Source organism: Hippopotamus amphibius, chromosome 3 (assembly GCF_030028045.1).
Source record: "Hippopotamus amphibius kiboko isolate mHipAmp2 chromosome 3, mHipAmp2.hap2, whole genome shotgun sequence".
NCBI classification, from domain to species: Eukaryota; Metazoa; Chordata; class Mammalia; order Artiodactyla; family Hippopotamidae; genus Hippopotamus; species Hippopotamus amphibius.
In genome coordinates this window covers 116,040,995-116,104,790 of record NC_080188.1, presented here as the reverse complement: position 1 = coordinate 116,104,790, position 63,796 = coordinate 116,040,995, and the positions used below count along the sequence as shown (strand labels likewise).

Genomic DNA, 63,796 nt, shown 5'->3' with positions numbered 1-63,796 from the left:
TCCCTGGTGGTCCAGTGGCTAAGACTCCGTGATTCCAATGCAGGGGACGTGGGTTTGATCCCTGGTCAGGGAACTAAGATTTCACATGCTGTGTGGTACAGCCAAAAAAAAAAAAAAGCTGATGAAGATCAGATTTATCCTCACATTGGTAGCACAGGCTACAAGTATAGAGTCTCAGGAACAGTTGGCTCATTAGCAGACACCGCTCTAGCCCTGGCCTTAGGCTCATCTAGGGAAGCAAAGCCTGAACTTTCCTGGTTGATATTATGGCGGTAAGCCCTGCTGACACCACATGTCTCCCCAACATGGATGCAGCAGTGTGTCCTAGTGGAAGCATCTACCAATTCATCCCTTTATTTATTCAACATGTATTTATTGAGGTCCTACTATGTGCCTGTCACCAGTACTGGGGCCAGAAGATTGGAGGACACTTCCTTTGTCTGTACAATGGGGGTCAAGCCCTGCAGGGGCTCATGGGGAGACAGTGAAACGGCATATGTAATTCACCAGAGTTATTACTCATACTTTTGTTGGTGGTTTCTCACCAAGAGAGAGATACTGTTTATGGTTCCATAAGGAGCCCTTGGAAAATGTTTGACAAACTGTTCACTTAAATCTCCATTAAGCCCAGATCATATTTTCTGTTAAAAAAAAAAAATACCAGTTCTGCCCTCACCTTTCCCTCCTATATTAGTTCTGCAGCTGGTCCTCTTTCACCCCCCTCAAGCCGAGCATAATCCAGTCATCCCAAAGGGACCAGGCACACGTAACCGTGGACACACGGCAGATCTGCACACACATGGGAACTGCAGGGCTTAGGGGTGTGTTTCAGGGTGGGGTGGCAAGGCTGAAGTCAATGCCCCCCTAGCCCTGCCCCAGCCTTTCCCTGGCTCCCTGAAGGGGAAGCCCCTCACTCCTCTGGCCTCCTACCCACACCTCTGTTGTTTTCTCCATCTGGCCCTCCCCATTGGGGGTGATTCTTTATCTGTCTCCATGAACTCGTTTTGGGTTCCTAACCCAGCCTTCTATCCCTTGGGTCCACCACAGCACCTGGCACATAGTAAGTTCTCAATAAATCTGTACTGAATGAAAAGACGAGGAAGGAAGGAGACGTCCGTTTCGCTGATGTTTGTCTTGCCTGAGTAAAGGTCCATAGGATGCATTGCATTGGGGTTTGTTTTCCACCTTATTCTTTCCTGTTCCTTCTCCCATCTGTGACTCCCTCCATCTCCGACCCCTGCCATCCCCCAACTGGGCTTCTGCCTACATACAGTCTCCAGGTGGGAAGAAGTGATGCTTCCACACCAAATGTGCCAACCATGGTGGCTTGAACCAAATGGTTTGTAGCTCTGCCCTTGGAGGACACTCAGAAAGGCTGAAGGCTTTGTGCACCCTGGATCCCCCTTTACATGAGTGGTATCCTCCTCAACAGCCATGGAGGCCAAAGGAAGGAACGTACTAGGCCCTGGAGGGGTGGGGCTGGCTCAGGGATCCACACGGCCTGTCACTTCGGAAGTGTGACTGGAAAGGACACTGCGGATATGGGTCTCAGAGAGCTGGTGACTGGGAAGAGGGGATAAAGGGGAAACATCTCAGTGTGAAGTACATCACCCAGAACCCCCTGGAACAGAAAGCCACTGCTAAAGTTCCTCTGAGATGGGAAGAAGAATCTATTTTTATTACCCCTTACGATCCCTCTGGATGAGGAGGTGGCAGAGTTGGTGGGGCCGTCGCCATCCCTTCCATGGTGTAGCGTACCACCCCACCAGTTCCTTTGGGGCTGCCTCTCCCCAGCTCCAATCCTTTGGTGCTGGAGAAACTGTCAATCACATTGGGCAGGGCCAGAGTGACCAAGTAATGCCAATCATAGTATACTTCATGCCTCCCCCCCCCACCACCACCACCACCTCCCACCAGAACAGTTGGTCCAGGGCTGACGCATGATCTGAGGTGGACCAATCAGAGCCCTCCCCGGTACCTTGATGTTTTCTGAGCTTTATCCTCATGGCGTTAGACGCCTTGGGGATATAAGTGTAGAAGCCTGATGAAAGAAATCTTTCAGGCTAAGAAAATCAAAGATGAGAGAAGGGAAAGAGCAAGGGAAAGAAAGAGTGAGGTAATGGCTTCTGATTTCGTGGGTTCAGTCACAGAGATTTTTGGATCTGCTCTGGTTCCTGTGTCGCAGATCCCCAGTATCCTTCCAATAAGTCTCCCCTTTCCTTGAAGCCAGCTGGAGTTGGGCTCCTCTCACTTGCGGTTCAGACGCGGTTCTAGATCCTGCCCGATTATGAGGCACCTCCCCAACCCAAAGAGAGGCACCCATTTGCATTAGCACCATTGGGAGTGGAATCCTTTATTTTTTTACTGAGAACAGGGCTTTGCAGAGCCCCAAACACAGTCCACCACCATCCCTGGGCAGGAGTGCCCTACGTGTGAGTAAGTGTGTGCTTGGAGTGGGCCTGTTTGATTCCTGAAGCAGCCTCAGCATTTATACTGCAGGAGCCAGGCCAATCCTGTTCTTTCGCCGGTCATAAACTGAGAAATACAGTCTCAGGAAGGCGTCACCGAGGACCCAAGTCTCCAGCCGCTTCAAGTTCTCTGTGCCACCTTGAAAGTTGCTGTAACAGTGGCCCTGAGGACTCTAGGGGAGAAAGTAATACACTCCAGTTAGCCTCAGCTATCTGCCACCTTCCTCAGTATCCCGAGCCAGGGGTTCTCAGTTTTATTTAACTCCTTTGGTAAGAACCAAGTGGTTCTCTTAGCAGCTGCAGAAATGGGGTGCCCTTCCAAGAACAAGAATGGCCAAGAGTGTGGTTGCCCTGAGGGAGAGGTTGGGGGAGGGAAGGATTGGAAGTTTGGGATTAGCAGATGCAAACTATTCTACAGAGGATGGATAAACAGCAAGGTCCTCCTATATAGCACAGGGAAGTATATTCAATATCTTGTGATAAATCAAAATGGAAATGATTAGGGAAAAGAATATACATACATGTATAACTGAGTCACTTTGCTGTAGAGCAGAAATAAACACAACATTGTAAATCAACTATACTTCTATACAACCAAAAAAAAATAAAAGAACAAGAATAGCCCACAGTTTCCTTGTTTCTCTCCTTCTGAGCCATGCTCGCTGTTTTCCCTGCAGAGAATGCCTTTTCTTCTCCCTCTTCCCCACAACCTGCTCTTTAAGACTGTGCTCAGCCCCTCTAGGAAGACTTCCTGCACCCAGGCTCACCCTCCCTGGCCACTCCAGGCTGCATTGTGTGACTTATCCTGGGGCTTCCCTTGTCTGTAGCCCTCATCACCCCTAATCTATCCCCAGCACCCCTTGGCACAACCCCCAGGATTTCCATGTGCATGGAGTCCAGTGCAGATTCACCTCAACCCAAGCAGGCCTCCTCATGCCTCCATGAGGCTGGCGGATTCCAATTACTGAAATTCCCTGTCTTCCTCACAGCCTTCTTTGAGTCCATCAGCTGCATCTGAACTCTGACAGGGAACTGACATGAAACCTCAGCCCTGTGCCGGGGCTGTGCAATCACTGTGCACCCTTTACTCACTTGAGCATCCAATCTCCCCACACAGGGGTCTGGCAGCCAAACTCACAAAGGGAGAACTGGAGCTTAACAAGGGGAAGTTGCACCTGAGAACATGTAATTTATCATCCACCAGGACACTTTTGAAATGGGAAGGGAGACCGTTAATCATTATGGTGGGACAACACCCAGAGAGTGTCCCCAGCCAACCGCACGGGTCACTTGGCTTATTTCAGGGATTCCTAGAGCTGACTTTCTGTGTTCATCCATCCTAGGTCTCTGGTGGAACTGAAGGTCTTTGAGGGCAGAGGCCCTTAGTGTTCCCCTCTCCTGTGCCTCACACCTTGTCAACACAGGGTGGTGTCTGCATTTATTCCAGGATGATGGATGTCCCAGACTGCCCTTTACTCTCAAGTGGTTGGTTTTGTGGGGGGCACTGGCCCAGCCACAGGGGCTCAGCAGCATCTGCAGTGGTGTGGCTTGGCCTGCAGAGGACCCCCTCCTCCCAGCAGCAGCCCAAGGGTTCCTGCAAGGTCGAGATTTGAGAACCAGCCCTCAGGGATGGCCCCTCACCTTTCCAATGTAGGCTTTAGCGGGCACTGGGTAGTCATGGCCATTGATGGTGAAGATGATACTAGGCAGGCGCCTGATGTTCTTACATGAAACTAAGTACTGTTAGAGAAAGAGGAGAGAAGTTGGCCCAGCTGATCCTTGGTGTGTGGAGAGCCCCGGGGTGACCCTGTGGCATGTTCCTTCACCTCTTGACGGTGAGGCCTGGCAGTGATGAGCTTCTGGATGGTGGTGACCAGTGTAGTTGGGCCCATCAGGAACGTGGTCCCGGTATCCACAATGGCCTGGCATCCACGGGAGCAACCAATAACTGTCCCGTTCATGGTGATGCTGAGAGACAGTGGGACAAAGTGGGCACCAGGATCACACTGAAGTCTCCCCCTATGACTGCCCCCCTCCCTGACTGTCTCCAGAACAGCCCTTCAGCTCATGCCTGACTCTGTTTCCCTTTGCTCTGGTCACAGAAACTTCTTTCACTTCCTGTGCCTTCCTGAATGCACCAGGCTCTTTTGTGCCTCAGGGCCTTGGCATGTGCTGGTTGCCCTTCCTAGAAGACCCCCATCCCCTTTGTCTAGACTATTTCTCTTTATCTTCCAGAAAATTTCTTTTTCTCAAGGTAGTCTTTCCCCCAGACTACATCAGGCTCCTGTCTTGGTCAGCCTCTGTAGACTCTTCCTCATTTGTAGCAAGTACCAAAGTGGTAATTCCTTATGTGTGTGACTCGTTTCATGTACATCTGCCTCACTAGATGTGAGGGCAAGTTGTATCCTCAGTGCCCCCCTCAAGTGCCCAGCACACAGTGGATACCCGTAGTAGATGCAGAATGTATCTTTGTTGATTGAATGAATGAATGAATCAGTGAGTGAGTGAGTGAGTGAAGAAATGCATGAGGAATAACCAGAGACCTTGTCTGGTGTCTGACCAATAATGGGGCAACCCACACAGTGAAGATGGAGGCTATCTGGGGCAGAAGATTCTCAGAGTTATGGGGAGGGAGACACAGGCTGCCCTGGGAGAGGCTGGTTCCCACCACTGCCCTTTCACCCAGCTCAGACACTGAGACCCCCAGCCAGGCGATGCCCAAACTAGCCCAAGGGCCTCCAAAGGACACGTAAGCTTCTGTCTGAGGGTGTCACACAGAATCCCATCAGTAATTTCCCCTTGTTCTCAGGCCACTCCTGGATCCCAGCTTCCTGATTCTCTCTGTCACATACCCTGCCCCACTCTGTGCCCAGGATTTGGGAGTGGGTGGCTATGGTAGGGGGAGTGTCTTTTTGTATTAGTTACTTTCATGTCTCAAGAATGCAGCTAACCCCTCTCCACTGCTGGGGATCTTCTTCCTAAGGAGAGCAGTTTTCCCAGTTTCTCCCAGACTTTCTTTTCACACTAGCAGTTTTGTGTACTAAGAACTCTATCATTCCCGGGCAGCCCTGGACAGCCAGTCATCTTACCACAGCCCTGTTCGGGCTGGTGAAATTCTCTCTGATCCTCTTTGCATTGCAAAGAGGGGTCCTCAAAGCCTGCCACCTGCCTTATAGCCCAGTGGGTGCAGCCGTCCCCAGGCTGCACACAGCTCTCAGGACCCTGTTCAGGACCCTCATCAGGGCCACAGTCAGGAGGCCTGGGGTGATTCTGAGCCCATGAGTGGTGTGTGTATCTGTGTGTTTGTGTGTCTGTTTGTGTGTCTGTATGTGTATCTCTGTGTGTGTCTGTGTGTGCATTTGTGTATCTGTGTTCCTGTGCATATTTACATGTGTGTCACTGTGTGTGTTTACATGTGTGACTTTGTGGTTGCATTATATGTGTCTGTGTGTGACTGTGTGTCGTGCATTTGTGTGTGCCTGCAAGTGTCCATGTGCTTGTGTGGGAGCATCACTAGGTGTGGTCCCCAGAGGGAGAGACTTACCTGGTCATGGTTATCTGCCAGAAGTAGGTTCGGGACACTGGTATCCACTTGAGCTTTCCTTTGTGGTAGCTGTGGTCCACCCCGCCAAACATCACCACGCTGCCATTCTCCTTCCGGCTGAGGAGGGAAGGAAAAGGGAGGGCTCCTTGTCAGAGAATAATAACACTCAGTGTCTGAGGTCTGTGTTTATCTACCCATCAGAGACACTACTATGGTCCCCATTTCACAGATGTAGAAATTGAGGCTCAAAGGGATTGAGTACCTGACCAAGATCGGTAACCGACTAATGAGTGGCACAGAAGAGGTTTAAAGCTAGGCAGCCTGGCTGGGCTCTGACCACCCACCCTTCTGAAGAGGGCCTGGTCCCCTCCAGCAACCAGAGTGCTCAGAGATACCCTCAGAGGACACCGTGCTGGAGGGATCTGGCTTCCTCCTTGTGTAGCCTGTCATTTTTTAGAAAAGCCAAGGCCCAAGGGCACGAAGGGCATGAGTTACGGCTAACTCAGGGTTGGCTTCCCCAGACTGTGACCTATGCCATCCATGGGGCCCCTCGCTCAGCAGGGTCCCACGCCTCTGCTCTCCCTGTCTTGAAATTCCTAATACTTTCTGAACAAGAAGTCACACATTTTCATTTTGCACTGGGTCCCGTCAATTGTGTAGCTGGTCCTGGGCTCCCAGTAAAATGTTACTAAGGAAGTAAACACTGCCACCATCCCTCTCCTTTCTTCCATACCAACTCCATCAGCAAATTCTGTTGCTTTTTCCGCCAACCTGTATCCTAACATGTTCCATTGCTCTTCCTCCTCCCTCCACCCCCCTGGACCAAGCTGCTGCCCTTGAGCCCATGAGCATGGTTGGGTTCCAATAAAACTTTATTTACAAAACTCAGTGCCTGGGCCAAATGGGGCCCTGGGGCCATAATTATGCTGGGCCACACTGTCTCTCAGGAAACTTCTGCATCAGGTAGTATATTAATTTGATGCAACTGAGAGCATCTTTGTGCTGATTTAGCGAGAGGATTGTCTGGGTAAGACTCACGTGCTCAAGTAGAAGGCAAAGACAGGCTGAGAAATGATACCATGTCTCATCAGGTTGTCAAAGACGGGGGTGGTCCCTTGGAGGGCGAGGCTAGGGTAGGCCAGGCCCAGGATGCCATCAAAGGGTGCATTATCCAAGCCAATCTGTATATGGATCAGGCCAAATACCTGGATCACATTGACAAGTTTCCCGATCTGTAGGAGAGGAGAGAGTTCCCACATAAAGGTTCGGAAGTGGGGTTGGGACTGGACTGGATTGGAGATGCCATTAGCACCTCAGAATAGACCTGAGGCCTGGCTGTGCCCTGGTTTGACCTCAGATGGTTAGACCAAGCTGGGACAGGAATTCCAGTTCCATTGTGCTGGGCTGCGGATTTTAACCAACACCTGCTCCTCTTGCACACACCATCTGAAGGGAGTCACATTGGCCTCATGTCTTCTGTACAGGAGGGGAAACTGAGACTCAGGACAGGACGAAAAGGTTCCCGCTCGAGGACAAAATGAGTAGAGAGCAGGGTAGTCTTCTCTTTGGCATCACTATGATCAGATGATAGAAATGGACTGAATTCATTGGAATGTATCGTGGATTCTGCATCTGCCCAGGAAGGCAGAAGCCCATTATACAATGTCGCTGCCAGGGTTCTTAAGAAAATTCTGCCTGGGAAACATGTTTTTGGGGACATGTGTGTGTGTGAGAGAGAGAGAGAGAGAGAAAGAGAGAGAAACAGAGAGAGAGAGAGAAAGTACTCAGGCCCTTTGCGGGAAGCAGGCCATAGTTTTTATTAGACTCTCAAAGGCTCCCTAGAGTGAGAACCCATTTAGCAGGCCCTTCCCATATCTGTGGCCCACGCCTTCCCTGTCAAGATGCCTGAGGCTCTCGGTTTCCTTCAGGGCCCAAGATCAGTTTTATCCTCTCCCTAAATACCCCGCAACTGCATGAATCCTGACTGTCCAGCCCAGCTCCTCTGCTTACCAGATGCAAGACCTTGGAAAGGCCCCAGTTCTCTACACCTCAGTCTGTCCTATGTATTATGGAGCTAATCATAGTACTTGCTGTGTGGGGTTGTTGCAGGATTAAACACATTATTACTATGAAAATGTCTGGCACAGTCTGAGAATAGAAAAGTGGGTGCTTTTTTCCGCTTTCTCCCTGCTCCCAGCAAAATGAACTTTGAGCTGCTCATGGGCAAAGGAGCTGCAAATCCACACCCCAAGCCACTCTCTGGGTTCGTCATTCTGGGAGTTTGTGTGTTAGCAGGGTCACTGTCTCTCCAGGAACACACACTGCTGGGTGGATAGCCTGCCACTAGGGGACGTTGGGAAAGACGGGCCCTCCCAGATGGTCCTGCATCTGTTTTGTAAGCAGCAGTAGCTCCCAGAGCCAGCTTTGACTCAGCTTCTGGTTTCCAGTTACCCGAACGATGTCATAGCCAAGATATCCAACTATTTTTCCAAAGCCATAGTTGAGGTCGACCTGCCGGGCCCAGAACCGGAAGGTGGTGGACGAGTGAGGATCAAAGACCCTGTGTGTATCTGCAGATACAAGACATGAGTGTCTGTCAGGTGCCAAGAATGGAGAAGGGGGTGGGAGGTGGAGTATAAGATGGACAGGGGTGGGAGGAGGCCGGTACTCACGGCAGGAAGGACTGTGGCAGTAGATGGAGGGCACCCACAAGTCAGATGAGCCGGTGTCAAAGACGACCCTGAACTCCTGAGGGGGTGTTCCAATGGTGATGTTGCCGACGTAGACCAGCTATGGGCACCAGGGAGGGGTGGTTAGGGCAGGCCTGGCTGTCCTGGCCACCCTCGATTCCCAGAGGGCTGCCCCCTCCAGGTGTCCCATGTCTCCTGAAATCACCTTCCAACCACCACATAAAACAGCCTCTGCTTTGACTGGTAACTTCATTTGTTTTGTGTTTTCTTTGTTTTGTTTTTTTGTCCATGTGCAATCTTGTTTAACTGACCAGGGATCGAACCCATGCTCCTGGCAGTAGAAGTGCAGTCTCAACCACTTGACGTCCAGGGAAGTTCCAATGCCTTCATTTGAGAAGCTCTCCAGTCTCCCCTTCAAGCCCCAGCCTGAGTGTTTCCTTCTCCAGGTGGCCCTCCTAGGTCACCCCAGGCCGCTTCCTCTAAACTCAGACCATGTCCTATCAACACCACACAGTTGGCCCTTTTATTGGACATGTATTTACTCTTTGCCTATCACTCAGGCTGGCCTATGTATTCCTAAAGGAGAGACGAGACCTTTTTTAAACTCAATAAAAATAACCATAGTGTTAGATTTTTATGGTGTCACAGGCCATAGGGCTCAGTAGTTTTTACTGGTGTCCCTCTTGGATCTGTGGAGGCTGACCTTCCTCTGCCTGGGGTTTCAAACTTGATGTGCAGTTAGCTTATCTTTCGATCAGACACAGCTCACCTTTCATCTCTAACTCCACGGCTCACTTAGTTCAGAAAGAACAACCTCCCTCACACTAATGACATATCTTTGGCACAAAATGAATGTTTCCCTGCCCCCTGGTCATTGCTGGGCCCAGTCACCACAGACCAAGAGCTGAGGATGAGAGGGCCTTCTCCTCTGGGAATGGGGTCCCTGTTCCCCAGTGTTTCTGCTTCCTGCAGGAGCCCCAGCCCCAACATTCAGCCTGGCCCCTCCAGGTCAACCCCAGTGCTAGGCCAGAGCACCAGGGGGTGCTGTGGAGGGCAATTCTCCCAAGACACTCACATCCCTATAGTTCCTCAGGGGGTGAAGAGAAAATTTCCTCTCATGGGTGGCATTGTGGGACCTGTCATCAATGTTCTCCTCCAGGAAATGTGTCAGCAGATTTTTCTCCCTTAGGGTTTCTCCCACGGTCGTGATCTTTGTTAGAGGGATTCTTTCACCAAGCATTGGGAAGAGAAAACACAGAAGAGGCAGCAGTCAGCTGTCCATGTTATTGTATGATCGTCATAGCTTGCATCGTAATGGTATTCCATATTTTCTCAGCATTTTTATGAGTGTCATATTATTATCAGGATGCCATGCAAAGAGCAGGGAAAAGACCTCAGTTTGAATACCAGTTCTGTTGTATAATCTTGGGTAAGTCGTATGACCATTTGGAGTCTCAGTTTCCCCATCAGTAAACAGGTGGAATATATTAACCCCCATCCCCCACATAGAATGTTGTGGGTATTAAGTGAGATGATGGATATAATGTACCTGAAATGTAGGAAGTCTCAACAATGACAGCCCTTACCATTGCTATTGCCATCCCACTGTATCTTTTTCAAAGAAGCTCTGGGAAGGAGGTGGAAGTGGGATCATTAACTTCTTTTTACAGGGGAGGAATTTGAAATGCAGGGAGATTGTGACTTGGCTGTGGTCACACTCCTTGTCAGAGGTAAAACAGCCTAGAAATAGCTTTCCTGATTTTTCTCCAGGGCTCAAGAAGAAGAGGGGAATGAGAAAAGAAGCCAGGAGATGGGGAATAAATTAGGGAAGTTAAGAGGCTAGAGAAGCAAGGAAGAGTCCAAATAGAAAACAAATAAACAAACAAAAACTCAGAGAGTTCTGCATGCACAGAGACATCCAAATTGATGAAGAGATAAAAGAGAGTGATACAGATATGAAGACGCAGACACATTCACACTGAAATGGAGAGAGAACAGGGAGAAGACCTAGAAGGAAATACAGGAGAAATGCTGTTCCATAGGACCACAGTTACAGTTGCAGAGGTTGTGCACTGAACAATCCCAAGGAGTGTCATTTTCACATAGCACATGATGTGACTGGCACCCCCAGAGTTGTGCAACTCTGCAGGCCGACATCAAGACCCTTGGGCCCCTCGGTGCCCATGGCAAGGTACTCATCAATAAGTGTGAGTTGAAATTTAAGACTGGCAGCAAATCATTACATTCCCTTCTAACTCAGATGGATGGACCTATAAGAAGACAGGAAAAACACCAGAAAGGGAGATGATGCCACTTATAGTCCCCAGACTTACTTGACTAGGCACTCTGAGAGGGCCACCAGCCCCAGGATCCCAAGCCACTTCATGCTTCTTTCTTGGGTCCAAGTACTTAGGAAAGAGTAAGTTCTGAGCATACAGTGGTGGCCACGAGCTCCTAGGTATATATGCCCTGACCTGCCCTAATAGTCCCCTTTAGGCAACTAATAGATCTGATAAGAAATATGAACCTCTTGATGAAATCTTTACCTCCATCGGTGTCCTTGGAGAGTGGACTTAGAAGATTCTCAGAATACAGAGATTTCTACTTTCATCTCTTCCTTGGGACTTGGCTGCAAAATAGAACTGAACCATATGGGCTAAGTGTGGGGAGACTCTTGCCAACTTGGAGATAAAACACTGCTACTACGTGATAAAAGTAAATGCTAGGGGCCATGGTTGACATTCGTGATCTCATGTGGTCTTCCAAACAACTTCATGAGTTGTGCATTGCTGCCCTCAGATTGCTAGGAGGAAAAGAGTTCAAATGGCAAAGTGAAGAGTTGAGAAGCAACTCAGTGACATACAAGTGAGTGACATTAGGTAGTGGGACATAGGGCACAGGACAGGGACTCTTATGATGCCAATCTGCATCAAAAACTGCGGCTAGAGGAGTATTACAATTGCAGAGTTTCACTATTGGAGGAAATGTGATGCATGCATCCACAAGATACTTCATATCATCCAACAAAAATATAGGAAGGACCCTGTGTGCTGGTCTGGGTTAGATGCTAGAAAGTCAAAGTTGAGTAAACACAGGTGGTCCTTATCTTCAAGAAGCTAGCAGTCTAGGGCAGTTCTCACAAAGTCATGGCCCAGGAGGCAACAGAAATGAATAGAAGGTTTGGGTGGGCATCATGGACATGGGGCAGGCAGCACATGCCCTACCAGTGGGGGCAGCCTCTCCTCAGGTCCGACCAGCATCTGCCATGCCTGGTTGGCCAGGTTTTCAAGAGAAGTAAGAAGTCTGGATATTTATGTAAAATCTCTTGATTTTAAATGTTAGCAACGAAATTTTTCTTCTTCTTCACAAAATATAGTGTGAGCCAAACCTGAAACAACTGTGTGCTGGATTCAGCCTGCAGGCTGTTGCAGGTTTTTATTTCTGGCCTAGAGGTGGGAGTAGAGAGGGGATAGAGAAGGGGTTCAATTCATGTTGGGCAAATGAATCTTAACCATGTTAATTTTCCTTCCGTTTGTAAAGAAAGATCAACAGGGTCATATAAACCAACAAATTTAATAATGTCTACTTGCTGAGCTTCTGATATAATTTTCTAATAGAATCTATACCGTGAAACATTTTTCTACCAAACCATGCATAGAAAGGAATAATTTTTAAGCATCTTATCAATCAAAGAAGACAAAAAGACCACTCAGAGCTTCTGCTCAGCCTGAGATTAACAGGCTACCTATTAAACTGTGATTCCAGACAAAGTAAAGACGATGGAGGGCTTCCTAGGTGGTGCAGTGGTTAAGAATCCACCTGCCAGTGCAGGGGACACGAGTTTGATCCCTGCTCCAGGAAGATCCCACATGCCGCGGAGCAACTAAGCCCGTGAGCCACAACTATTGAGCCCATGTGCTGCGACTACTGAAGCCCACGTGCCTAGAGGCCGTGCTCCACAACAAGAGAAGCCATGGAAATTTGGAGCCTGCACACCACAACGAAGAGTAGCCCCCACTCACTGCAACCAAAAGAAAGCCCTCACAAAGCAAAAAAGACCTAACACAGCCAATAAAATTAATTAATTAATTAATTAATTTTTAAAAAAATATGATGGTGTTTTATGGCTCCTTCCAGGATTCCCAGGGCCTGTGTGTTCCTGGGTGAGACCTATCCAGGCCTGTCTCTTAGGTAGGACAATGGGAGGCTGACCTCTTCATCAGGTGGGTGATAGATGGGGTGCTGTGTCTTCCTACTCATTTTTGCACATTATTAACATTCAGTTTTGCTGGTTCAATACCTAAGGAGGGGATCTGACAGCATCTAGCAAATGACACACACAAATACCATTTAGCTCTGCAATTCTACTTCTAGGGATTTATCCCAAAGAGACACTGGCAAAAATACAAAAAGACATATGCACAAGCTAATCACTGCAACATTGCTTGTAAAAGTAAAAGATTGGAAACATACCTGAAGTGACCATCCACAGGGGAGTGTTGAATAAGGCATAGGGCATCCGAACGATTGGGTATAATGGGGATGGAGGGAGACGTGGAATGGCTGAGATGTCCTGGGTATACTGTATAATATTTTAAAAAAGAGGGACCAGAAAAGTGCTTATAATTTGTTTCTTTTACATACACATATATATCTATTTTCAATAAGAAACAGTGGAAGAATAAATAAAAAAACTAATAAAATTTATACTTTATGGGGGAGGGGCAGGGATACACATGAGATTTTTCTTGTTTCATAGTTTGACTTTGCAAACACGTAAATGTGTTACAGAATCAAAAAATAGATAAATAAACACATCTGTCAAAGTTGAGAACTAAGACAAATGAGTTTAATTCTATCAAGTTGGTGACATAGCTGCACAGAACAAAAGATTACCTAACTGGCTTTAAAATGCAGAATTTTGACTCTACATTCAGAGTGGGATATGTTTGAAAGACAAAAACAAACAAACAAAAATACCCTCCCTCCCAAACAAAAGCAAAAACAAGAAAACAAAGAAATCTGAAACTATATCCAACACCTTATTGTTGCTGATATTGCTACTGTTATGTTGAAAGTATTGCAAGTATGTTACAGGTTAAAGCAAGTAGGTAATTAATGATACTGTTGTTATGAAGCAAGACTTTCAATGGAAGGTAGAAAGGAGGGTTAAGCTTAAAACAAAAAACTTAAATAAAACCTTTTGGTCTTAAAACTTGAATTGGAGGTTTAAGTTTGTACCAATTAATTATTGTCCTCTTTTTTTAAAGGAAAATCTGTACTTCTTGGCTCTGACCACTAAAAAGCCTGGAAGCAATGGCAACTTGATAACAGTAATTGTCCTGAGGCCTGGCTTGTAAATACCATTTCCCACCAGAGGATCCAGAGATTCTTGAAGAGATGGCTGATTTCAGGGCTGGGCCCAGAAATGCACAAGATAAGCCAGGGAATCTTGAAGGACCAGAAAGTCGAGAGCCTTCAAAGACCACGGGGGCCCAACAAAATTTTAGGAATCCATATGAAGAGGCCAAAAGTCAGACAATTTTAGCATCACATCAAATCGATTGAAACAAATTAAATATATAAAAAGCCATGGCTGAGAGTTCATTGGTGTCACAGTGGACAAGACTCCATGCTCCGAATGCAGGGGGCTTGGGTTCAATCCTTGGTCAGGGAACTAGATCCCACATGCCACAACTAATTGTTCATATGCCGCAATTAAAGTTCCTGCATGCCAAAACAGAAGATCCCGCATGCCTCCACTAAGATCCAGCAGCCAATAAATAAATAAATCTTTTTTTAATGTCAAATAATATTCCTTGTATGTCTCTACCACATTATCTTTATCCATTCAACTCTGATGGATCTAAGTTGTTTGTACATCTTGTCTAACGTAAATGATGCTGCAATGTACATGACAGTGATCTCGGAGAGATAGCAGTGAGCGGTCCTGAAGAGAGATCTTAATTTCTTTCCCAGGAATTGAACCTGGGTAGCCTGGATGACAACCCAGGAATTCTAACCTCTAGACCCCTAGGGGCTAGAGGCTAGAAGCAAAGTGGCCCTTGTTCTTTCCCCCATTTGAAAGCAAGAATGTTTCAAGGAGGCAAAAACTGTAAAAACAGATACAAAGTTTATTATTAGAGACACAGCACAACATATGGGAGAGCACACAGAGAAGCAGTTTATTTATTTAAGACAGAAGCAAGGCAGAAATACACACCCAGAGAGAAGGGGTATGGGTGTCCTCTCTAATGAGGAGGAGTACAGTAAGTCAGAAACTAGTTAGAAATACACACCCAGGGCGGAGTGTGGGCGTCCTGAACTAGGAGTGCAGGAAAGAGGTGATTTAAATTATTTACATAGGACAGCCCTCCCGGGTCTTTGTTTACCTTTGGCCAATTATCTTGTTACTTTTGTCACACTTGACTGGTCCTAGGACCCTCCCCAAGAGGTTCGTGCAAACTTTTGCTAAGATGGATCCCACTGCAGAGGCCTGTGGGTGCATGTCCACACTTACTATGGGGTGGTGCCCCCTCCCTTTTTGACCCCAAGGAGACTTCCTGCACATGTGCAGACAGGGAAGTTTTCCTGGACCTCAGGAGTCGGCACCTTTACTCTTTACTTCTGCAGAGCTGAGCTTCTGCCACTTTGTCCTTGGAGTGTCTGGGTGAGAACAAAGCTTCAGTTTGGCCCATTTGACAAACACCAGCTGTCCAGCCCAAGGGCCCATCTATCTCCTACCTCAGCCTGGCAAATATCCCTTTGAGATCATGATTTTAAGTTTTTGAAATAAATACCCCAAAGAGAGAATGCTGGATAAAATAGGAATTCTCTTTTTAATTTTTTGAGAAATCTCCATTACGTTCTCCAGAGACTACATCATTTTACATCCCCACCAACAGTGTACAGGATTTCACATCCTCATCAACACTTGTTATTTTATGTTATTTGATAATGACCATCCTAATGGATGTGAGATGGCATCTTATTGTCATTTGCATTTTCCTGATGATTTGTGAGGGATGAACTATCCTTTTTTCAAATTTAGAGAATAGGAAAATGATATCCAGAAATGAACTTATCAAGGTCACATGACTGATAGGTGTCAGAGGTGGGATTTGTGTTTTTTTTATATATAAATTTCTTTCATCATTTATTTATTTATTTTTGGCTGCGTTGGGTCTTCATTGCTGTGTGCATACTTTCTCTAGTTGTGGCAAGCGGGGGTTACTGTTAGTTGTAGTGCACAGGCTTCTCATTGAGGTGGCTTCTCTTGTTGCTAAGCATGAGCCCTAGAGCACATGGGCTTCTGTAGTTGTGGCACACAGGCTCAGTAGTTCCGTCTCATGGGCTCTAGAGCACATGCTCTATAGTTGTGGCACATGGGATGAGTTGCTCCACAGCACGTGGGATCTTCCTGGACCAGGGGATCGAACCTGTGTCCACTGCATTGGCAGATGGATTCTTAACCACTGTTCCACCAGGGAAGTCCCAGAGGTGGGTTTTGAACCAAGGCAGAAAAACTCCAGGATGTACATGCCTAGTGAGTATGCTGCACCATCTTCCATGTCCTTAGCAAACCTGGGATCATACTGCTTTTTATTCTGTTCTTTTCTCTCAATGTCATATTGAAAAGATTTCTCATATTATTAAATATTCTCCTAAAACACAATTTTAGGGCCATTGGTGGCATGATGGCCTATCTATGCTGTGGACACTTTATGTTTAATGAGCCTTGGGATGTCCCAGATTTTCCTTTTGTAATAGACTCTGAAGACTACATCCTTGTTTATATATGTTTGCAGATGCTTCTGATCATTGCTTTAGCATAAAACTTGGAAACAAGATTGCTGTGACAAAGACCATACATATTTTAAGAATAATGCACCTCCAAAAAGACTGTGCCAATTTACACTATTTCAGGAAATGTTCAAGATCTATCTTTTTCCTGTTTTCTCGACCTTTTTTCTCACTGATAGCTATAAATCTCTTTGGTCTGCAGTGGGTAAAGGATAAAAATGGAAAGTGGGGGAAGACGGCTGCTTCGAAGATCAGCCTTTAGACATTCCTGGTGGTCCAGTGGCTAAGAGTCCATTATTCCAATGCAGGGGATGCGGGTTTGATCCCTGGTCAGGGAACTAAGATTTCACATCCTGTGTGGTGCAACCAAAAAAAAAAAAATGTTGATGAAGATCAGATTTATCCTCATGTTGGTAGCAAAGTCTGCAAATATAGAGTCTCAGGAACAGTGGACTCATTAGCAGACACAGCTCCAGCCCCAGCCTTAGACTCATCTAGAGAAACAAAGCCTGAGTTTTTCTGGCTAATACTATGACACTAAGCCCTGCTGACACCATATGTCTCCCAAATGGAAACAGCAGTGTGTTCTAGTGGAAGCATCTATGAATTCATCCATTCATTTATTCAACGTGTATTTATTGAGGTCCTACTATGTGCCTGTCACTGGTACTGGGGCAAGAAGAGTGGAGGAGATTTCCTTCATCTGTATTATAGGGGTCATGCCCTGCAGCGGCTCATGGGGAGACAGGGAAATAGCATATGTAATTCACTAGAGCTATTATTCTTACTCTTATTGGTGGTTTCTCACCAAAAAAGAGACATTGCTTATGGTTCCATGAAGAGCACTTGGAAAATGAGTTTAAGAAACTGGTCACGTGAGTCTCCATTAAGCTCAGATCATCATATTTACTGGAAAAAAAATATATAAAAAATACCAGTTCTGCTCTCACCTTTCCCTCCTTTATCAGCTCTGCGACCAGTCCTCTTTCACTCCCCTCAAGCCAATCACTATCCAGGACCATCCCAAAGGGACCAGGCACAGGTAACTGTGGACATATGGCAAATCTGCACGCACATGGGAACTACAGGGCTTCAGGGTGTGTTTCGGGGGGGGTGGCAAGACTGAAGTCAATGCCGCCCTCGCTCTAACCTAGGCTTCCCCTGGTTCCCTGAGAAGGAAGATCCTCACTCCTCTGACCTCCTACCCACACCTCTGTTGTTTACTCCACCTGGCCCTCCCCATTGGGGGTTGTCTCTTTATCTGTCTCCACACCCAGCCCTCTATCCCTGGGGTCCACCACAGCACCTGGCACACAGGAGGTGCTCAGTCAATTTGTACTGAATGAGAAGATGAGGAAGGAAGGGAGACGTCCCTATCACTGATGTTTGTCTTGCCTGAGTAAAGGCCCACACTATGCATTGGGTTGGGGTGTGTTTTCCACCTTATGTATTCATTCCTGCTCCTTCTCTCATCTTGGTCTCCCTCCACCTCTGACCCCTGCCATCCACATCCTGGGCCTCCACCTACAGTCTCCAGGTGGGAAGAAGTGATGCTTCCACTCCAAATGTGCCAAACCATGGCAACTTGAACCAAATGGTTTGTAGCTCTGCCCCTGGAGGAAACTCAGAAAAGCTGAAGGCTTTGTGCACCTTGGGTCCCCCTTTACATGAGTGGCATCCTCCCAACATACTTGGAGGGCAAGGGAAGGGTGATGCTGGGCCCTGAAGGGGTGAGGCTGGCTCAGGGATTCCCATGGGCCCATCGTATGGCAAGTGAGACTGGAAAGGACACTGTAGGTATAGGTAGCAGAGAGCTGGTGACTGGGGTGGGGGGACAAAGGGGAACCATCTCAGCTTGAAATGCCTCACCCAGAACTGCCCTGGAGCAGAAGCCCACTGCCAAAATTCCTCTAAGATGGGAAGAATAGAATCTATTTTTATTACCCCTTACCATCGATCTGAATGAGGAGGTGTCCACATTGATGGAGCTGTCACCAACTCTCCCATGGCCTAGAACACACCCCTGCCACTTCCTTTGGGGTTGCCTCTCACCAGCTCCAGTCCCATGGTGAGTCCCGTCAATCACGCTGGGCAGGGCCACATGACCAAGTAAAGCCAGTCATAGTACTCCGTGCACCCACCATGATGTTTGGTCCAGAGCTGGATGCACGATCTGAGGTGGACTAATCAGAGCCCTCCCTGGTACCCTGATGTATCCTGATCTTCTTTCCTTAGGGGTGAGACACCTTGGGGATATATGTGTAGAAGCCGCAGGGAAGAAAGCTGTCAGGCTAAGAGAATCAAAGATGAGAGAGGCAAAGAATAAGGAAGAGAAAGAGTGAGTTGATGCCTTCTGATTTTTTGAGTCCAATCTGTGAAATATTTGAATCCGCTCTGGTTCTTGTGTCCCTGAACACAAGTATACTTCCAATAAGTCTCCCCTCTCCTTGAAGCCAGTTGGAGTTGGGCTCCTCTCACTTGTAGTTCAGAGGAGGTTCTAGATCCTGCCCGATTATGAAACATCTCCTGAACCCAAAGAGAAGAAACCATTCACATTAGCACCATTGGGAATGGAATCCTTTATTCTTTACTGAGAATAGGGCTCTGCAGAGCACCAAACACAGTCCACCACCATCCCTGGGTGGGAGTGCCCGACGTGTGAGTGAGTGTGTGCTTGGAGTGGGCCTGATCGATTCCTAAAGCAGCCCCAGGATTTACAATGTGGGGGCCAGGCCAACCCTGTTGTTTCCCCGATCATAAACCGAGAAATACAGCCTCAGGAAGACATCACCCAGGATCCAGGTCTCTCGTGGGTGCCAGTTCTCTGTGCCACCTTGAAAGCTGCTGAAACATAGTCCCCGATGACCCTGGGGGAGACAAAAATACACCCCAGTCAACCTGAGCCCTCATCTGCCACCCCCCTCAGTACCCACAGCCAGTAGCTTCTCATTTTTACTTTCCTCCTTTAGTAAGAATCAAAGTGGCTCTCTCAGTAGCTGCGGAAGTGGAGTGCCCATTCAGAAACCAGAATGGCCAAGACATGCGGTTGCCCAGAGGGAGGGGTGTGGATGTGGGAAAGATTGGGAGCTTGGGATTAGCAGATGCAAACTACTGTGTAGAAGATGGATAAACAACAAGGTCCATCTAAGCTTTGCGCAGTGGCAGAATCATAGCCAATGACGTTTATCCTAGGTGGAATTATTGCTAACTGAAACAAGGTCCTCGTGTATAGCACAGGAAACTGTATTCCATATACTGTGATAAAGTGTAATGGAAAAGAATAGGCAAAAGAATATACTTATGCATAACTGAGTCAGTTTTCTGTACAGCAGAAATTGACACATTGTAAATTAACTATACTTGAACACAATTTAAAAAAATTAAAAGGACAAGAATGGCCCACAGTTTCCCTGTTCTTTCCTTCTGACCCACGCTCACTGTTTTCTCTGCGGAGAATGCCCTTTCTTCTCCCTCTTCCCCACAACCTGTTCTTCAAGACTGTGCTCAGCCCCTCTAGGAAGGCTTCCTGGACACACACTCACCCTCGCTGGCCACTCCAGGCTGGGTTGGGTGACTTACCATGGGGCTCCCCTTGTCTGTAGCCCTCATCACCCCTAATCTGGACCTGGCACCACTTGGCACAGCTCCCAGAGGTGCCAATGTCATGGAGTCCAATGTATATTCGCCTCAACCCAAGCAGCCCCCCTCATGCCTCCATGAGGCTCGGGGTTTCAAATTGCTGAAATTCCCTCTCTTCCTCAAAGCCTTCTTTCAGCCCATCAGCCTCCTCTGAAGTCCCACAGGGAGCTGATATTAAGTGCCAACCCTGTGCCGGGGCTGTGCAGTCACTGTGCACCCTTTACTCACATGAGCATCCAACCTCCCCACAGAGGGGTCTGGTAGCCCAACTCACAGAGGGGGAACTGAGGCTTAGCAAGGGGAAGTTGTAGGTGAGGACTAGGGGAACCATGTAATTGATCATCCAACCAGGACTTTTTCGAGATGGGAAGGGAGACCGTTAATCATTACAGTGGGAAATACACTGAGACTGTCCCCAGCCAAGCCCACTGGTCACTTGGCCTGTTTCAGGGATAGCTAGAGCTGACTTTCCATATTCATCCATCTCAGGGCTCTGGTGGAACTGAAGCTCTTCGAGGGCAGCAGCGCTTAGCGTTTGCTTCTCCTGTGCCTTGCACCATGCCAGCACGGGGTGGTGGCTCCATTTATTCCAGGATGATGGATGTCCCAGACTGCCCTTTACTCTCAAGTGGTTGGTTTTGTGGGGGGCACTGGCCCAGCTTCAGGGGCTCCGCAGCATCTGCAGTGGTGTGGCTTGACCTGCAGAGGGCCCCCTCCTCCCAGAAGCAGCCCAAGGGTTCCTGCAAGTCCCAGATTGAGGACAAGCCCTCAGTGTTGGCCCCTCACCTTCCGGATGTAGGCTTGAGCGGGCACTGGGTAGTCCATGCCGTTGATGGTGAAGATGACGTCAGGCATGCGGGGGATCAAGTAACATGGAACCACCCACTATTAGAAAAAGAGGAGAGGTTGGCAGAGCTGATCCCTGGGGTGTGGCGAGCCCCAGAGTGACCCTGTGGAATGTTCCTTCACCTCGTAACCGACATGCCTGGCGCTGATGAACCTCTTGACGTTGTCGATTGGTTCAGTTGGGCCAAGTAGCCGTGAGGTCCCGGTATCCAGAATGGCCTGGCAGCCACGGAAACAACCAAGGAACTGCCCGTTCATGATGATGCTGGGAGACAGTGGGACAAAGTGGGCACCAGGATCCCACTGAAGTCTCCCCCCTCGCCTGCCCCCCTCTCTGACTGTCTCCAGAACAGCCCTTCAGCTCATGCCCTGACTCTGTTTCCCTTTGCTCTGCTCATGTAACCTCCTTTGATTTCCTTTCAGGCTCTCTTATGCCTCAGGGCCTTGGCATGTGCTGGTCGCCCTTCCTAGAAGACCCCCACCTCCTTTGTGTAGTTAATTACTCCTCATTTTCCAGGTTCCAGGTTAAATGTCACTTTTTCAGGGAAGTCTTCCCCCAGGCTAGATCAGTCTCCTATCTAGGTCACTCTCTCTGAAGACTCTTCCTCATTTGCAGCAAGTATTGAAGTGGCAATTCATTATGTGTGTGACGCGTTTCATGTACGTCTTCCTCACTAGATGTAAGGGCATGTTGAATCCTCAGTGCCTCCCTCAAGTGCCCAGCACACGGTGGATGCCCAATGTATCTTTGCTGAGTGAATAAATGAATGAATGAATGAATGCATAAGCCAGTGAGGGAGACAATGCATGAGGAATAACCAGAGACCTGTGTCTGGTGTCTGACCAGCAACGGGTCAACCCACACAGTGAAGATGGGGTTCTCCGGGCAGCAGATACTCAGAGTGTTGAGGAGGGAGACACAGGCTGCCCTGGGAGAGGTTGTCTCCCAGCACAGCTCCCTCACCCGGCTCAGACACTGAGACCCCTGGCCAGGTGATGCCTGAACTAGCCCAAGGGGCCTCCAAAGGACCCGTAAGCTTCTGTCTGAGGGCGTCACACAGAATCCTATCCAGTTATTGCCCCTTGTTCTCAGGCTACTCCTGGATCCCAGCTTCTTGATTCTTTCTGTCACAGCCCCTGCCCCACTGTGTGCCTAGGATTGGGGGACTGGGTGGCAATGTGTAGGGGGAGTGTCTCTTTATATGAGTTGCTTTCAGATCTCAAGAATGCAGCACACATCTCTCCACTGCTGGGGAGCTTCTCCCTAAGGAGACCAGTTTTCCCAGTTTTTCCAGGACATTCCCTGTTTTTAAACTGACACTTTTGTGTACTGAGAACTCCCTCATTCCCGTGTAGTCCTGGAGAGTTGGTCATCTCATCACAGCCCTGTTCAGGCTGGTGAAATTCTCCCTCATTCTCTTTTCATCTGACTTTAGGGTCCTCAAACCATGCCATCTGCCTTGCAGAGTGGTGTGTGCAGCCCTCTCTGGGCTCTACACCCCTGTCTGGACCCTGGTCAGGAGGCCTGGGACAATTATGAGCCTGTGGATGTTGTGTGTATCTGTGTGTTTGTGTGTTTTTGTCTGTGTCTGTGTGTGTGTTTGTGTGTGTATATGTGCCTGTGCTTACTTATATGTCTCTGTGTGTGTTTGTATCTGTGTTTTTGCAGGTGGAACATATGAGTGTATGTGTGACTGTGTGTCTGTGCAAGCATTTATGTGTGTCTGCATGTGTCTGTGTGCATGTGTGGGAGTATCACTTGGGGTGACCCTTAGAGGGAGAGGCTTACCGGTTCACAGTTACCTGCCAGAAGCGAGTTCGGGACACTGGTATCCACTTGAGCTCTCCTTTGTGGTAGCTGTGGTCCACCCCACCAAACATCACCACGCTGCCATTCTTCTTGTTGCTGAGGAAAGAAGGAAAATGGAGGGCTCCTTGTCAGAGAATAACTCCACTCACTGTCTGAGGGCTGTGGTTATCCACTCATCAGAGGTACTAGTATGATCCCCATTTTGCAGATGTGGATATTGAGGCACAGAGGGATTGAGTACCTGATCAAGGTTGGTCGGCGACTAATGAGTGGCATAGAAGAGGTCTGCAGTTGGGCAGCCTGGCCAGGCTCCGACTACCCACCCTTCTGAGAGGGCCTGGTCCCCTCCAGCCACCAGAGTGCTCAGAGATACTCTCAGAGGACACCGTGCTGGAGGGCTCTTATTCCCCCTCGTGTAGCCCATCATATATCAGAAAATCTGAGCAAAGAGGGCACTAAGGGCACGAAGGGTGTGGGATCAAGCTCACCCAGGGTTGGCTTCACTGGCTTGTGACCTGTGCTATCCATGGGCTCCCATGCTCAGCAGGGCCCCCCACCTTTGCTGTCCCTGTCTTGAAATTCCTAAATACTTTTTGAACAAGAAGACCCACATTTTCATTTGGCACTGGCTCCTGTCAGTTGTGTAGTTGGTCATGGACTCTCGGTAAAATGTTAGTGAGAAAGAAAACATTCCCGCTGTCCCTCTCTTTCCTTTCCTTCCATATCAAATCCATCAGCAAATCCTGTTGCCTTTTCCTCCAACCTGTATCCTGACACCTTCCATTGCTCTCCTTCTTGCCTCCCCGCCCTGGATCAAGTCCCTGCCTTTGAGCCCATGAGCATGGTTGTGTTCCAATAAAACTTTATTTATAATAACCAGTGCCCGGGCCAGCTGTGGCCTGGGGCCATAGTTATGCTGGGCTACACAGTCTCTCCGGACACTTCTGGATCAGGCAGTGTATAATTTTCCATGCTACTGAAAGCATCTTACAGCTGATTTAGAGAGAGGGTTTGTCCAGCTCAGACTTACGTGCTCAAGTAGAAGGCAAAGACAGGCTGAGAAATGACGCCTCTTCTCATCAGGTTGTCGAAGACAGGGATGGTCCCTTGGAGGGCCATGCTGGGGTAGCCCAGGCCCAGGATGCCATCAAAGGGTGAATGCTCTGTCACAAATTGATACTCGCTCAGGCCAAATGGCTGGAAAACATCCACAAGTTTCCCGATCTGTAGGAGAGGAGAATATTCCCACATAAAGGTATGGGTAGTGGGGCTGGGACTGGGCTGGGGTGGAGATGACATGAGGACAGAAGAGAAGCCCTGAGGCCTGGCTGTGCCCTGGGGTGACCTCAGATGGTTAGACCAAACTGGGACAGGAATTCAGGTTCCATCTGTACAGGGCTGTGGATTTTATCCAACAGCTGGTACTCATGCACACATCATCTGAAGGGAGTCACATCTTCTGTACAGGTGGGGAAACGGAGACTCAGGACAGGACCAAATGGTTTCCACTTGAGAATAAAATGTGTAGAGAGCAAGGTAGTCTTCTCTTTGGCATCACTATGATCAGATGACAGAAATGGACAGAATTCATTGCAATGCATTGTGGATTCTGCAGCTGCCCAGGAAGGCAGAAGCCCATTATACAATGTTGCTGCAAGAGTTCTTATGAAAATTCTGCTTGGGAAACAAGCTTTTAGGGATGTGTGTGTGTTAGAGAGAGAGACAGAGACAGGGGGAGAGACAGACAGAGAGAGCGAGAGTACTCAGGCCCTTTGGGGGAGGCAGGCCATAGATTTTATTGGACTCTCAAAGGCCCCCTACAGTGGAAGCCCATTTATGAGGCCCTTCCCACATCTGTGGCCCCTGCTTTCCCTGCCAACATGCCTGAAGCCCTCAGCTAACCCCAGGGGCCCAGTATCAGTTTTATCCTCTCCCTAAATACCTCACACAAGCATGAATCCTGACCGGCTAGGACAGCTCCACTGTGCTTACTAAATGCCTGACATTTCCAAGGTCCTGGATCTGTGCACCTCAGTTTCCTCCTCTGCATATTGCAGCTGATCATAGTACTTGCTGTGTGGAGTCGTTGCAGGATTAAACATGTTATTACCATGAAAGTCCCTGACACAGTCTGAGAATAGAAAAGTGGGTGCTTTTTCCCCTTTCTCCCTGCTCCCAGAAAAATGAACCTTGAGCTGTTCATGGGCAAAGGAGCTGCAAATCCACACCCCAAGCCACTCTCTGGGTTAGCCATTTGGGAGTTTGTGTGTCAGCAGGGGTGCTGTCTCCCATGGACTCACGCTGCTGGTCAGGGCTGCCACTAGGCGATGCTGGGAAAGACAGGCCCTCCCAGTTGGTCCTGCAATTGTTTTGTAAGCAGCAGATCACTCCCAGGGCCAGCCCTCACTCAACTTTGGGTTTCCACTTACCTGAACAGTGTCAAAGCCAAGAAATCCAACCATCCTCCCAGAGCCAAAAATGAGGTCTACAGGCCGGCCTGATAACCGGAAGGTGGTAGACAAGTGAGGGTCGTAGCGCTTGTGTATACCTGCAGACACAAGTGATGTGTCCCTCAGGTGCCAGGGACAGAGAAGTGGGTGAGAAGGGGAGTACAAGATGAGTAAGGGGAGGGCACTCACGGCAAGCAGTACTGTGGCAGTAGACAGAGGGCACCCACAAGTCAGAGGAGCCTGTGTCAAACAGCATCTTGAACTCCTGAGGGGGTGTTCCAATGGTAATGTTGCCAACGTAGACCAGCTATGGGCGCCAGGGAGGGGTGGTTAGGGCAGCCCTGGCTGCCCTGGCCGCCCTTGATTCCAGAGTACTGCCTATGTCAAGGTGTCCCATGTCTCCAGAAATCACTTTCCAACCACCCCACTTCACAACCTCTGCTCAGACCAGTGCTTTCATTGGAATTTTTTTTGTTCACGCAGGATCTTAGTTCATTTTTGACCAATTGACCAGGGTCCAAACCTGCGCTCCCTAAAGGACTAACACAGAGTCATTAACGCTAGACCTCCGGGGAAGCCCCAGTGCCTTCATTTGAGAAGCTCTCCAGTCTCCCCTTCAAAGCCCAGCCTGAGTGTTTCCTTCTCCAGGTGGCCCTCCTAGGTCACCCCAGGCCACTTCCTCTAAACTTGGACCATGTCCTATCAACACCACACAGTTGGCCCTTTTACTGGACATGTATTTACTCTTTGCCGTCACTCAAACTGCCCTATGCATTCTTGAAGGAGAGACAAGATCTGTTTTAAAATCAATAACAATAACCAGAGCATTAGATTTTTATGGTGTCACAGGCCATAGGATTCAGTAAATTCTTCTGGTGTCCTTTTTGGATCTGCGGAGGCTGACCTTCCTCTGCCTGGGGTTTCAAACTTGATGTGCACTTGGCTTTATCCTTTGATCACACACAGCTCACCTTTTACCTGTAACTCTGCGGCTCGCTTAGTTCGAAAGAACAATCTCCCTCACACTAATGACATATCTTTGGCACGAAATGAATGTTTCCCTGCCCCCTGGTCATTGCTGGGCCCAGTCACCACAAACCAAGAGCTGAGGATGAGAGTGCCTTCTCCTCTGGGAATGGGGTCCCTGTTCCCCAGTGTTTCTGCTTCCTGCAGGAGCCCCAGCCCAACATCCAGCCTGGCCCCTCCAGGTGAATCCTAATGCTAGGCCAGAGCACCAGGGGGCACAGTGGAGCTCCATCCTCCCAACACACTCACATCCATGTAGTTCCTCAGGGGGTGACGAGAAATATTCAGGTCTTGAGCAGCATTCTGGGATGTGTTGTCCAGGTTCTCATCCAGGAAATTTGTTAGTACAGTTTTTTCCCTGAGGGTTTCTCGCATAATCTTCACCTTCGTTAGAGGGATTCTTTCACCGAACATTGGGAAAAGGAAACAAAGAAGAGGCAGCAATCAGCTGTCCGTGTTATTGTATGACTGTCATACCTTGCATTGCAATGGTGCTGTGTATTTTCCCAGCATTTTTATGAGTGTCATGTTGCTATCAGGATGCCATGTAAAGAGCAGGGCCACGTCCTCGGTTTGAATATAGATTCTGTTCCTTAATCTTGGGCAAGTCATATGACCATTTGGAGTCTCAGATTCCCCATCAGTAAACAGGTGGAATATAATAACCCCCATCCCCCACATAGAATGTTGTGGGTATTAAGTGAGATGATGGATATAATGTACCTGACATGTAGGAAGTCTCAATGACAGCCCTTACCATTGCTATTGCCATCCCACTGTATCTTTTTCAAAGAAGCTCTGGGAAGGAGGTAAAAGGGGGATCATTAACTTCTTTTCACAAGGGTGCAATTTGAAATGCAGGGAGATTGTGACTTGGCTGTGGTCACACTGCTTTTTAGAGGTAAAACAGACTAGAAGTAGCCTTCCTAGTCTTTCTCTAGGGCTCAAGCAGAAGAGAGGGGTAAGAGAGGAAGCAAGGAGATGGGGGTATAAATTAGGGAAATTAAGAAGCTAGGGAAGCAAGGAAGATTCAAATAGAAAACAAATAAACAAACAAACAAAAACTCAGAAAGTTTTGCATGCACAGAGACATCCAAAGTGATGCAGAGATAAAAGAGAGATACAGAGATGAAGACACAGACACATTCACACCAAAATGGAGAGAGAGCAGAGAGAAGACGTAGAAGCAAATACAGGAGAAATGCTGCTCCATAGGACCACATTTACAGTTGCAGAGGTTGTGACTGAACAATTCAAAGGAATGCCATTTTCACACAGGTCATGATGTAACTGGCACCCCCATAGTTGTATAACCCTGCAGGCTAACCCCAAGACCCTTGGGCCCCACAGTGCCCGTGGCAAAGTACTCATCAATAAGTGTGAGTTGAACTTTAAGACTGTCAGGGAACGATTACATTTCCTTCTAAACCTGATGGGTGGAAGAATAAGAGGACAAGGGCTTTGTAGGTGGTGCAGTGGTTAAGAACCCACCTGCAAATGCAGGCGACATGGGTTCGATCCCTGCTCCAGGAAGATAACACATGCAGTGGAGCAACTAAGCCCATGTGCCACAACTATTGAGCCTGTGCTTTAGAGCCCGTGAGCCACAACTATTGAGCCCATGTGCTGTAACTACTGAAGCCCACGTGCCTAGAGCCCATGCTCCACAACAAGAGAAGCCACAGCATTGAGGAGCCCAGGCACCACAACGAAAAGTAGTCCCCACTCATCGCAACTAAAGAAAGCCCACGCACAGCAAAAAAGAGAGACCCAACACAGCCAATAAAAAAAAAATTTTTTATAGTAATAATAATAAGAGGACAAGAAAAACCCCAGAAAGAGAGGTGAGGCCACTTACAGTCCCTGTACTTACATGACTAGGCCCTCTGAGAGGGCCACCAGCCCGAGGATCACAAGGCACTTCATGTTTCTTTCCTGGCTCCAATTACTCAGCAAACAGCATGTAGGGGTTGCCAAGAGCTCCTGTTTATATATGCTCTGACCTGCCCTAATTGTACCCTTTAGGCCACTAATGGATCTGATAAGAAATACGAACCTCTTGATAAAATCTTTACCTCTATTGGTGTCCTTGGAGAGTGGACTTAGAAAATTCTCAGAATACAGTAATCTCAGACAATTCTCAGAATACAGTAATCTCTATCTTGGGGCTTAGCTGCAAATCCAAACTAAACTTCATGGACTAATTAAGAGTGGGGAGACTCTTGGCAACTTAGAGATAAAACACTCCTACTAACGTGATAAAAGTAGATGTTAGAGTCCATGCTTGACATTCTTGATCTCATGTGGTCTTCCTAGCAACTTCACGAGATGTGCATTGCTGTCTTCAGTTGGAGAGGAGATTGCTAGGAAGAAAAGAGGTCAAATGGCAAAGTAAAGACTTGAGGGGCAACCCAGTGACTTCTGAGTGAGTGGCTTTAGGTAGTGGGACAGATGGCACAGATCAGGGGCACTTATGATAATAATCTGCATCAAAAATCTAGGCTAGAGTAGTATTACAATTGCAGAGCTTCACTATTGGAAGAAATGTAACACATGCATCCAAAAGATACTTTATATCATCCAACAAACAATACGTGGAGGACCCTGGGGTGCTGGGGTCTGGGTTAGATGCTGGAAAGTCAAAGTTGAGTAGGCACAGGTGGTCCTTACTGTCAGGGAGATAACAGTCTAGGGCAGTTCTCACAAACTCATGACCCAGGAGGCAAGAGAAATGAATGGAAAGTCTGGGCAGGCATCATGGACACGGGGCAGGCAGCAAGTGCCCTATCAGTGGAGGCAGCCTCTCCTCAACTCTAACCAGCATCTGTCATGCTGGAAAGCAGCCTTGTTGGCCAAGTTTTCAAGAGAAGTTATAAGTCTGCATATTTATGTAAAATCCCCTGATTTTAAATGTTAGCAACTGTTTTTTTTTTTTTCTTTAAAAAAGATTGTGTGAGTCAAACCTGAAACACTTGTGTTCTAGATTCACCCTGCTAGCTATGCAGGTTTTTATTTCTGGCCTAGAGCTGGGAGTAGAGAGGGAACAGAGACAGGGTTCAATTCATGTTGGTTGAATGAATAAGAGATTGAATGCATCTTAACCATGTTAATGTTCCTTTCATTTGTAAACAAAAGTCACGAAAGTCCTATAAACCAATGCATTTAATAACGTCTACTTGCTGAGCATCTAATTCCCCAAGAGGATCCATGCCTTGAAACATTTTGTCTACCAAACCAAACATAGAAAGAAACAAGTTTTAAGCATCTTATATTCCTCAAAGAAGACTGAAGAGACCACTCACGGCTCTGCCTGAGATGAACAGCCTACCTGTTAAACAGTGATTGCAGTCAAAGTAAAGACAATTTAGTTTTATGGCTCCTTCCAGGATTCCCAGGGCCTGGGTATTCCTGTGTGAGACCTATCCAGGCCTGTCCCTTGGGTAGAACAACAGGAGATTGGCCTGGTCACCAGGTAGGTGATAGATGATGTGCTGTGTCTCCTACCCATTTTTGCACACTGTTAAAATTCAGCTTGGTGGTTCAGTCTCTATGCAGGGGATTTGACAGCACCTAGCAAATGACACACATAAATACCATTTAGCTCAGCAATGCTACTTCTAGGGATCTATGCCAAAGATACACTAGCAAAAATACAAAAAGACATACCCGCAAGCTACTCACTGCAACATTGTGTGTAAAAGCAAAAGATTAGAAATATACCTGAAATGACCATCCACAGGGAGTGTTGAATAAGGCACAGGGCATCCAGAAAAATGGGTATAAGGGGGATGGGGGAGACGTGGAATGAGTGAGATCGTCAGGCTATACTGTTAATTTTTTAAAAAGAGAGACCAGAAAAGTGCTTATAGTTTATTGCTTTTCCATACACATATGTCTATTTTCAATAAGAAAGAGTGGAAGAATAAACCAAAAGCTAATAAAAATTGTAATTTATGGGTAAGGGGCAGGGACAGAAGTGAGATGTTTCTTGTTTTATAGTTTGACTTTGCAACCATGTAAATGTGTTGCAAAAAAATAGATAAAAGAGATAAATAAACACATCTGTCAAAATTGAGAACTAAGAAAAATGAACCTAATTCTGTCAAGTGTTGACATAGGCACACAGAACAACACATTACTTAAGTGGCTTTAAAATGCAAATACTGACTCTACATTCAGAGTGGGATATTTTCTAAGGCAAAGAGAGAAACCAAGAAATACACCCTCCTTCCAAAAGAAAAGCAAAAACAAAAAAAGGAAAGAAATCTGAAACTATATCCAATACCTTATTATTGCTGATATTTGCTACTGTTATCTCGAAAGTACCATAAGTGCATAAAGTTAAAGCAAGTAAGTATTTAATGCTTATGTTGTGATGAAACGTAACTTTCAGTTGATGAGAGAAAAGAGATTTAAGTGTCAACCAAAAAGCTTAATATAAATCCTGTTGTCTTAAAACTTGAACTGGAAGTTTAAGCTTGTACCAATGAATTATTTTCCTTTTTTTAAAGGAAAATCTGTACTTCTTGGCTCTGACCACTGAGAAACCTAGAAGCAATGGCAACTTGATAACAGTGAGTATCCTGAGGCCTGGTTTGTGGGCTCTAAATACCCTTTCCCCACCAGAGGATTCAGGGATTCTTGAAGAGATGGCTGATTTCAGGGCTGGGCCAAGAATTACACAAGATAAACCTGGGAATCTTGAAGGACCACAAAGTTGAGGGCCTTCAAAGACCACCAGGGGCCAGACAAAAAGTTTCAGAATGCATATGAAGAGTCCAAAAGTGGGACAATTTCAAAATATGAGGGAAGGGGAAAGGGCACATACTTTGAAAGAAGCCCAAGGACATGACATACACTGAGTAGAACCAAATGGGTCCAAGATGGTGGATAGGTTGACATCCACTAGATCCTGAACCTCAGTAATACAACCATAAGAATCAAAAAGTGTATGGTGAGGGAGAAGAATCAAGATGGTGGAGTAGGAGGACGTGCGCTCACTCCCTCTTGCAAGAGCACTGGAATTACAACTAACTGCTGAAAAATCATCAACAGAAAGACACTGGAACTCCCAAAAAAACCACCCCATATCCAGGGACAAAAGAGAAGCCGCAATGAGACAGTAGGAGGGGCAAAATCATGTTAAAATCAAATCCCATAAATGCTGGGTGGGTGACTCACAAGCTGGAGAACAGTTATACCACAGAAGTCCTGAGGGTTCTGAGCCCCACATCAGGCTTCCTAACCTGGGGGTCCAGCAACGGGAGGAGGAATCTCCAGAGAATCAGATTTTGAAAACCAGCGGAATTTGATTGCAGGACCTCCACAGGACTGGGGGAAATGGAGGCTCCACTCTTGGAGGGCACACAAAAAATGTGGTCACCAGGAACCAGGGGGAAGGAGTAGTGACCCCAGAGGAGAATGAACCAGACCTACCTCCTGGTGTTGGAGGGTTGCCTGCAGAAGTGGGGGGGCAGCTGTGGCTCACGGAGGAGACAGGGGCACTGGCAGCAGGGGTTCTGAGAAGTGCTCATTGGCATGAGCCCTCCCAGAGTCCACCATTAGCCCCACCAAAAAGCCTGTAAGCTCCAGTGCTGGGTCACCTCAGGCCAAAGGACCACCAGGGTGGGAACACAGCCCCACCCATTGGCAGACTAGCAGATTAAAGTGTCATTGAGCTCCACCCACCAAATTGGATTAAAGTGTTACTGAGCTCTGCCCACCAATCAGTCCCTCCCATGAGGAAGCACCCACGAGCCTCCCAGACAGCTTCCTCCACAAGAGGGCAGAGAGCAAAATCAAGCAGTATCAGCAGTATTTCATCTTGTGGAACTGAAAATCACAGCCACAGAAAGATAGAGAAAATGAAAAGGCAAAAGACTTTGCACCAGATGAAGGGGCAAGATAAAACACCAGAAAGACAACTAAAGGAAGAGAAGATAGGCACCCTTACAGAAAAAGAATTCAGAATAATGATGGTGAAGGTGATCCAGGACTTTGAAAAAAGACTGGATGCAAAGATAGAAAAGTTGCAAGAAAAGTTTACCAAAGACCTAGAAGAATTAAAGAACAAACAAACAGAGATATGCAACAGAATAAGTGAAATGAAAAATACACTAGAAGGAACCAATAGCAGATTAACTGAGGCAGAAGGGTGAATAAGTGAGCTGGAAGACAGAATGGTGATAATCACTGATGCAGAAAAAAATAAAGAAAAAAGAATGAAAAGAACTAAAGACCACCTAAGAGACCACTGGGACAACATTAAACACACCAACATTCGCATTATAGGGGTCCCAGAAGGAGAAGAGAGAGAGAAAGGACCTGAGAAAATACTGGAAGAGATTACAGTTGAAAACTTCCCTAACATGGGAAAGGAAATAGCTACCCAAGTCCAGGAAGCACAGAGAGTCCCAGGCAGGAAAAACCCAAGGAGAAACATGCCAAGACATACAGAAGTCAAATTGACAAAAATTAAAGACAGAGAAAAGTTATTAAAAGCAACAAGGGAGGGGCTTCCTAGGTGGCACAGTGGTTAAGAATCCACCTGCCAATGCAGAGGTCACGGGTTCGATCCCAGCTCCAGGAAGATCCCACATGCCGCGGAGCAACTAAGCCCATGTGCCCAAAAAAAAATAAAATAAAATAAAATAAATAAATAAATAAAAACATAACTGTCTAAAAGTCAAAAAAAAAAAAAAAGCAACAAGGGAAAAACAACAAATAACATACGAGGGAACTTCCATAAGGTTCACAGCTGATTTCTCAGCAGAAACTCTGCAAGCCAGGAGGGAGTGGCACAATACATTTCAAGTGATGAAAGGGAAGAACCTACAACCAAGAATACTCTACCCAGCAAGGATCTCACACAATCATAGTGGGGGACTTTAACATCCCACTTCCACCAATGGACAGATCATCCACACAGAAAATTAATATGGAAACACAAGCTTTAAATGACACAATAAATAGGCTGGATTTAATAGATATCTATAGGACATTACATCCAAAAACAGCAGATTACACTTTCTTCTCAAGTGCACATGGAACATTCTCCAGGATAGATCACATTTTGGGTCATAAATCAAGCCTTGGTAAATCCAAGAAAATTGCAATCATATCAAGCCTCTTTTCTGACCACAATGCTATGAGATTAGAAATCAGTTACAGGAAAAAAACTGTAACAAACACAAACACATGGAGGCTAAACAATATGCTACTAAATAACCAAGAGATCACTGAAGAAATCAAAGAGGAAATCAAAAAATACCTAGAGACAAATGACAATGAAAACACAATGATCCAAAACCTATGGGATGCAGCAAAGGCAGTTCTAAGAGGGAAGTTTATAGTGATACAATCCTACCTCACAAAACAAGAAAAATCCCAAATAAACAATTTAACCTTACACCTAAAGAAATTAGAGAAAGAAGAGCAAACAAAACCCAAAGTTAGTAGATGGAGAGAAATCATAAAGATAAGAGCAGAAATAAATGGAATACAAACAAAGAAAACAATAGCAGAAATCAATAAAACTAAAAGCTTGTTCTTTGAGAAAATAAATAAAAATGATAAACCTCTAGCAAGACTCATCAAAAAAAGAGGGAGAGGACTCAAATCAATAAAATTAGACATGAAACAGGAGAAGTTACAACAGACACCACAGAAATAAAAAGCACCATAAGAGATTACTACAAGCAAGCATATGCCAATAAAATGGACAACCTGGATGAAATGGACAGATTCTTAGAAAGGTATAACCTTCCAAGACTGAATCAGGAAGACATAGAAAATATGAACAGACCAATCACAAGTAATGACATTGAAACTGCGATTAAAAATCTCCCAATAAACAAAAGTCCAGGACCTGATGGATTCACAGGTGAATTTTATCAAATATTGAGAGAAGAGCTAACACCCATCCTTCTCAAACTCTTCCAAAACATTGCAGAGGAAGGAACACTCCCAAACTCATTTTATGAAGCCACCATCACCCTGATATCAAAACCACAAAAAGATACTACAAAAAAAAAGAAAACTACAGACCAATATCACTGATGAATTTACATGCAAAAATCCTCAACAAAATACTAGCCAACAGAATCCAACAACACATTAAAAGGATCATACACCATGATCAAGTGGGGTTTATTCCTGGAATGCAAGGATTCTTCAATATATACAAATTACTCAATGTGATACACCATATTAACAAATTAAAGGATAAAAACTACATGATCATCTCAATAGATGCAGAAAAAGCTTTTGACAAAATTCAACACCCATTTATGATAAAAATTCTCCAGAAGGTGGGCATAGAGGGAACCTACCTCAACATAATAAAGGCCATATACAACAAACCCACAGCAAACATCATTCTCTGTGGTGAAAAACTGAAAGCATTCCCTCTAAGATGAGGAACAAGACAAGGATGTCCACTCTCACCACTACTATTCACCATAGTTTTGGAAGTCCTAACCACAGCAATCAGAGAAGAAAAAGAAATAAAAGGAATTTAAGTTGGAAAAGAAGTAAAACTGTCACTGTTCACAGATGACTTGCTACTATACATTGAAAATCCTAAAGATGCCACCAGAAAACTACTTGAGCTAATCAATGAATTTGGTAAAGTTGCAGGATACAAAATTAACACACAGAAATCTCTTGCATTTCTATACACCAGCAATGAAAGATCAGAAACAGAAAATAAGGAAACAATCCCATTCACCATTGCAACACAAAGAATAAAATACCTAGGAATAAACCTAACCAAGGAGGTAAAGGACCTGTACTCAGAAAACTATAAGACACTAATGAAAGAAATCAAAGATGACACAAACAGATGGAGGGACATACCATGTTCCTGGATTGGAAGAATCAACATTGTGAAAATGACTATATTACTGAAAGCAATTTACAGATTCAATGCAATCCCCATCAAATTACCAATGGCATTTTTCACAGAATTAGAATAAGAAATTTTACAATTTGTATGGAAATGAAAAAGACCCCGAATAGCCAAAACAATCTTGAGAAGGAAAGACGGAGTTGGTGGAATCAGGCTTCCCAACTTCAGGCTATACTACAAGGCTACAGAGATCAAGACAGTATGGTACTGGCACAAAAACAGAAATATAGATCAATGGAACAGGATAGAAAGCCCAGAGATAAGCTACGGTCGACTAATCTATGACAAAGGAGGCAAGGATATACAATGGAGAAAAGGCAGCCTCTTCAATAAGTGGTGCTGGGAAAACTGGACCGCTACATGGAAAAGAATGAAATTAGAACACTTCCTAACACCATACACAAAAATAAATTCAAAATGGATTAAAGACCTACATGTAAAGCCAAACAGTATAAAACTCTTAGAGGAAAACACAGGAAGAACACTCTTCGACATAAATAACAGCAAGATCTTTTTGGATCCACCCCCTAGAATAATGGAAATGAAAACAAAAATAAATAAGTGGGACCTAATGAAACTTCAAAACTTATGCACAGCAAAGGAAACTATAAGCAAGACGAAAAGACAACACTCAGAATGGCAGAAAATATTTGCAAACAAATCAACAGACAAAGGATTAATCTCCAAAATATATAAAGAGTTCATCCAGCTCAATATCAAAAAAACAAACAACCCAATCAAGAAATGGGCAGAAGACCTAAGTAGGCATTTCTCCAAAGAAGACATACAGATGGCCAAGAGGCACATGAAAAGCTGCTCAGCATCACTAATTCTTAGAGAAATGCAAATCAAAACTACAATGAGGTATCGCCTCACACCAGTTAGAATGGGCATCATCAGAAAATCTACAAACAGTAAATGCTGGAGAAGGTGTGGAGAAAAGGGAACACTCTTGCACTGCTGATTGGAATGTAAATTGATACAGCCACTATGGAGAACAGTATGGAGGTTCCTTGCAAAACCAGAAATAGAACTACCATATAACCCAGCAATCCCAGTATTGGGCATATACCCAGAGAACACCATAATTCAAAAAGACACATGCACTCCAATGTTCATTGTAGCACTAGTCACAATAGCCAGGACATGGAAGGAAACTAAATGTCCATCAACAGATGAATGGCTAAAGAAGATGTGGTACACATATACAATGGAATATTACTCAGCTGTAAAAAGCAATGAAACTGGGACATTTTTAGAGACCTGGATGGACCTAGAGACTGTCATACAGAGTGAAGTGAGTCAGAAAGAGAAAAACAAATATCGTATATTAACACATATATGTGGACTATAGAAAAATGGTACAAATCAACCAGTTTGCAAGGCAGAAATAGAGACACAGATGTAGAGCAGAAACATATGGACACCAAGTAGGGAAAGTGGGGAGGTTTGGAGGGGAATGAATTGGGAGATTGGGATACCAAATTGTACACTCTAAATATATGCAGTTTATTGTAAAAAATTGAAAATTAAAAATCAAAAAAAAAAGTGGATGATGGCCCATTTCCTGGAAATCCATGCCCCTTTCTGAAACAGCTGGAATACCCCTCCCACTCATTAGTCTATGGAAGTACCCACCCCTATAAAAACTGACAACCCCATACCCTGGTGCTTTTGTCACCTTCTGAGATGGCCCACAGTCTGTCTGTCGAGTGTGTTTCTCTCCCAGTAAATCCACTTCTTACCTATCAGTTTGTCTCTCACTGAATTCTTTGCACAATGAGAAATCAAGAACCTGAGCTTCCTTAAGTCCTGAAACCAGGTGGGTGACCTCAGTTGGAAGACTTTGAGTTTTGGCCAGGTTTGAGTCTCAGTTGCATGGATTCAAGTCCCAATCAGGGTTTTGGCTGGGTTTCTGGCATGTAAGTTCAAGTTCAAAACTGAGGTGCACAGTTTCAGCTGGCAACCACAAAGGGACAGTTATAAGGTAAGAAAATGTTGAGAGTTAGGGCTTGGTCCTAAAGAGCCCCATGGTATACCATGATCCAGGTATGCTGGGGAGGACACTCTGCTGATGCCTGCTCATTTGTGACTGGCAGGTCAACCCTTTATCTTTATACACGTTCAACAGCAGGTCCAGGACAACATTATTAATATCTATACTCTTGTCCTTGACTCTGAGCATTTTCTCCTACATTCTTATGTTCTTATTCATTCCTGCTCTATTTCTTTCTTTCTTCTCTCAACCCCAGAAGACCTGTGTGACCACCAATGTGAATGTTTTATTGTTTTTACTCCCCTCCCTCTGACCCTTACAAATGCTGACCTTTTATTCCCAACTTATAGCTAGACCAACTCCACTTATCGTCAATACCGTTGGGGACATCTACTGTACCATTTCTTTGTGACAATTTTTGGGGCACTAACACCTGGTTGGGAGACTACCTTGGAAGGGATAGCATCTAAAATTGTAAGTGCAAATCTTGACCATATTGCATGGTTGATTTTGACTTGAGTGGAATTTTAGATAGCTCAGGACTTAGAGATGTCTCTTCAGGCTTGTCTGAAGGGGGTCAGGCCACATCAATCTCAACCAATACCCCTCTGGTCCATATACTCCAGGATTTGGGATAGATTTGGACAATAGGAATTAAAAGGAAAAAACTTGGTAAGTTATGTCATCAGGTTTGGCCACAATATGAGTAAAGAAATTTAAAATGGAGTGAAGTAACCTATGTTCAAATTTTCATGGCCTCATTTCTAGGCAATGGAACCCGAAAGGAATTTAAGGCATGTGTAACTCAGAGGAATAACTCCAGGAAGGACACAGAGGACATTTTAACTGACACACCCTAAAGGGCCATGGATCCTGAACGAACATGGTTCCCTCCCATCCTGAGGTTCTGACCCTTTTGCCTATGTATTGCCTAGTCCAGTCTGCCCCAGACCTTAGGAGCAAAATTCAGGAAACTACAGCTGGTCCTCAGACTTTGATGAACAGTTTGTTCCAATTGGCATATTTGGTTTTCAATAATAGGGATATGGTGGAGAAAGCTGAACACACCCAGAGAAATATGCAAAAGGCCCAAATGATGGCTGTGGCTTGTTGGCTCAGAGACCACCAAAGGAGAAGCTGACTTTTCTGGGCCAGTCTGGCCCTGGCAGACAACAAGGCCCACAGGTACCTATACAAGCCCAGTGAACCCTGTGTGGACAAACGGGGCGCTGAGGGAGGATTGTGATCAATGCACCCTTCGCAAACAGTCATAGCATTGGAAGAGGGAATGCCCCAGACTCCAGAGACTGATGGGGCCCCTGGGCCAATGATAGATTTGCAATCAGAAGTCTATAGAGGGGCTTCCCTGGTGACACAGTGGTTAAGAATCTGCCTGCCAATGCAGGAGACACGGATTCGATCCCTGCTCCAGGAAGATCCCACATGCCACAGAGCAACAAAGACGGTGGACACAACTACTGAGCCTACCCTCTAGAGCCTGTGATCCACAACCACTGAGCCCATGTGCTACAACTACTGAAGGCCACGTGGCTAGAGCCCATGCTCTGCAACAAGAGAAACCACCACAATGACAAACCCATGCACCGCAACAAAGAGTAACTCTGCTCACCACAATTAGAGGAAGCCCATGCAAAACAATGAAGACTCAATGCAACACAAATACATAAATAAATAAATAAATAAATAAATAAATAAATAGATAGATAGATAGATAGATGATAGATAGATAGATAGATAGATAGATAGATAGATAGATAAATAGATAAATAAATAAATAAAGTTTTTTGTTGTTGTTAAAGGAAGACTGTAGGGGCCCAAGGCCAAAAGTGGCTCTGCTTAGAGATACCATCTACATAACTAATGTCGAGCGTTGGGTGGTCACTGATGTGGTGGCCACTTGATAGAATTTCTCATAGACACTGGTGCAGCCTTCTCAGTCTTAACCCCAAAGACTGGAAACCTTAGTAGTCAAAAGGAATACGTACTGGGGTTGTCAGAGAAGAGACTTGGGCACACTTTCCTGGAACCCCTTTTGTGCAAGATCAATGGGCAGTTGTTTTTACATTTCTTTCTGTTTGTCCCTGACTGTCCCACCCCTTTGATTGGAAGAGATTTATTAACTAAGTTAGGGGTCACCCTGTTTCTTGAGGGGCAAGGGAACCACCCTCATTACCAAATGGTTCTAACAAAAAGCAAAAGGAACAGATATAATCAGAAGCTAAAACAGAAGCCTTAGTAAAGACCCTGGAATGTGGAATATCAAGATTCCAGACTTGGCCAAAGACATCCAGCCAGTGATTATTAAATAAAAAGGGTTATATAGTGTCTAAATATAAGGTTCAGATTTCTTAAACCTAGGGAAGATCCTCAAAAATGTTTGTAAATAGATTACCAAAATAGGAGGCCACTGATCTGACTAAACTGACCATAGCTGATATTCAGCCTGAGAGGAATTTTGGAAGAGGCCTTCTCCCCTAAGCTAAATGAGGAAAAGTAAAACTTTCCAATGTAGGTGGATGGGTATGTCAGGCCTTCAATGTCATTAAGGTAACTGCCCAATTCTTTGAAAAAGAAAACAAAACTGTCCTTGTTTTCCAAATGTAGTCTTTACAGGACCAGAGGTGTGGCTCCAAAATTAATCCAAAGCCCACCAGTCCTTTTACCATTCCCAAAACCTTCCCTATTTATCTTAAGAGGCTTGTTATTAAACAAAGGTGAAACAAAGTCAAACTAGGAGGAACTTGCCTGTACCTTTGAGATGTAAATGCTCTATTTTGTCTTCTCAGGAACCCTTAAGTCTGCCATCTTTTAAAATGCAAATTTTAAAAAAAGAGGATAAAGTAATTTAGAACTTGACTTGTCAAGGATAGATAGAAATCCTAAGAGTCTTTTCTTAAACATTAGTAAAAAGAGTTTAGCCATCTAGATAGGTGACCTTGATTTGTTCCATCTGCTAGAAGCCCAATTTGAATCCAACCTCTTGAAATCATTGGGTTTTATGTTGTACCTATTGACTTGAAAACAAAATGCACATGAGAGTTGTGAGTTAAGTTTTATTTGGGGCAAACTGAGGACTGCAGCCATGGAGACAGCATCCCAGATAGCTCTGAGAAACTGTTCCAAAGAGGCAGAGGGAAGGTGAGTATATGTGATTTTGGTGAAGGGGGAGTACAAGCCATTGAGCACATATTTTTTAGCAGAAGGTGTCTGTTAGTCATGAGGAGAAGTTGTCACCATGAAGGATTTTAGTGTTTTTCTAGATATGAGGAGATACAAAATTGGGCTCATAAAATCGGCTCCTGAAAATATCTGACTATCTGAAGACCCGTTCTTCCAGTTTTTCACAGAGCACAGAGTGCCTCATTGCAGCTCTCCACCCTGAACACCTTTCAGGGTGATTTTGGAAATCAGCAGCTGCAGCAGCACATGATTTAATCCTTGTAGAGGTAGATGGCAAGTTCCAATGGCCTGTGCCAATTGTAGTTGACATACCTGACTCAGGACTGAAATTATGGAGTGGGAACTATGAGGCCTCAGTGTTTGTTTCTGTTTGTGTGTCTATATGTCCCTATGTGTGTGTCCAAGATATATGGCATTTCCAAAAATTAGTTTGTAAAAGAGCTCCATTTAATTGACTTAAAGGAAATTAAGTGTTTATATAAATACTCAGAAATAGAAAATAATCTGGTGGGTATGAATTTCAGGTTCATGTCATCTGGAAAATATTCATAATATCTGGTATTGAAGGTGGCTTAAACTTGGTTTGATTAACATAAACATGTCTTTAGAGTGATCCATGAAGAGTATAATAATTCTGTTGTACCTAGGTTTACTAGAGGTCAAATAACAACTTATTTTGTTATAAATCTGTCAACAAGAAAAGTAACTAAATGTGAAGAAAAAAAAATCTTTTAAGGAAAGTAAGACGTATGTTTTCAGTAAAAGAATGTGAGAGGAATGAGAAAAAAAAACACTGAAGAGAGTTGTACATGATCAGGATTTTCTAAGATGGATTTAATTTAGTTGGGTAAATGGATTTTGCTGGGAGTGGGCTGGGACAAGACTGAATTTGGTTTCACCCTCCAAAGTTTTCTTGAAGTGCTTCCTTTAATAACAGATAGTATGAGTTTCTTTGCCTTTAAGTGATCTGTATTTGCTTTTGAGACCTTTTGCAATTTTGGTTAAGGAATAAGTATCATCTCACAGTGACCTATGATCATATTTGACCAAGTGCTTTAAAACTCTTTGACAAACGTGCCAAATATCAGATTTTAATTGAGTTTCTATTGATTTCCAGCTAAGTGTGGGATATTTCAGAGGCCCCCTGTGGTATCTTAAAGAGAAATATTTAACTAGGATTATTTGGTATATTAAGTTAAATGTAATCATTCATAATTCTGATTATTGTAACCAAGTTTATTGATTATTCTGTAATGAGATGTTTAACCATGCCTTTTAAGTCTTCTGTCCCTTATAGATATTTTTGTACTCTTTTTCTGGTACAAAAAGTGCTTCATCATCTAGAAGAGTCATAGGAAAACTATGGAAGCAATTACAAGAGTTCCACACCAAGATGATGTCTATGTGAGGATTCCAGCCTCTACTGACTTAAAATGAGGAGCTGTCCTGCCCTGAGGGCCCCTAGATCAGGCATCCAGAGATTTTTACTCCCTAACAGGCAGGGTCGATGCCCCTACTCAGCTTTGAAGTTGTTACAGAAGGTGGATCATTACCCTCTGCTTCCCATAAGAATATGGGAGTAAAAATCTCTGAGGCGGGGAATGAAACAAGAGGAAAGAGGGCAGAGTATAACCTCTGAAAGAATTACATAGCCCAAGGACATGACATAAACTAAGTAGAGCCACATAGGTCCAAGATGGTGAAGAAGTTGACGTCCACTAGACCTTAAGCTTCAGTAATACAAGCATAAGGATCAAAAAAGTAGACAGTGGTCCAATTCCTGGAAATACCCACCCCTTCTTGGAATGATTGGAATACTCCTCCCACTCCTTAGCCTATGAAATTACCCATGCCTATAAAAACAGACAACCCCATACTCTGGTGCCTTTCTCATCTTCTGAGATGGCCCACACTCTGTCTGTGGAGTGTGTTTCTCTCTAAATAAATCCACTTCTTACCTATGAATTTATCTCTCACTGAATTCTTTCTGGGATGAGACATCAAGAATCTGAGCTTCCTTAGGTCCTGAAACAAGTGGTGTGATATCAGTTGGAAGACTTTAGGTTCTGGCTGGGTTCTAGTCTCAGCAGCATGGGTTCAAGTCCCAATCAGGGTTTTGGCTGGGTTTGAGTCCCAGCCACCAGGGTTCAATTCCCAATCTGAGGTGCATGGTTTCAATTTGTCATCACATCAAATCTATTAAAACAAATTAAATATACAAACAGCCATGACTGGGACTTCCTTGGTGGCTCAGTGGAGAAGGCACCACCCTCCCAAAGCAGGGTCCTGGGTTTGATGCCCGGCCAGGGAATTAGATCCCACATGCCACAACTAATAGTTCACATGCCCCAAGTAAATATCCTGCATGCTGGAAGATCCCATGTGCTGCAACTAAGACCCCACACAGCCAAATAAATGAATAAATATTTTTCTTTAAAAAAGGACCAAACAATATTCCTTCTATGTCTCCTCCACAATTTCTATATCCATTCAACTGTTGATGGATGTCAATTGCTTCTACGTCTTGGCTACTGTGAATGATGCTGCAATGTACATGGCACAACAAATATCCCTTAGAGATCATGATTTTAATTTTTTGGAATAAACACACAGGAGTGGGATTGCTGGATCAAATAGGAAATCTCGTTTTGACTTTTTTGAGGAATCTCCATTATGTTCTCCAGCAGCTACAAGATTTTACATCCCCACCAACTGTGTACAGTGTTCCACATTCTGGTCAACACTTGTTATAGATAGTTTGTTGATACTGACCATCCTAATGGATGTGAGATGGTATCTTACATCGATGTGCATTTTCCTGATGATAAGTGTAGGAGGAACTACCCTTATGCCAACTTTACAAAATAGGAAACTAATGTCCAGAAATGAACTTATCAAGGTCACATGACTGGTAGGTGTCAGAGGTGGGATTTGAACATAGGGAGAAAAGCTCCAGAATGTACATGCCTGGTGAGTACACTGCGCTATCTACCATGTGCTTAGCAAACCTGGGATCAGGCTGTTCTGTATTCTGTTCTTTTCTCTCAATGTCATATTGGAATGATTTCTCATAACGCTAAATGTTCTCCTCAAACACACTTTTAAAGCGGTTGATTGCATGATGGCCTATCTATGCTGTGGACACTTTATGTTTAATGGGCCTTGGGTTTTCCCTTTTGTAAGAGACTCTGAGGAATATATCCTTGCTTACTTATGTTTGGAGGCACTTCTGATCATCACTTTAGCATAAACCTTAAAAGCAAAATTGCTGGGACAAAGACCATACATATTTTAAGAACAAGTCATTTCCAAAAAGATTGTACCAATTTACACTCTTTCAAGAAGTGTTCAAGATCTATCTTTCTCCTGTTTTTTTTCTACCTTCTCTCTCACCAATGGTTATAAATCTCTTTGGCCTGCCGTGTGCGAAGGATAAAAGTGGAAAGTGGGGGAAGATTGTTGCTTTGAAGATCAGATTTTGGGACTTCCCTGGCAGTTCAGCAGTTAAAACTCCATGCTTCCAATGCAGGGGACATGGGTTTGATGCCTACCAGAGAACTAAGATCCGATATGTTATGAAGTACAGCAAAAAAAAAAAACAAAAAAAGTTAATGAAGATCAGAATTTATCCTCATGTTGGTAGCAAAGGCTACAAATATAAAGTCTCAGGAACAGTGGGATCATTAGCAGACACAGCTCCAGCCCCAGCCTTAGGCTCATCTAAGGAAGCAACGCCTAACTTTTTCTGGTTGATATTATGGCAGTAAGACCTGCTGACACCATATGTCTCCCAACATGGATGCAGCAGTGTGTTCTAGTGGAAACATCTACCAATTCATACATTCATCTTTTCAACATGTTTTTATTGAGCGTCTACTATGTGCTTGTCACCAGTACTGGGGCCAGAAGGCTGGAGGAGACTTCCTTCATCTGTACAATGGGGGACATGCCCTACAGGGGCTCATGGGCAGACGGTGAAATGGCATATGTAATTCACCAGAGCTATTACTCCTACTTTTAGTGGTGGTTTCTCACCAACAGAGAGACATTGCTTATGGTTCCATGAAGAGCTCTTGGAAAGTGAGTTTGGGAAACTGGTCACTTGAGTTTCCATTAAGCCCAGATCATGATATTTGCTGTTAAAAAATATACTGGTTCTGCTCTCACCTTCCCCCCATTTATCAGCTCTGCAACTGATCCTCTTTCACTCCCCCCCACCAAGCTGATCATAATCCAGTGACATCCCAAAGGAAACAGGCACACGTAACCGTGGACATATGGCAGATCTGCACACACATGGGAACTGCAGGGCTTAGGGGTGTGTTTCAGGGTGGGGTGGCAAGACTGAAGTCAATGCCCTCCCCTTGCCCTACCCCAGCCTTTCCCTGGCTCCCTGAAGAGGAAGCCCCTCACTCCTCTGACCTCCTACCCACACCTCTGTTGTTTCCTCCATATGGCCATCCCCTTTGGAGGTTGCCTCTTCATCTGTCTCTATGAACTGGTGGTGGGTTCCTAACACAGCCCTCCATCCGTGGGGTCCACCACAGCACCTGGCACACAGGAGGTGCTCAGTCAATTTGTACTGAATGAAAAGACAAGGAAAGAAGGAGACGTCCCTTTCACTGATGTTTGTCTTGCCTGAGTAAACACCCATACTATGCATTGGGTTGGGGTGTGTTTTCCACCTTATTTATTCTTTCCTGCTCCTTCTCTCATCTGGGTCTTCCTCCACCTCTGACCCCTGCCATTCACATCCTGGGCCTCCGCCTACAGTCTCCAGGTGGGAAGAAGTGATGTTTCCACTCCAAATGTGCCAAACCATGGTGGCTTGAACCAAATCATTTGTAGCTCTGCCCCTCGAGAACGCTCAGAAAGGATGAAGGCTTTGTGCAACCTGGGTCCCCCTTTACATGAGTGGCATCCTCCCAACAGCCTTGGAGCCCAAGGGAAGGAACATTCTGGGCCCTAGAGGTGTTGGGCTGGCTCAGAGTTTCACTCAGCCTGTCACTTGGCAATTGGGACTGGAAAGGACACTGTAGGTGTGGGTGGCAGAGGCAGAGACTGGGGTAGGGGGACAAAGGGAAACCATCTCAGCTTGAAGGGCCGCACCCAGTACCCCCCTGGAGCAGAAGCCGTCTGCCAAAGGACCTCTGAGATGGGAAGAATATAATCTATTTTACTACCCCTTACCAACCTTCTGAATGAGGAGATGTTGGCGTAGATAGGGCCATCACCAATTCTTCCATGGTCTAGAACAAGCCTCTGCCACTTCCTTTGGGGCTGCCTCTCTCCAGCTCCACTTCCTTGGTGCTGGAGGAAACTGTCAATCATGTGGGACAAGGCAATGTGACCAAGTAAAGCCAATCATAGTACGCCACGCGCCTGCCAGGATGGTTGGTCCAGGGCTGGACACATGATCTGAGGTGGATCAATCAGAGCTCTCCCTGGTACCCTGATTATTTCTGAGCTTCTTTCCTTATGGGTTAGACACCTTGGGGATATATGTGTAGAAGCCTGAGGGGAGAAAGCTGTCAGGCTAAGAGAATCAAAGATGAGAGAAGGGAAAGAGCAAGGGAGAAAAAGAGTGAGCTGATGGCTTCTGATTTCTTGGGTCCAGTCTCTGAGATGTTTGGATCTGCTCTGGTTCCTGTGTCCTGGATCCCCAGTATCCTTCCAGTAAGTCTCCCCTTTCCTTGAAGCCAGGTGGAGTTGGGCTCCTCTCACTTGTGGTTCAGATATGGTTCTAGATCCTGCCAGATTATGAAGCACCTCCCAAACCCAAAGAGAGGCACCCATTCACATTAGCACCATTGGGAGTGGAATCCTTTATTCTTTACTGAGAACAGGGCTTTGCAGAGCACCTAACACAGTCCACCACCATCCCTGCGTGGGAGTGCCCTACGTGTGAGTGAGTGTGTGTGCTTGGAGTGGGCCTGATTGATTCCTGAAGCAGCCCCAGGATTTACACTGCGGGAGCCAGGCCAATCCTGTTGTTTCCTCGATCATAAACCGAGAAATACAGCCTCAGGAAGACGTCACCCAGGATCCAGGTCTCTGGCCGGTACAAGTTCTCTGAGCCTGCTTGAAAGCCGCTGAAGCAGGTGCCCCGCAGACTCTGGGGTAGACGGAAACATGCCCCAGTCAGCCTGAGCCCTTATCTGCCACCCTACTCAGTATCCAGAGATGACAGCTTCTCGGTTTTATGTCCCTCCTTTGGTAAGAACCAAGCGACTCTCTCAATATCTGTGGAAGTGGGGTGCCCATCTAAAAACAGGAATGGCCAAGACATGTGGTGGCCCAGAGGGAGGGGTGTGGATGTGGGAAGGATTGGGAGCTTAGGATTGGCAGATGCAAAGTACTCTATAGAGGATGGATAAACAAGGTCCTCCTGTACAGCACAGAGAACTCTATTCAATACCCTGTGATAAACTGTAATGGAAGAGAATAGGAAAAAAGAATATATATATACATAAACGCAAACACATAACTGAGTCACTTTGTTGTACAGCAGAAATTGACACAACATTGTAAATCAACTATACTTCAATAGAATTTTTTTAAAAAAGACAAGAATGGCTCCTATTTCCCCTGTTCCTTTCCTTCTGACCCATGCTCACTGTTTTCTCTGCAGAGAATGTCTTTTCTTCTCTCTTCTTCACAACCTTTTCTTTAAGACTGTGCTCAGCCCCTCTAGGTATACTCCCTGGACCCATGCTCACACTCCGTGGCCACTGCAGGCTGGGTTGGGAGACTTACCCTGGAGCTCCCCTTGTCTGTAGCCCTCATCACCCTCTAATCTGCCCCAGGCACCCCTTGGCACACCCCCCAGCCCCAGGATACCAATTGCATGGAGTCCAGTGTAGATTTGCCTCAAACCAACAGGCCTCCTCATGCCTCCATGAGGCTGGGGGTTTCATTTTACTGAAATTCCCTGGCTTCCTCAAAGCCTTCTTTGACCCCATCAGCCTCCTCTAAATTCACACAGGGAGCTGACATTAAACCTCAATCTGATTCTGGGCTGTGCAGTCACTGTGCACCCTTTACTCACATGAGCATCCAACCTCCCCACACAGGGGTCTGGTAGCCCAGCTCACAGAGAGGGACTGAGGCTTAGCAAGGGGAAGTTGTAGCTGAGGACTAGGGGAACCATGTAATTTATCCACAAACCAGGACTCTTTCAAGATGGGAAGGGAGACGATTAATCATTATGGTGGGACAACACACTGAGACTGTCCCCAGCAAACCCAAGTGCTCACTTGGCCTATTTCAGGGATGGCTAGAGCTGACTTTCTATGTTTATCCACCTGAGGGCTCTGGTTGAACTGAAGCTCTTTGAGGACAGAGGCCCTTAGTGTTCCCCTCTCCTCTGTGCCTCGCACCATGCCTACACAGGGTATTGTCTGCATTTATTCCAGGATGATGGATGTCCCAGACTGCCCTTTACTCTCAAGTGGTTAGTTTTGTGGGAGGCACTGGCCAGGCTCAGGGGCTCAGCAGCATCTGCAGTGGTGTGGCTTGGCCTGCAGAGGGCCCCCTCCTCCCAGCAGCAGCCCAAGGGTTCCTGCAAGGCCCCCAGAGTTGGCCCCTCACCTTCTGGATGTAGGCTTTAGCGGGCACTGGGAAGTCCATCCCACTGATGGTGAAGATGATGTCAGGCATGCGGGGGACCAAGTAACATGGAACCACCCACTATTAGGAAAAGAAGAGAGGTTAGCAGAGCTGATCCCTGGGGTGTGGCGAGCCCCAGAGTTACCCTGTGGCATGTGCCTTCACCTCGTTATCGACAAGCCTGGTGTAGATGAAGGTCTTGACCGTGTTGATCTTGCTAGTTGGGCCAACTAGCATTGAGGTCCCAGTATCCATAATGGCCTGGCATCCATGGTCACAGCCAATAAAGTACCCATTCATTTTGATGCTGAGAGATAGTGGGACAAATTGGGCAACAGGATCACTCTGAAGTCTCCCCCCACGACTGCTCCCCTCCCTGACTGTCTCCAGAACAGCCCTTCAGCTCATGCTTGACTCTGTTTCCCTTTGCTCTGGTCACATAACCTTCTTTGACTTCCTTTCAGTTCTTGAATGCACCAGACTCTTTTGTGCCTCAGGGCCTTGGCATGTGCTGGTCGCCCTTCCTAGAAGACTCCCATCCCCTTTGTCTAGCTAATTTCTCCTCATCTTCCAGGTTCCAGCTTAAATGTCCCTTTTCCAGGGAAGTCTTCCCCCCAGACTAGATCAGGTTCCTGTCTTGGTCACTCTCTCTAGACTCTTCCTCATTCGAAGCAAGTATCGAAGTGGTAATTCATTGTGTGTGTGACTCATTTCATGTACGTCTTCCTCACTAGATGTAAGGGCAGGTTGTATCTTCAGTGCCTCCCTCAAGTGCCCAGCACAGAGTGGATGCCCAATGTATCTTTGCTGAGTGAATAAATGAATGAATGAATGAATGAATGCATAAGCCAGTGAGTGAGACAATGCATGAGGAATAACCAGAGACCTGTGTCTTGTGTCTGACCAATAGTGGGTCAACAGAGACAGTGAAGTTGGAGGTTCTCTGGGGCAGCAGATGCTCAGAGTGGTGGGGAGGGATACACTGACTGCCCTGGGAGAGGTCGTCTCCCAGCACTACTTCCTCATCTGGCTCAGACACTGAGAACCCAGCCAGGTGATGCTCGAGCTAGCCCAGGGGGCCTCCAAAGGACCCATAAGCTTCTGTCTGAGGGTGTCACGCGGAATCCTATCCAGTTATTGCCCCTGGTTCTCAGGCCCCTCCTGGATCCCAGCTTCCTGATTCTCTCTGTCACGGCCCCTGCCCCACTGTGTGCCCAGGATTGGGGGGGTCGGGGGGAGGAGGGTAAGTAGCAATGGGGAGGAGGAGTGTCTCTTTGTATGAGTTGCTTTCAGGTGCAAGAATGCAGCCAACCTCTCTCCACCGCTGGGGAGCTTCTCCCTAAGGAGACCAGTTTTTCCAGTTTGTCCAGGGCTTTCCGTGTTTTTAATCAAGCAGTTTTGTGTACTAAGTATAACCTCATTCCCAGATAGCCCTGGACAGTTGGTCATCTTATCACAACCTTGTTCAGGCTGGTGAAATTCTCCCTGATCCTCTTTTCACCACACTTTAGGCTCCTCAAACCATGCCACCTGCCTCATAACACAGTGGGTACAGCCCTTTCCAGGCTGCACACACCACTCAGGTCCCTGCTCAGGAGTCCTGGGGCAATGATGAGCCCATGGGTGGTGTGTATATATCTATGTGTTTGTGTGTATGTCTGTGTGTGTATCTACGTGTGTGTATGTCTCTGTGTGTGTCTGTGTGTGTGTTTGTGTGTGGATATGTCCCTGTGTGTCCTTATATGAGTCTTTGTGTGTTTATACGTGTGTCTTTGTGGATGGAGCATATGTCCCTGGGTGTGACTGTGTGTCTGTGCGTGCATTTGTGTGTGTCTGCACGTGTCCGTGTACATCTGTGGGAGCATCACATGGGGTGACCCTTAGAGGGAGAGGCTTACCGGTTCACAGTTACCTGCCAGAAGCGAGTTCGGGACACTGGTATCCATTTGAGCTGTCCTTTGTGGTAGCTGTGGTCCACCCCACCAAACATCACCACGCTGCCATTCTCCTTCTTGCTGAGGAGAGAAGGAAGAGGGAGGGCTTATTTTCAGAGAATAACGTCTGGCAATGTCTGAGGGCTGTGCTTATCCACCCATCATAGGCACTACCATGGTCTTCATTTTACAGATACAGAAATTGAGGCACGGAGGAATTGAATACCCGACCAATGTTGGTAACCAACTAATGAGTGGCACAGAAGAGGTTCAAAGCTGGGCAGCCTGGCTGGGCTCCGACCACCCACCATTGGATGATGTAGAAATACCCTCAGAGGACACCATGCTGGAAGGGTCTGGATTCCCCTTTGTGTAGCCTGTCATTTTGAAGAAAAGCTGAGGCCCAGGGGCACCAAGGGTGTGGGTTCAGACTCACCCAGGGTTGGCTTCACCGGCCTGTGACCTGTAGCTTCCACGGAGTCCCCTGCTCAACAGGGCCCTGAGCCTCTGCTATCCCTGTCTTGAAATTACTAACACTGTTTGAGCAGGAGGTCCCACATTTTCATTTTGCACTGGCTCCTGCCAATTGTGTAGCTGGTCCTGGGCTCCCAGTAAAATGTTAGTGAGGAAGAAAATATTCCATCCCTCTCCCTCCCTCCTTCCATGTCAAGTCCATCAGCAAATCCCATTGCCTTTTCCTCCAACCTGTATCCTGACATCTTCCATTGCTTTCACTCTTCCCTCCAGCCCCCTGGACCAAGCTGCTGCCCTTGAGCCCACGAGCATGGTTGTGTTCCAATAAAACTTTATTTACAAAAACCAGTGTTGGGGCCAGAGGTGGCCCTGGGGCCATAATTATGCTGGGCTAAACTATCTCTTCGGATACTTCTGGATCAGGTGGCCTATAATTTTTTATGCAACTGACAGCAACTTACAGCTGATTTAGAAAGAGGGCTTGTCCAGCTCAGACTTACGTGCTCAAGTAGAAGGCAAAGACAGGCTGAGAAATGAGGCCTCTTCTTATCAGGTTGTCGAAGAAAGGGGTGCTCCCTCGGGTGGCAAGGCAGGGATAGCCCAGGCCCAGGATGCCATCAAAAGGTGAACGCTCCATCCCATACTGGTACTGGCTCAGGCCAAATGGCTGCACCACGTTGACAAGTTTCCCAATCTGTGGGAGAGGAGAGAGTTTGCACATAAAGGTTTGGGAGGTGGGGCTGGGACTGGGCTGGGGTGGAGATGCCAATAGCACCTCAGAGAAGACCTGAGGCCTGGCGGTGCACTGACTTGACCTCAGATGGCTAGAACAGGCTGGAATAGGAATTCGGGTTCCATTTGTGCAGGGCTGTGGATTGTAACCACCACCTGCCCCTCCTACACACACCATCTGAAGTGGGTCACATTGGTCTTATGCCTTCTATGCAGGTGGGGAAACTGAGACTCAGGACAGGACCAAATGGTTCCAACTTGGGGACAAAATGAGTGGAGAGCAGGATAGTCTTGTCTTTGGCATCACTGTGATCAGATGACAGAAAAGGACTGAATTCATTGCAATGCATTGTGGATTCTGCATCTGCCCACGAAGACAGAAGCCCATTATACAATGTCACTGCCAGGGTTCTCATGGAAATTCTGCCTGGGAAAGACGCTTTTGGGGATGTGTGTGTGCGTGTGTGTGTGTGTGTGTCTGTGTGTGTGTGAGAGAGAAAGAGACAGAGGGAGAGAATTGAGGCCCTCTGGGAGAGGCAGGCCACAGTTTTCATTGGACTCTCAAAGGCCCCCTAGAGTGAGAACCCATTTCTCAGGCCCCTCCCACATCTGTGGCCCTCTGCTTGCCCCACCCAGATGCCTGAGGCTCTTGGCTGCCCCCTGGGCTCTAAGATCAGTTTTATCCTCTCCCTAAATACCCCACACCTGCATGAATTCTGACTGGCCAGCCCAGTTCCCCCGCTTACCAGATGCATAGCCTTGGCAAGGCCCTGGCTCTCTGCACCTCAGTTGTTTCCTCTGTAAAATGGAGCTAATCATAGTACTTGCTGTGAACGGGGTTGGTGCAGGATTAAACACGTTATTACCATGAAAGTGCCCGGCACAGTCTGAGAGTAGAAAAGTGGGTGCTTTTTCCCCTTCTCCCCCTGCTCCCAGCAAAATGAACCTTGAGCTGCTCATGGGCAAAGGAGCTGCACATCCACACTCCAAGCCACTCTCTGGGTTAGCCATGCTGGCAGTTTGTGTGTGTTCAGGGGGGTGTCTCCCCAGGGACAGGCGCAGCGAGAAGGGCCCTCTGCCACTAGGGGACATCCCAAACAGGCCCTCCTAGTTGGTCCTGAATCTCTTTTGTAAGTAGCAGTCACTCCCAGGGCCAGCCCTGCCTCAGCTTCTGGTTTCCACTTACCCGAACAGTGTCATAGCCAAGAAATCCAACCATCCTCCCAGAGCCGTAGACTAGGTCTACATGCCGGCCGGAGAATCGGAAACTGAAGGACATGTCAATGTTGTAGCGCTTGTGTAGGCCTGCAGACACAAGTGATGAGTGTGCCTCAGGTGCCAAGGATGGAGAATGGGGTGAGAGGGGAGTACAAGATGGGCGGGGGGAGGGTACTCACGGCAGGCGAGACTGGCACAGTAAACGGAGGGCACCCATATGTCAGCTGAGCCAGTGTCAAACAGCATCTTGAAGTGCTGAGGGGGTGTTCCAATGGTGATGCTGCCGTAGTAGGACAGCTACAGGGGCCAGGGAGGGGTGGTTAGGGCAGGCCTGGCTGCCCTGGCCACCCTCGATTCCCAGAGGGCTGCCCTTCTTGAGGTGTCCCATGTCTCCTGAAGTCACTTTCCAACCGCCCCGCCTCAAAGTCTCTGCTCAGACCAGTGCCTCCATTTGATTTTTTTTCTTTTTTTTTTTTTTTCCTGTCCACACAGGGTTTTAGTTCATTTTTGACTAATTGACCGGGAATCAATCCAGCGCCCCCTGAAGTATTAGCACAGAGTCTCAACCACTGGACCTCCAGGGAAGTTCCAATGCCTTCGTTTGAGAAGCTCTCCAGTCTCCCCTTCAAGGTCCAGCCTGAGTGTTTCCTTCTCCAGGTGGCCCTCCAAGGTCACCCCAGGCCACTTCCTCTAAACTCAGACCATGTCCTATCAACACCACACAGTTGGCCCTTTTACTGGACATGTATTTACTCTTTGCCTATCACTCAGCCTGGCCTATGTATTCCTGAAGGAGAGACGAGACCTTTTTTAAACTCAATAAAAATAACCATAGTGTTAGATTTTTATGGTGTCACAGGCCATAAGGCTCAGTAGTTTTTATTGGTGTCCCTCTTGGATCTGTGGAGGCTGACCTTCCTCTGCCTGGGGTTTCAAACTTGATGTGCAGTTGGCTTTATCTTTTGATCAGGCACGGCTCACCTTTCATCTGTAACTCCGCGGCTCACTTAGTTCAGAAAGAACAATCTCCCTCAAACCAATGACAAAGCTTTGGCATAGAAATGGATGTTTCCCTGCCCCCTGGTCATTGCTGGGCCCAGTCACCACAAACCAAGAGCTGAGGATGAGAGTGCCTTCTCCTCTGGGAATGGGGTCCCTGTTCCCCAGTGTTTCTGCTTCCTGCAGGAGCCCCAGCCCCAACATCCAGCCTGGCCCCTCCAGATGAATCCAGTGCTAGGCTAGAGCACCAGGGGGCGCTGTGGAGCTCCATCCTCCCAACACTCACATCCAGGTGGTTCCTCAGGGGGTGATGATAAATATTCTGGAAATGACCGTCATTTTGGGACGTATCATTAGTGTTCTCCTCCAGGAAATTTGTCAGCAGGTTTTCTTCCCTGAGGGTTTCCCGCATTGTCTTCACCTTTGTTAGAGGGATTCTTTCACCGAGCATTAGGAAAAGGAAACAAAGAAGGGGCAGCAATCAGCTGTCCATGTTATTGTATGACTGTCATACCTTGCATTGTAATGTCACTGTGTATGTTCTAAGCATTATTATGAGTGTCAGGTTATTATCAGGACGCCATGCAAAGACCAGGGCAAAGACCTCAGCTTGAATACCGGTTCTGTTGTGCAATCTTGGATAAGTCATATGACCGTTTGGAGTCTCAGTTTCCCCATGGTAAACAGGTGGAATATAATAACCCCATCCCCCATATAGAATGTTGGGGGTATTAAGTGAGATGATGGATATAATGTACCTGAAATGTAGGAAGTCTCAACAATGACAGGCACTACCATTGCTATGGCCATCCCACTGTATCTTTTTCAAAGAAGCTCTGGGAAGTAGGTAGAAGGAGGATCATTAACTACTTTTTACAGGGGTGCAATTTGAAACGCAGGAGACTGTGACTTGGCTGTGGTCACACTCCTTGTTAGAGCTAAAACAAACTAGAAGTAGCCTTTCTGATCTTTCTCCAGGGCTCAAGCAGAAGAGAGTGGTGAGAGAAGAAGTCAGGAGATGGGGAATAAATTAGGGAAATTAAGAGGCTGCAGAAGCAAGGAAGAGTCAGAACAGAAAAAAAAAAAACAAGAACTCAGAGAGTTCTGCACACACAGAGACATCCAAAGTGATGGAGAGGAAAAAGAGAGAAATACAGAGATGAAGACACAGGCACATTCACACTGAAATGGAGAGAGAGCAGAGAGAAGACGTAAAAGCAAATATAGGAGAAGTGCTCTTACATACGACCACACTTACAGTTGCAGAGGTTGCTCACTGAACAATTCCAAGGCCTGCCATTTTCTCATAGGTCATGATGTGACTGGCACTCCCAGAGTTGTGTAAGCCTGCAGACCGACCCCAAGACCCTTGGGCCATACGGTGCCCATGGCAAAGTACTCATCAATAAGTGTGAGTTGAACTTTAAGACTGTCAGGGAATGATTATATTTCCTTCTCACCTTGATGGATGGAAGAATAAGAGGACAAGAAAAACCCCAAAAAGAGAGGTGAGGCCACTTACAGTCCCCGTACTTACATGACTAGGCACTCTGAGAGGGCCACCAGCCCAAGGATCCCAAGCCACTTCATGTTTCTTTCCTGGCTGCAATTACTCAGGAAAGAGCGTTCAGTGGTGGCCAAGAGCTCCTGGTTATATATGCTCCTACCTGCTCTAATTGTCCCCTTTAGGCCACTAATGGATCTGATAAGAAATACAAACCTGTCGATAAAATCTTTACCTCCATCCGTGTACATGAGGAGTGGACTTAGAAAATTCTAAGAATACAGAGATTTCTACACTAACCTCTTCCTTGGGGCTGGGCTGCAAATCCAAACTGACCACACAGACTAAGAGTGGGGAGATTCTTGCCAACTTAAAGATAAAACACTCCTATGAACGTGATAAAAGTAAATGTTAGGGGCCATGCTTGACATTCATGATCTCACGTGGTCTTCCTAGCAACTTCATGAGATGTGCATTGCTGTCTTCAGTTGGAGAGGAGATTGCTAAGAGTAAAGAGTTCAAATGGCAAAGTAAAGACTTGGGGGGCAACCCAGTGACATATGAGTGAGTGGCTTTAGCTAGTGGGACAGATGGCACAGATCAGGGGCACTTATGATGCCAATCTGCATCAAAAATCAAGGCTAGAGTAGTATTACAATTGCATAGTTTCACTATTGGAAGAAAGTGACGCATGCATCCACAGAATCTTTATATCATCCAACAAACATATAGGGAGGACCCTGTGTGCTGGGGTCTGGGTTAGATTCTGGAAAGTTAAAGTCAAGTAAGTCATAAGTGGTCCTTATCTTCAGAAAGCTAGCAGTCAAGGGCAATTCTCACAGACTCATGGCCCAGGAGGCTAGAGAAATGAATGGAAGGGCTGGGAGGGCATCATGGACAAGGGGCAGGCAGCACATGCCCTGTCAGTGGGGGCAGCCTCTGCTCAGCTCTAACCAGCATCTGCCGTGCTGGAAAGCAGCCTGGTTGGCCAAGTTTTCAAGAGAAGTCAGAAGTCTGGATATTTATATAATATCCCCTGATTGTAAATGTTAGCAACTGATTTTTTTTTTTTCATAAAACATAGTGTGATCCAAACCTGAAACTACTGTGTGCTGGATTCAGCCTGCAGGCTGTGCAGATTTTTATTTCTGGCCTAGAGGTGAGAGTAGAGAGGGGATAAAGTGGGGGTTCATTTCATGTTGGTCTAGTGAGTAAGAGTCTGAATGCATCTTAACCATGTTAACTTTTCTTCTATTTGTAAAGAAAGGTCACCAGGGTTATATAAACCAACAAAGGCAATAATGTTTAATGTCCACTTCCTGGCATCTAATATAAGTCCCTAATAGGATCCATGCTTAAAACATTTTGTCTACCAAACCAAACATACAAAGAAACACTTTTTAAGAATCTTATCCATCAAAGAAGACAAAAAAAAGAACACTCAGAGCTCATGCTCAGCCTGAGATGAACAGGCTACCTGTTAAACTGTGATTGCAGCCAAAGTAAAGACGATGGAGTTTTATGGCTCCTTCCAGGATTCCCAGGGCCTGAGTGTTCCTGTGGGAGATCGATCCAGGCCTGTCCTTGGGTAGAACAAAGGGAGGCTGATCTCTTACCAGGTGGGAGATTGATGGGGTGCTGGGATTTCCTACTCATCTTTGCACATTGTTAAAATTCAGTTTTGGTGGTTTTATCCCTACAGAGGGCATTGGACAGCACCTAGCAAATGACACACACAAATACCATTTAGCCAAAAAATTCTACTTCTAGAGATCTATGCCAAAGATACACTGGCAAAAATACAAAAACACATACACACAATCTATTTACTGCAACATTACTTGTAAAAGCAAAAGATTAGAAACATACCTGAAAAAGCATACGGTATCCAAACAATTGGGTATAATGGGGATGGAGGGAGGCATTGAATGCCTTCTTTACAAATGAAGATATCAGGGTATACTGCTTAGATTTTTAAAAATAGGGACCCAAAAAGTGATCATAATTTGTTGCTTTTCCATACAAATATATGTCTATTTTCAAAAAGAAAGAGTAGAAGAATAAACCAAAAACTAATAAAAATTGTAATTTGTGGTGGAGAGACTGAGACAGAAATGAGATTTTTCTTGTTTTATAGTTGGAGTTTTCAACCATGTAAATGTGTTACAGAATCAAAAAATAGATAAGTAAATACATCTGTCAAAATTGAGAATTAAGACAAATGTGCCTAATTCTATCAAGTTGGTGACATAGTCCCACAGAACAACTCATTACGTAAGTGGCTTTAAAATACAGAATTTTGACTCCACATTCAGACTGGGATATCTTCTAAGGACAAAGACAAACAAATAAAGAAATATACGCTCCCTCCAAAACAAAACAAAAAACAAAAAACAAAAGAAATCTGAAACTATATCCAACACCTTAAGATTGGTGATATTGCTACTGTTATTTTGAAAGTATCATAAGTATGTTAGAGGTTAAAGCAAGTAAGTAATTAATGCTAATGTTGTTATGAAGCAAAAATTTCAGTGGAAGAGAGAAAAGAGATTTAAGTATACAACCAAAAAGCTTAACTAAAACCATGTCATCTTATAACTTGAATTGGAAGTATAAGTTTGTGCCAATTAATTTTTTTTTTCTTTAAAAGATAATCTGTACTTCTTGGCTCTGACCACTGGAAAGCCTAGAAGCAATGGCAACTCGATAACAGTGAGTATCCTGAGGCCTAGCTTGTGGCCTCTAAATACCATTTCCCACCAGAGGATCCAGAGATTCTTGAAGAGATGGCTGATTTCAGGGCTGGGCCAAGAAGTGCACAAGATAAGCCAGGGAATCTTGAAGGACCAGAAAGTTGAGGGCCTTCAAAGACCACCGGGGGATGGACAAAAAGTTTAGGAATCCACATGAAGAGGCCAAATGTGGTACAATTTTTGCATCACATCAAATCAATTGAAACAAAATAAATATACAAAAAGCCATGGCTGAGAATTCCCTGGTGGCACACTGGACAAGACTCCACACTGTCCACGCAGGGGGCTTGGGTCTGATGCTTGGTTAGGGAAATAAGTCCCTCATGCCACAACTAATAGTTCACATGCCACAACTAAATTTTTGCATGCCACAACAGAAGACCCCGTGTGCCACAACTAAGACCCAGTGCAGTCAAATAAATACGTATTTTTTTAAAATGCTGAATAATATTCCACTGTATGTCTACCACATTTCCTTAACCATCAACTGTTGATGAGTCTAAGTTGTTTCTACATCTTGTCTAGTGTGAGTGATGCTGCAATGTACATGACAGTGATCTAGGAGAGACAGCACTGAGTGATCCTGAAGAGACATCTTAATTTCCTGCCCAAGAATTGAACCTCTGTAGCCTGGATGAAAAACTAGCGATTCTAACCGCTAGACCACTAAGGGCTAGAGGCTAGAAGCAAAGTGGCTCTAGCTCTTTCCCCCATTTGAAAGCAAGAATGGTTCAAGGAGGCAAAAACTGTAAAACAGGTACAAATTTTATTATTAGAGACACAGTACAACCTATGGGAGAGCACACAGAGAAGCAGTTTTTTTATTTAAGACAGAAGCAAGGCAGAAATACACACCTGGGGGAAAGGGTATGGACATCCTCTCTAATGAGGAGGAGCACAATAAGTCAGAAATTCAGCAGAAATACACACCCAGAGGTGTGCAGGGATTCTGAAAAGGCAGTGAAGGAAAGAGGTGATTTAAATTACTTATATAAGACACTATTTTCGGGTGTTTGTTTGCCTTTGGCCAATTATCTTGTTACTTCTTTCACACCTGACTGGTCCTAGGCCCCTTCCCAAGATGTGTGTACAACTTTTTGCTAAGATGTGTCCCACTGCAGAGGCCTAGGGGTGCATGTCCACACTTATTGGGGGGGGGGGGGTTCCCACTCCCTTTGGACTCCCAAGGAGCCTTCCTAGGCAGACAGGGAAGTTTTCTTTGACCTCAGGAGTGGGCACTTCATCTCTTTACTTCAGCAGAGCTCAACTTCTGCCACAAGCTTTGTCCTTGGAGTGTCTGGGTGAAAACAAAGCTTCAGTTTGACTCCACTTGACAAACACCAGCTGTCCAGCACACAGGCCCATCTATCTCCTACCTCAACAGGGCAAATATCCCTTTGACATCATTATTTTAATTTTTTGGATTAAATACTCAGAAGTGAGAATGCTGGATCAAATAGGAATTCTCTTTTTAATTTTTTGAGGAATCTCCATTATGTTCTCCAGCAGCTACAAGATTTTACATCCCCACCAATTGTGTACAGTGTTCCACATCCTCGTCAACACTTGTTATAGATTGTTTGTTGATACTGACCACCCTAATGGATGTGAGATAGTATCTTACGGTCATTCGATTTGCATTTTCCTGATGATTAGTGAGGTAGGAACTGTCCTTATTCCAAATTTACAGAAGAGGAAACTGATGTCCAGAAATGAACTTATCAAGGTCACATGACTGGTAGGTGTCAGGGATGGGATGTGAACCCAGGCAGGAAAGCTCCAGGATGTACATGCCTGGTGAGTATGCTGCACTGTCTTCCACGTGCTTAGCAAACTTGGGATTACGCTGCTTTGTATTCTGTTCTTTTCTCTCAATGTTATATCAGAACAATTTCTCATAACATTAAATACTCTCCAAAAAACAATTTTAAGGAGGTCAGTTGCATGATGGCCTATTTATGCTGTGGACACTTTATGTTTAATGGGCCTTGGGATGTCCCAGATGTTCCCTTTTATAGGAGACTCTAAGGACTACATCCTTGATTATTTAAGTTTTAGGGTACTTCTGATCATCGCTTTAGCATAAATCTTAGAAGCAAAATTGCTGATTCAAAGACCATATATATTTTAAGAACAAGTCATCTCCAAAAAGATTGTACCAATTTACACTCTTTCAAGAAGTGTTCAAGATTTATCTTTCTCCTGTTTTTTTCTTTCTCCTTCTCTCTCACTGATGGCTATAAATCTCTTTGGTCTGCCGTGGGTAAAGGATAAAAGTGGAAAGTGGGAGAAGGTGGTTGCTTTGAAGATCAGACTTTGGGACTTTACTGGCGAATCAGTGGTTAAGACTCTGGGCTTCAAGAGCAAGGGACAAAGGTTTGATCCCTGGTTGGGGAACTAAGATACCACATGCCCTGTGGTGGAGCAATAAAAAGAAAAAGTCGATGAAGATCAGATTTATCCTCATGTTGGTAGCAAAGGCTACAAACATAGAACCTCAGGAACAGTGGACTCATTAACAGACACAGCTCCAGCCCAGCCTTAGACTCATCTAGGGAAGCAAAGCCTGAGTTTTTCTGGCTGATATTATGTCAGTAAGACCTGCTGACACCATGTGTCTCCCAATATGGATGCAGCAGTGTGTCCTAGTGGAAGCATCTACCAATTCATACCTTCATCTTTTCAACATGTTTTTATTGAGCGTCTACTATGTGCCTGTCACCAGTACTGGGGCCAGAAGGCTGGAGGAGACTTCCTTCATCTGTACAGTGAGGGTCATGCCCTGCAGGGGCTCATGGGGAGACAGTGAAATGGCCTATGTAATTAATCAGAGTTATTACTCTTACTCTTATTGGTGGTTTCTCACCAACAGAGAGACATTGCTTATGGTTCCATGAAGAGCCCTTGGAAAATGAGTTTGAGAAACTGGTCACTTGAGTCTCCATTAAGCCTAGATCATCATATTTACTGTTAAGAAGAAAAATACCAGTTCTGCTCTCACCTTTCCCTCCTATATTAGCTCTGCAACCAATCCTCTTTCACTCCCCTCAAGCCAATTATAATCCAGTGCCATCCCAAAAGGACCAGGCACATGTCACCATAGACATAGGGCAGATCTGCACACACATGGGAACTGCAGGACTTAGGGGTGTGTTTCAGGGTGGGGTGGCAAGACTGAAGTCAATGCCCTCCCCTTGCCCTACCCCAGCCTTTCCCTGGCTCCCTGAAGAGGAAGCCCCTCCCTCCTCTGGCCTCCTACCCACACCTCTGTTGTTTTCTCCATTTGGCCCTCCCCTTTGGGGGTGATTCTTTATCAGTCTCCATGAACCAGTGGTGGGTTCCTAACCCAGCCCTCTAGCCCTGGGGTCCACCACAGCACTTAGCACACAGTAGGTGCTTAGTAAATCTGTACTGAAAGAAAAGACAAGGAAGGAAGGAGACGTCCCTTTCACTGATGTTCCTCTTGCCTGAGTAAAGGCCCATGCTATGATTGTGTTGGGGTGTGTTTTCCACCTTATTTACTCTTTCCTGTGCCTTCTCTCATCTAGATCTCCCTCCACCTCTGACCTCTGCCGTCTCCAGCCTGGACCTCTGCTTAGGGTCTGCAGGTGGGAAGAAATGATGTTTCCACTCCAAATGTGCCAAACAATGGCAACTTGAACCAAATGGTTTGTAGCTCTGCCCCTGGAGGAAGCTCAGAAAGGCTGAAGGCTTTGTGCACCCCGGGTCCCCCTTTACATGTGTGGCACCCTCCCCAACAGTGATAGAGGCCAAGGGAAGGGGCATCCAGGGCCCTGGAGGGGTGGGGTTGGCTCAGGGATTCACATGGCCTGTCACTTGGGAAGTGGGACTGGAAAGGACACTGCAGGTGTGGGTGGAAGATAGCTGGTGATTGGGGTGTGGGGACAAAGAGGAAACATCTCAGCTTGAAAGACCACACCCAGGACCCCCCTGGAGCAGAAGCCCTCTGCCAAAGGACCTCTGAGATGGGAAGAATAAATTCTATTTTTATTACCCCTTACCATCCCTCTGAATGAGGAGGTATTTGTGTTGATGGGGCCATCACCAACTCTTCCGTGGTCTAGGACACCCCCCTGCCACTTCCTTTGGGGCTGCCTCTCCCAAGCTCCAGTCCCATGGTGCTGGAGGAAACTGTCAATCATGTTGGTCAGGGACAAGTAACCACGTAAAGCCAATCATAGTACACCAGGTGCCTGCCAGGATGGTTGGTCCAGGGCTGGACACATGATCTGAGGTGGATCAATCAGAGCCCTCCCTGGTACCCTGATCACTTCTGACCTTCTTCCCTTAGGAATTAGACACCTTGGGGATATATGTGTAGAAGCCTGAGGGAAGAAAGCTGTCAAGCTAAGAGAATCAAAGATGAGAGAAGGGAAAGAGCAAGGGAGAAAAAGAGTGAGCTGATGGCTTCTGATTTCTTGTGTCCAGTCTCTGAGATGTTTGGATCTGCTCTGGTTCCTGTGTTCTGGATCCCCAGTATCCTTCCAGTAAGTCTCCCCTTTCCTTGAAGCCAGGTGGAGCTGGGCTTCTCTCACTTGTGGTTCAGATATGGTTCTAGATCCTGCCAGATTATGAGGCACCTCCCAAACCCAAAGAGAGGCACCCATTCATATTAGCACCATTGGGAGTGGAATCCTTTATTCTTTACTGAGAACAGGGCTTTGCAGAGCACCTAACACAGTCCACCACCATCCCTGGGTGGGAGTGCCCTACGTGTGAGTGAGTGTGTGTGCTTGGAGTGGGCCTGATTGATTCTTGAAGCAGCCCCAGAATTTACACTGTGGGGGCCGGGCCAGGCCAATCCTGTTGTTTCCCTGCCGTAAACCAAGAAATACAGGCTCAGGGAGACATCACCCAGGATCCAGCTCTCCGACGGGTTCAAGTTCTCTATGCCACCTGGAGGGAGAAGAATCAAGATGGCGGAGTAGGAGGACGTGCGCTCACTCCCTCTTGCAAGAGCACTGGAATTACAACTAACTGCTGAACAACCATCAACAGAAAGACACTGGAACTCACCAAAAAAAACCACCCCACATCCAGAGACAAAGGAGAAGCCGCAATGAGACGGTAGGAGGGGCGCAATCACATTAAAATCAAATCCCATATATGCTGGGTGGGTGACTCACAAGCTGGAGAACAGTTATACTGCAGAAGTCCTGAGGGTTCTGAGCCCCACATCAGGCTTCCTAACCTGGGGGTCCAGCAACCGGAGGAGGAATCCCCAGAGAATCAGACTTTGAGTGCCAGCGGGATTTGATCGCAGGACCTCCACAGGACTGGGCGAGATGGAGACTCCACTCTTGGAGGGCACAGAAAAAATGTGCTCACCAGGAAGCAGGGGAAAGGAGCAGTGACCCCAGAGGAGAATAAACCAGACCTACCTCCTGGTGTTGGAGGGTTGCCTGCAGAGGTGGGGGGTCAGCTGTGGCTCACGGAGGAGACAGGGGCACTGGCAGCAGGGGTTCTGAGAAGTGCTCATTGGCATGAGCCCTCCCAGAGTCCACAATTAGCTCCATCAAAGAGCCTGTAAGCTCCAGGGCTGGGTCGTCTCAGGCCAAACGACCATCAGGGTGGGAACACAGCCCCACCCATTGGCAGACTAGCAGATTAAAGTGTCACTGAGCTCCACCCACCAAATCAGATTAAAGTTTTACTGAGCACCACCCACCCAGCCCAACCCACCATCAGTCCCTCCCATGAGGAAGCACCCACGAGCCTCCCAAACAGCTTCCTCCACAAGAGGGCAGAGAGCAAAATCAAGCAGTATCAGCAGTATTTCATCTTGTGGAACTGAAAATCACAGCCACAGAAAGATAGAGAAAATGAAAAGGCAAAAGACTTTGCACCAGATGAAGGGACAAGATAAAACCCCAGAAAAACAATTAAATGAAGAGGAGATAGGCACCCTTCCAGAAAAAGAATTCAGAATAATGATGGCGAAGATGATCCAGGACTTTGAAAAAAGATTGGATGCAAAGATCAAAAGGTTGCAAGAAAAGTTTACCAAAGACCTAGAAGAATTAAAGAACAAACAAACAGAGATATGCAACACAATAACTGAAATGAAAAATACACTAGAAGGAACCAATAGCAGATTAACTGAGGCAGAAGGGTGAATAAGTGAGCTGGAAGACAGAATGGTGATAATCACTGATGCAGAAAAGAATAAAGA

At 46.0% G+C, this 63,796-nt stretch overlaps 3 protein-coding genes across 3 annotated transcripts; all 3 read right to left on the bottom strand.

Annotated features, from left to right (window-relative positions):
- Nucleotides 1-2,488: 2,488 nt before the first annotated feature.
- LOC130848923 (pregnancy-associated glycoprotein 2-like) lies at nt 2,489-11,136 on the bottom strand. Its single transcript, XM_057727345.1, has 9 exons — nt 11,036-11,136; nt 9,778-9,928; nt 8,685-8,802; nt 8,464-8,582; nt 7,051-7,244; nt 6,013-6,129; nt 4,295-4,436; nt 4,110-4,208; nt 2,489-2,641 (listed from the first exon to the last, which is right to left on the bottom strand). The coding sequence occupies exons 1-9, from the start codon at nt 11,134-11,136 to the stop codon at nt 2,489-2,491; spliced, it is 1,194 nt and encodes a 397-aa protein (XP_057583328.1).
- Nucleotides 11,137-19,159: 8,023 nt separating this feature from the next.
- LOC130848920 (pregnancy-associated glycoprotein 2-like) lies at nt 19,160-29,789 on the bottom strand. The gene is made up of 10 exons (XM_057727343.1): nt 29,605-29,789; nt 28,150-28,639; nt 26,526-26,676; nt 25,440-25,557; nt 25,230-25,348; nt 23,831-24,024; nt 22,780-22,896; nt 21,114-21,255; nt 20,931-21,029; nt 19,160-19,372 (listed from the first exon to the last, which is right to left on the bottom strand). Exons 2-10 carry the CDS (start codon nt 28,200-28,202, stop codon nt 19,220-19,222), a joined length of 1,146 nt encoding a protein of 381 aa, XP_057583326.1. The 5' UTR covers nt 28,203-28,639; nt 29,605-29,789; the 3' UTR covers nt 19,160-19,219.
- A 16,421-nt stretch (nt 29,790-46,210) lies between these two features.
- LOC130848922 (pregnancy-associated glycoprotein 2-like) lies at nt 46,211-54,936 on the bottom strand. Its single transcript, XM_057727344.1, has 9 exons — nt 54,884-54,936; nt 53,633-53,783; nt 52,527-52,644; nt 52,316-52,434; nt 50,898-51,091; nt 49,888-50,004; nt 48,155-48,296; nt 47,972-48,070; nt 46,211-46,496 (listed from the first exon to the last, which is right to left on the bottom strand). Exons 1-9 carry the CDS (start codon nt 54,934-54,936, stop codon nt 46,344-46,346), a joined length of 1,146 nt encoding a protein of 381 aa, XP_057583327.1. The 3' UTR covers nt 46,211-46,343.
- Nucleotides 54,937-63,796: the final 8,860 nt, after the last annotated feature.

What these genes read in the sequence shown, in the direction of transcription:
- LOC130848923 (XM_057727345.1), bottom strand. Translation starts at nt 11,136, where the DNA reads ATGCTCAGAACTTACTCTTTCCTAAGTACTTGGACCCAAGAAAGAAGC. An exon ending in CTGCCACAGTCCTTCCTGCC is followed by an intron (nt 8,583 to 8,684) that starts GTGAGTACCGGC and finishes TTGTATCTGCAG; the next exon opens with ATACACACAGGGTCTTTGAT. An exon ending in CCAGGCCTCACCGTCAAGAG is followed by an intron (nt 4,209 to 4,294) that starts GTGAAGGAACAT and finishes TTTCTCTAACAG; the next exon opens with TACTTAGTTTCATGTAAGAA.
- LOC130848920 (XM_057727343.1), bottom strand. Translation starts at nt 28,202, where the DNA reads ATGAAGTGCCTTGTGATCCTCGGGCTGGTGGCCCTCTCAGAGGGCCTA. An exon ending in CTGCCACAGTACTGCTTGCC is followed by an intron (nt 25,349 to 25,439) that starts GTGAGTGCCCTC and finishes TTGTGTCTGCAG; the next exon opens with GTATACACAAGCGCTACGAC. An exon ending in TTGGCTTTGACACTGTTCAG is followed by an intron (nt 24,025 to 25,229) that starts GTAAGTGGAAAC and finishes CCTCTCCTACAG; the next exon opens with ATCGGGAAACTTGTGGATGT.
- LOC130848922 (XM_057727344.1), bottom strand. Translation starts at nt 54,936, where the DNA reads ATGAAGTGGCTTGGGATCCTTGGGCTGGTGGCCCTCTCAGAGTGCCTA. An exon ending in CCCTGAGGAACCACCTGGAT is followed by an intron (nt 52,645 to 53,632) that starts GTGAGTGTTGGG and finishes TGGCCCCTGTAG; the next exon opens with CTGTCCTACTACGGCAGCAT. An exon ending in TTGGCTATGACACTGTTCGG is followed by an intron (nt 51,092 to 52,315) that starts GTAAGTGGAAAC and finishes CCTCTCCCACAG; the next exon opens with ATTGGGAAACTTGTCAACGT.